We start from the raw sequence: 60,948 nt of genomic DNA on the forward strand, positions 1-60,948 counted from the left end.
GAATGGAGATGTTCATTATTTACACTGGTATAAGTGAAAGGAGAATCAAGCCGGGCCATCTGTAGGTGTGCTGGAGCAAAGAACACCATAGGGTTCGCAAAATGGAGATGCAGAAAATTGCTGCAAAGTAATGTCTGGTGTTTGTTTATTTATATATATATATACACACACACACACACCACAAAAATGATTGGGGACACAGCCTCCTATAGGACATTTCTTTCACCAAATTTAAAAATGGTGTAAAGTGCATTAACCATTTCATTGATGATTAACATACCAGGTACACAGTAGCAAAAGCACCAGCACTGATGCCCCATATTCCTGCTGTTTCCCCTTTGAAACACCGAGAGAAATGTTGGAACGTCAAAGAATACTGCTGCTTTCTGCCAGAGCACTGCCAGCAATTAAAGGGTTAATGCATCAGGCTCAGTACAGCTTGTCTTCAGGTAAAAAAATAACCACCAGTTGAAGCCCACAGATTCTGTATTTCCTAATCACTTTGGCTAAGCTCCCCTGAGCTCTATTACAATTCTGCTGACTCTTTATATCACATTCCAGTTTACCTATACACATGCAAAGGGGACCCATGTGTCCCGCAAACATGGGATATTTGCAGTTCTATAAGCATATTAGAGATGGCTGGGCTTTCCATGCTAGGCTTGTTCAAATACATTGTCCATTTTGTAATTGACTGTCAGCTTGATTTACAATGGCAGCTGTGATGGGTTTGGCGATTTCAATCCAAAACACTCTTTGAAACAAGCAAGGTAAAGTCAATCCAGTGAGGCAACTCAGTTTGTTAATATTATCAAAGAACAGGGAAGGGCTTAAGAGGGACATAAAATGGGCTCAGAACAGAAGCAGCCCAGAAGGAGATAGTTTATAAAACAAACCACGATAGCAGTAGGAATTATGGAAGAGGAAGGAGGCAAAAAAAAAAAAAATAGACAGGAGTCTGTTCAGTAAGTGGATGGCGCAGTTTAAGAAACAAACTAATATACCTAAAGTAATACGGGCCTGATCCAAAATCACTGGGAGTCTTTCATTTTGCAATGAATGGATCTGGATCAGGCCCTAAACGCAGTGGTCTATATTTTATTTTAAAACACCCAAAATCATGGATGAACAGTTAAAATTCATGAGGAAGAGAGAGAGGAAGGAAAGAAGATGCCGAGGGAAGATCTGCTCCGTGTTCCTTATTAGGGCTCTGGAATAGTTAGCTCCTTGTCCTTATTTTCAAGCCTCTGCCTAAATCACCTTCTGTCCTCATCTCCCCCTTCTTGAGATGAATGGAGAAAAGTCCAGCTAAAGTTATACTAAGCAAGGGAAAGAGCTTGTTAGATCATATTAAAGAAGTTCTGTATTAAAATCACAAATGGGTTTGATTCCCCATAGTTTAAATTCCAGGGTATTACTAATTAAGAGGTCTCTTGGTTTTTGGTCTCTTGTTTTTACTGTTTCTCTCCCTCTCTGTGTGAAACTTGCAAGCTGCTAATTGTGTTAGTACATCCTAAGACAGAGTCTGTTCTCAAAGCAATACTTTGTAACAACAACTACTCACAGAGAGAGAGAGAGACTCAAAGTGATGCTTCGTAACAACAGAAACAGCACACAGAGACTCCCCGCCCTTTTGTTGTATTTATCTCGCTTTGTTAACAATTGTGATTAAAATAGAGATAGAGGATGTGTGTGGATTGATGCTTGGTGTGGATAATAAATGAATGCTCAGGGAGGTGCCAGCCTAAGAATCCAGTGTTGATCGGCCGAAGAAGGCGTCAAGTGGAAACAAGCAGAGGACCCCCGGAGGGCAGACTGGAATCCACCCAACAGCCTCAAGGATGGGAGAACCGAAGAACAAGATAACAACTGGCAGCACGGAGCCGTCAGGAATGTGCCATCTGCTGATTGATTCAGAAACAGCATGATGAAGCAATTCCCATAGACTCACATAGGAATAAATTCCTATAAAAATGCACTCTAGAAACTGAGAACTTTGGGGTCTGATTCTGCAAACCAACTTCCAGGAGCATCAGATGAGCATCTGACAAGGCTCTGCTCCCTCCTCGTGTCCAGGACACCTGGCCAGTGGCTTGGCACGAGCAACTCTAAGGCTGGTAACTATGATAACAACCTTGCAGAACCTGTGTGTGTGTGTGTGTGTGTGTGTACGTGTGTATTAATGAATGTGTGAACAAATATGAAATTGAATGGAATGTTATAGCTATAACTAACTGCTTACTATGATTCTTTCTGGATTCACAATAAATGTGGCATTTTGCCTTATTCCCTTTAATAAGATCCTGCTGGTTTTTATTGTAGTGGTTTAATAATCTTCCAACTATTATTGCTAGAGCTGATTGACAAATGGAAAATTTCACCACATTCTGTTGGAGCCATGCATTTGAAATAACATAGCCAATTGTCTTTATTGGACTTAAACTAACAGCCTTTGTTCAAGCTAATGCTCCTGGGACTTCCTATGAACTAGAACCATTTCAATTTTTCATACAAGAAAATATTTGTGGAAGCTTTGAGGGTGTTTCTCAGATCTAAAAAATAGCAGTAAAAATGAAGTTATGTCCCAACAACTGTCCCAATGACTTCAGTAGGACTCCACATGAGCCCAGGGAGCTTTCCACCTGGATCTGATTCCAGGATTGGGGCCTATGTCATTATCATTTAACCATCAGCTTCCTTATCCCCAGGGTGAAAGTAAGTCTAGGGACTTACCGGTATGGGGCTGGGCTGGAGCCGGCTCTGGCCCCTGTAAGGGGTGGGGCCTCGGGCAGAAGGGGTGGGGCTGGGGGGGTCAGAGCCAGCCCCGGCCCACCCTGTACCGGCAAGTGCCTCCTTCCCCCTCCCCAGGGTAACAGCAGCAGCCGGAGACTCTGGCAACAGTGTATATCTCCTGGGGTGGAGATTTAAAGGGCCTTGGGCGGTAGCAGTGTCTGGAGCCCTGGGCCCTTTAAATCGTCCCCGGAGCCTGGCCACCGCTTCCCCAGGGCTCCAGGGACAGGGCTCCGGCCGCCACTACCGCCCTGGGCCCTTTAAATCATCCCCGGAGCCTGCCAGAGCCCTGGGGAAGTGGCGGCGGGGCTCTGGGGATGATTTAAATGGCCCAGGGCTCCAGACACTGCTACCGCCCAGGGCCCTTTAAATCTCCAACCCAGCCCTGCCGCCGCTACCCCAGGGCTCTGGCAGCAGGGCTCTGGCAGCAATTTAAAGGGCTGGGGGCTCCAGCCACTGCTGGGAGCTGCAGGCCCTTTAAATTGCGCCTGGGGAAGCTGATCTATCCCGGTACGGTGCACCAGCTCTTGCCAGTACACCGTACTGGGGCGTACCGGCTTACTTTCACTTCTGCTTATCCCGCTATATCTAGCCAATTATTGAAAACATCAGCTCTGGCTATTTCTATAGACTGATGCTAGAGATCTGTGCTTTTTGTCTTGGGGTGCAAGGTGGGGCAGAACTTAGATTTTCATATTTTATACTGTATGCCATTTCTCCTTGTGGTGTAGAGACTGGATCCTTTGGCTGATGCAGCAGAATGGCAGCATCTGTTGTGTATACAGAGGGCTCATGGTATTTTTAAGGCAATCTACTAATAAGACACTTGAAATGAAGTAACTCCAGAAACAGAGTTGGGTTAACTCCAAGTACTTTGCTACAAAACCTATTAGAACTGGATAGGTTGAACAATCAGTCACAGCAGCAGCAAGCAGCTGGTTGGTGCTAATACTTTATGCTTGCCAGCCTACGAATCTATGATGAGTCCAAGAAAGGCAAGTGATGTGGCTTGTGTTTAAGAACTGAATACAAATCCAGTCTGCAAAGCAAACAATATACAGGCAATCCTGTCCAATGACTCACCATACACAGGTAGAACTTAACTCCCAAACCTCTGTTCGAAAAACACTGGCCTCTCCAATGTGAACTGAAGGGGATTTCTGCTTTCACTAGCACTTGCCGGAGGACTGATGCTATGCTCCAGCCACTAAAGAGCAAGCACTTGAGAATGTCTGATTCCAGCCAGCAAATCCACAAACATGTTATCCAGTCCAAGGTCCTTATTCCAAGCCCCTGAATTCCTTTGGTACTTTATCTGCATATGTTCTCCTTCATTCCCTGGAAAGATTTAATCACTTCTCTGTTTGAATCCCTTCACTCTCCTTCCTTCTGACTAAAGCAGGTTGGAAAGTTACTGTGTCTGTTTTTTAAATGAATTTTGTCATGGAAAAGCTTTTTCAGCCAATATTTCTGAGAAATACTTTTTTCTGTTCTAATTTATGTTGAAAAATATTTTTGACAAAAATACCAGGGAAAATCTTACAACTAACAAACATTTTAACAAAAAAACACTGGTGTTTTTTGACCAACTCTAATCTCCCTGTTTGCATCAGCTTCAATTTGCTCTTCTTTTTTTCAGGGTTCTGCACAGTTGCACCCCACCTAGTTTTCCATTCATTCCTCTCTACTCCCTATCACCCCCTTTGCTCTGAATTCCACTGAATTCTTCCTCATCCCTTTCTCTGACCCTCATCTTCATGCCTTCTTCCTTTTTTCCCCGTACAACCTCGTGTTTTCAAGGCTTCAGCCCAAATTATCCCCAGACATTCTGAATCCATTCCCACTCCACTGTTTTACAAGAGCAGCTCTATTAAGCAACCATTTTCCTGTCATTCCCTTGAGTGGATTCACTTAAATAATTTAATTCTGGCTTTGAATATTATCACATACCCGCCAAAACCTAAGGGAACTTATTAAAATGACTTTCTTCTGCCCTTCTTCCCAAACAAGGAGGTAGGATGACCATATTAATTACAATATAATTAGATTCCCAAAGTCCCAACAATGTTCCCCACAAGGGACTTAGGTATAAAATTCCCTCTACTTACGATCCCCCAGGAGATGGGTTTATTTATTTTGTTCTCTGTGGCATGCTTGGGATTGTTGGCTGAGGACTCTTAAATAGAGGGGGAAACTGTGCTGCACCTGTGTTATGCTGTTGAGGTAAATCTATTAGTTGATTTCCTCCTACTGTCTCATCAGAGCCACTTAATGGGGCAAGGAAAGCTGGAGGGATGTACTGATCAAGATTTGCAAAATAAACACAAGATGATCCTGAAAGTTCTTAAACAGTCAGTCTTGTCAGTTGTACAGTAACGATGATCCTCAAGGCACCTGTATCGAATAGAGTTATCCAATGGCAGACCCAAGAAGCATACTCAGGAGTGATGGGGGAGCACAAAGGTTCGGAGGCTTAAGCTGGATATAAGCACCTGACAATAAGGTGCTGATATAAGCTCCCCCAAATTAACCAATGCTCTTTGCTTCTGAAAAATGGACTGGAAATCTCATGAGAAGAGGATCAAACAAAGGTGCTTGTTTAATTTCCTGCTGGACCAGAAATCTGGAGAGAAGGGCCTCCTTCCTTGGAGAAGCTTGCACTGCAGCCGTCTATGGTATATTGTTGTTTGAAAGAAGACTGCAACTCCAAGGCTGCCAAACCAGCATTCTTTGCCTGGCCACACTAACTGCAATTTTTTAAAAACAAGCTTTATGAAAGCTTCATTGCAATGCTGACGGAAGAGAGAGGGGAGCTCTTTCTACTCAGTCCTTGCTCTCCTTGCAAATTCTGAGACAATAGGCTGAGCAAGTCTCCCAGAAAGAACAGAAAATAGCAGCAAATATTTCAAAGGGAAACCCAGGAAGAAAAGGCAAGAGGGGAGGAGAGCAGATTTCTTTCTCACTGTTCAGGGGAGATGATGACAGTAAAGTCAATAAAAATCAAAAGGCCTCTCTGAATATCGGGAGCCTTTGAAATAAACTTTGAATTAATATTCTATTGTCCCTATTTCACCAAAGGTTGTTACTTTTAAGTTAAAGGAATTTGACTGAAAGATATAAAAACCAGTGGATTTGATCAATGTGTGGCCCTCACAAATAGAACAAGAAGGCTACTGAGGGTCAGATACTGTTATACCAGTGTAAATCCAGAGCTCTACTGGCATCAGAGTGGTTATTCTGGAAGTCTGCTGCCCTGGCTAAGGCTTGTGGCAACCTCATAGGTCATTTCAACATCTGAGCACCGAGTCCTACACACATCTCTCAAGGTAAAGCATCATGAGGGTCCTTCCACAAATGAAAAGAAAAGACTTCTCTTGACAGGCTGCTGATACATCCGTGCCTGCATATTCTCTCCCTCAGCCGCAGTCCAAATGCTTTCTAGCTGAAGGCAGCAGGACACAGGCTTTCTGTTTTATTAATAATGCAGGCCACTAAACTGCTTTCCTGCCTCCTCCACACGCTTCTCTGATTCTCTCCAAGTATCTGCTTAAACTAGAACAGGAAATTAAAAGAGAAAAGATAGTATTAGGAGCTAGCGGGACCAGGTGGGTGAAGTAATATATTTTATTGAACCAACTTCTGTTGGTGAGAGACAAGCTTTCCAGCTGACACAGAGCTCTCCTTCTGTGTCGACACAGCCTTGTCACTAAAAGTCAGCATGTGAACGCTCTCTGTCGGTATTTTGTCAGCACTTTTGCCGACAAAATACTTCCGGCTCTGCGAGACTGCTCCTGCCGACAAAGCCGCGTTCACACTGCCACTTGGGTCAGCAAAACTTTTGTCTTTTGCAGGGTGGGGGGGAGCTTTTTTAAGTACCCGTGAAAGACAAAAGTTGTGTCCGCACCGTCGCCGTGTCGACAAGCCCTCAGAGTGTCACTGCTAAATGCAGGGTGGAACAGATTGTTTAGCATAAGTAGTTAACACATATTTCAAAGGACTATTCAAAATGAAGTGGTACATTCACACCCCTCCAGACATAGGGAGGAGAGGACAGTAAAGGAAAGGGTGCGAGAGGGGAAAACAGCTGGAGGGGGTTGTTAATGGGTCACAGATTATTGTAATAAACCATAAATCCAGTGTGTCTATTCAATCTGTTTCACAGTAGCAGCCATGTTAGTCTGTATCCGCAAAAAGAAAAGGAGGACTTGTGGCACCTTAGAGACTAACAAATTTATTCGAGCATAAGCTTTCGTGAGCTTATGCAAAGTTATGAATTTAAGCTCCCAGGCTTGTCTTTTGAAAGTGTTGTGCAGGTTTCCTTTGAGGAGGAGGACTGATAGGTCAGATATAGAGTGATCACTTTGTGAAAAGAGCTCACCCACAGGTGATGTGGTGTTTTTGTCTTTTACCACTTTCCTGTGAGTTCATTCGACAGGGTAGTGATTGTCTGGTTTTACCCACATAGTTGCTATTGGGGCATTTAGTGCACTGGATGTGCATATTGTGATAGGCATGTGTAGGACCCATGGATCTTGAAAGGTATGTTGCGGGGGGAGGGGGGTGTTGAACATTGTAGCAATGGAGATATGTCTGCAGCTTTTGCATCTGTTGTTCTGGCAGGATCTGGTGCTACGCTGAGTTTGTTTCTCCTGATCGGTGGAGACCTTGCTTCTGACAATGAGCTTGGAGAGGTTGGGGGTGGTTTGAAGGCCAGAAGAGGGGATTCACGAAAGATTTCTTTCAGGATGGGGTCCCATTGAGTATGGGTTGTAGTTTTTTGATGATAGCCAGTGCGGGGTGGTAGGTGACTACTAGGGCTGTGTGGTCCGAGTGGGTTTTATTTCTGTACTGAAGCAGGTTCTCTTTAGGGTAGCTGTGTGGCTACAACAACATTGCATACAATATTAGGAGCTGACATAAGAGCAAAGGAAGCCATCCATCCATTGGCTCCGAAAGCAAGCAAGCTGCTGCTAAATTGGTTAAAAGTGACAGATGACATACAGTTTTCTCCCCTACTCTCCCCTACAAATGATTAATGTGGCCACCTGCGGTTCTGTACTAGATACACCACTCCCATGTGTCACAGGGATAGAGTTAATTTGGTAACATTGGTTGATGGGGAAAGGTGATGGGGTTTTGTCTATTTAGCTTAGAGTTCGAGTTCTGACTAGACCAGAGGAATATTTACTTACTCTAAAATGGGTAGGAGAAGTAATGATCACAGTGGCACTAAGCCTCCCCAGCCATATGGAGAACAGAGTCAGGACTCATCTGTTTGCTTAATTACTGAGACAATCCCTCCTCCATTCCAATATGAAGCAGAGTGGGCCAAACTCAGCATTGGTGCAAATCCAATAATTTCAGTGGTGTTACACCAGGGATGAATTTGCCACAAGGACCCAAAGTGGTCAGACTGTCTCCCACAGGGGAGACATGCAAGAAAGCGTGCAAATGCCTACATTATTCCATGAGGTACAGAATATTCTGCTCAACTCCCATGCAGCTGGCCAGCTCTGCTAGCCAACAGAGTGGGAAGCGAAGCCATATCTCTGCCTACTTTTCACTCATCCATTGCCCTCTTTGGGTCACCATGCATTGGAGTAGTTACGAGCAGTCCCTGCACACTGCTGAGTACCAGGACTGTAATTCTGCCCAGGGCTGTGCACGGGGAAGGAAGGCTCCTTACTCCCTTCCTCTCACTTACTGCACATGTGCCTAAGGGTCAGGCAGAAACTAGCACATAGTCTGCAAACTCTTAGGGCTTGTACGCACTACCACTTATGTCGGTATAATGTATGTCGCTCGGGGGTGTGGGTAAGTTACACTGACCTAAGCACCGGTATGGACAGGGCTACGTTTGTGGGAGAGCTTCTCCCACCAACACAGCTACCGCCACTTGTAGAGGTGGATTTATTATGCTGACGGGAGAGCTCTTTCCCTTTGGCTTTGACTGTCTTCACCAGGCATTCTAGGGCAGTGCAGCTGCATCGGTACAACTGTGCCAATGTAGCGCTTCTAGTGTAGACTAGTCCTTAGTGTCCTTCCTCTGATGAAAGGTGATGTGGAAGTGTAACATGAAACTTACTCGTTTCACATCAGCAATACCCTGGATTCTCTGCCCCCGCCCCACCCCCTCCGCCGCCAGTCAGCATATACGGAAGCCAGTAAATGTGCTCTGTTTGTATATTGTTTGCACAGGGTGAGGGGCAAGTAAGAGCCTTATTTTGGATGTCTAAGACTTAGTTTTTCCGGAAGCTATTTGAAGAATCAGACTCGATTTAGCTCAGGGGGGATCAACAGAGCCTTATTTCAGATAGTTCCAACTTTGGGAGCACCTAAAATTGCTCTTGAGCTGTATGTCAGCAGAATAAATACATGTGAATTTATGTAATTTGCCACCATCTTCTCTTCTGAAAATGCTTTTGCAGATTTCTCAAAATGTCACCCTTTTGTGGTGTGTTCTTGAACCCTTAAACCTCCCTCTCTTTGCAGACTGCACATAGAAATCTACAGAGTGCAGGAAGCCTCAGAGCTGTAGTGCTAAACAAACACAAACCCAGGATTTGCTTAGGATCCTGATAAAAGCCTCACTGTCTCAAGGCACAGGTTATAGTCTCCTTTATAAGGCTCCCAATCAAGACAATAGAATCTCTTATCAAACCCTCTGTGGTCTTCCACAACAGCAGCCTATAAGTCTGCACTGCTTTGGATAATTACAGTAGGGTTAATAGGGTGACCAAATGTCCCGATTTTATAGGGACGGTCCCAATATTTGGGGGGTTGTCTTATATAGGCATCTATTACCCCTCCCTCCCACCTCCTGTCCCAATTTTTCACACTTGCTATCTGGTCACCCTAGTAGGGTACTACAGTAATTTTCTAGAAGAAAATAATAAATCCCTCCTCAGTCTGCAGTGTTCCATGCAACTTTCAGAACAAACCTTCCTTCTTCCTCCCTTGTTTGAGAGGGCATGAGCACTTCATTGTGTACAGAGCATTAAAGGGATTATTCAAGGATAGCCTGGCATGCCCGTCTGAGTCTATGAGGCTCAGTCACTTTTTCTCAGCCCCAGACCATGTGAAGGAGGAGGTCATTCTTGAGGAGTCACGCTCCTGGGAATCCATGGGACCTGGCTAAGATCTAGATCAGAATTCATGCTGAAGTTTGCAAATGTTCTAAAAGTAACAGCTGACTTCTGCCAGAGGCCTGTAGAAGTTCTGTTACCTAATGCAAGGCCTAGAAGGTAGATCCATTGCTAAAATCAGAATGCAAGTTTATGGCCAAAGAGCATTCACTCACTGCATCCTGAAGAGCTTGTAAACTCCCTCAGGCAGGCTCTAGATGGATAACAGATGGAGACAGACAGAGCTACTGATGGCAGGAGGCATGTGTGGTATTCTCTTTCCTTTCTCTGTTGCCTAATCACACCCTGCAAAATTCCGCCATCTCTGCAAGTTTATGGCAGCTACAAGATGTAACGTTCATAGTTCGGTGGTTTGCAATGTAGCTCAAGGCTTGCCTGGTATTTTTCTTGTGGAATGAGGCGAGAAAATATAATTGGAAGCCTTGATGGCTGCATGAGCTCTATTTCTCATTTCTCTGACTGTACTTGAGATTCAAGTGTGCTATTTTGCATTATGATTCTGGACCTGTGCTGCAATAAGAGCCCAACAAACTTAAATCTGGAGCTTTTCAGACAATAGAAGATACTAAACCATCACATATATCTCAAGCCAGGTTCCTCACTGTGGAATTCCAGTCAGGATCACTTGCTCCTTCTCGCTTTTCCAGAAGTTCCATTTTTGGACACTGATTGAGCTGCTGTCTGTCTTTGGCCCTTTACCTATCTCTTCTACCTCCTCATTGACAAAAGCAGAATATTTTCTGTAGATGACTAGGTTGAATAGTTCCATGTGTGTTTCCCATCTGCTTTTCCTAGTCATCAGATTCTTCCAACTTCTTCCTCCACATCTATCCGTCCATAATGTCTGACCATGTGATCTTTTGCATTTCATCTGATTTGACTTGAACAAGTCCGACATATTCATCAGTAGAGGGCAATGGTGCCTATTCACATTATACAGCATTGCTGTTAAAACAGCTGCATCACACCCCATGGTGGCTGCAGTTCTGTGATCTCTATTTGCATAGCACTTTGGAATCCTTCAGGATATTATACAAATATATAATAAATGTTATTGCTGTGTCCATAGTGGGGTTCAGTTTTCCATGCTTCAGTAGTCATCCTGCTCCTGAGGAAAGCTTATATGTTCTTTATCCACCTGGAAGCTCAAACTGTGCCATTGTTTATGGCTTTTTGCTTAGCTCAGTAATGTTCCGATGTTATTGTCCAGCAGGGAGCCCCAGGTGGGATCCAGGACTGAGACAACAGCTTCTTAAACAAGTGGAACAGCCGACATTAATCTTTGCTTGTGGTGCTCATAACAGGAAAATGGAGCAAACAGGGAATCAGCTCTCAATAAAAGAAATGCCCTTCAGCCTTGCACAGTTTCATGTCCAGCCACTAATCAATATATATCATTCCCATAGATCACTGCAGCAGCAGGTGAGAAATTGCCTGGACAAGAGGCCTGGGTAGAGTAGACATGTGAGTATTTCCCATGCACAGAATGGTTAAATAAATCTCGCAGAACAGGACTCTCAGAAAGCTCAAGGAAAGGCATGAGATGATAACAAGGATACTCAGGGGGACAGACCTTTGAAGGTAATGCACAAGGCAATAGAAAAGGCTGGTTCTTGTCACAAGAAGTTGCTGGCACTGGAAAAAACAATAAATATAGTTTAAAAAAAATCTCTTTGCAAAACTAATGGTAACTGAGAACTAGTTGAAAAATGTCATGTGACTGCACAGCTAAAGTTCTCATCCAGGTCCTCATCATCTCCCATCTGGATTACTAGAACCTCCGTTTGACCGGCTTCCCCGACACTGACATCAGTACCCTGCATTCCATACAAAACACAGAAGCAATTATCATCTTTTTGCCGATTGTTCTGACCACATTACTCACACTCATTTCTCATCTTTCCACTGAGTCTCCCTTTCTACCAGAAAGCTGCACTATTGGGGCAAATTGTGTTTCCTCTGGCATAGAGGAATCCCTGGCTACTGTAAAGCTGATATAGCCAGCTTGCTGCACTCTGGCAATCTTGAACCAACAGAGCATCTTCCATGGAGCCGTTAGTACTGGTGCAACTTAGAGCAGCCCTGACACTGCTCTAAGTTATGCTGAGGACCAAACTGGCCTTCACCTGGTCCCAGGATCAAAGGAGCATAAATGTAGCCATGAACCATCTTTAGGTCCTGCACCAAGTGCAGCTCAGTTGGATCCAACCGTCTAGCCTTCAAGCTCTCAGATTGCTGGTGTCTGAATATGCAAGGCTAGGTTCACTCAAGCTGTGCCACCACTCTTGGATTTGGAAGTAGGCCAAGGATTTCCTTTGTGAAGATCCAGCTTCTTTGTGAGTAGGAAAGACTGCAGGAAACAATGCTCCAGAGCGTCCAAAAGATGCAGAAAGCTCAGGATTGCACTCTCTACCAGAGGTCTTTACAACAAATAAATCAAACTGGATTTAGAAAAAAAAACACAAATCTCAGCAACAGTTCATAGGATATGATGATCTCTCCCCACCTCCACCCCCATGAGGAGGACCTCCCTGCAGGAGATTGTTCTCCTTCAATTGCCCTGCTTGGTGCACAACTGTTAGGAACTTTACAACATCTCTCAGACAGAGGGGTTAGTGGGCAGCTGGGCCTGATGGTGGCCTCCTCTACCGAGTAATGGTGGGGGAAGGCACGTTGAAACTGGGCATGATGGAAGAAAGGATTGGTATTAATGACTTAGGATTGCCTGATAGGTAGCACAGCCTCTGCTTCAGCTCAGAAGAGGTTAGAGCAACAGGCACCTGAATTCCCAGAAGGAAGAAAGCAATTCTGGTTACATTACCAAGACAAATAATGCAGTGAAATCAGTTCTGAGACACAAAAATTGGTCCCTAAAGGTTGGCTAAGTAAATTTTCAATACAATTCAATTCATATGTTCCCTTGATGCTTTCTGATTCTCCCCACTCCCCACCCCCAGGAAGCAGGTGTTAGGCAGCATACAGTGTGGCAGGCTCTCTTTTTTTCTGACTGATAGTTTATCCTCTCCAATTAAGAGTGTGTTTGCGGATTGACTCCTTTGAGTGCATTAAAACCTCCATTTATTGTTTTAACTCCATGATTGTCTGAACCTAGGAGCAAAACCACCCTAGCATATTGTCACTAACTGCAACAGTGAGGTACACAGCCCCTCCCAGCTCCCTGCCCAAGCCATGCCAGCTGAGACACTGGGAAATCCAGCATTCTCTCTATGGTTCCATTGTCATGGCCCAATTCTAAACTACTGAAATCAATAGAAGTTTTACCAATGACTGCAAAGGAGCAGGAGTTTAGCAAGGTACTGTTGTTCCCATTTGTCACCATATTGCCCTCTGTCTTGGAATGGAGGGAGCAGTCAGGGGCTCACAAACACCCCTTCCACATAATCTGAAGGCTTCTGCCCTCCGGGCTCTGCAGCATCTATATCTTCTTTATTGTCCTTAATAATAAAAACCCAGGCAGTTACTAAAACAAAGATCTGACCATTCTGACAAGCTGGTGGGTTGTTAATGAAATTTATTCTGGTGGCATCCGAAACCCTTTGCTTCCCTATTGTTGGTGCTAACTGAGAAGATGGTAAAATCTGTGAGTTCTCTCCATTGCTTCAGTTCTTTTAGCTCTCTAGACAATACCATGGCCCAGTGGATAAGGCATTGGAGTGATATTCAGAAAATTGCAGTTCTGTTTCTGGCTTGACCATCAGCTCGTTGGGTGACCTTGGGGAAGTTACTTCACCTCAGCTTCTCCATTTGTAAAATGGGGATAATGATACTTCCTTTGTAACATGCCTTTGAGACCTATGGATGCAAAGTGCCAGATAATATTACTGTATGCAGTGTTGTTGTGGCTGTGTTTGAGAGGGAGGTGAAAGGTTTGAGAGGGCCTGATGATCTCTGCCCACTGCTTTGGGGGGGAAAGTCCTGCCAGACCTCACATCGGGCAATTGCATTAACTCTATTCAAGCAAACAAAAGTCACCATAGTTAAGTGTCTGATTACTCATTTCCCTGCTGAGCTGGCTTCCACCTTGACAGGCAGAGAATTCAAAACGTTGTTTAACCACGGGGAATATGCTCCAGTCAATAGGCCCTTGTACTCTATGAGCAAATTTATACGTGACAGGTTTCAGAGTAACAGCCGTGTTAGTCTGTATTCTCAAAAAGAAAAGGAGTACTTGTGGCACCTTAGAGACTAACCAATTTATTTGAGCCTAAGCATCCGATGAAGTGAGCTGTAGCTCACGAAAGCTTATGCTCAAATAAATTGGTTAGTCTCTAAGGTGCCACAAGTACTCCTTTTCTTTATACGTGACAAGTATGGTGCCCCAAACTTCTTTTTTAGTGTCTGGTCCTCAGTCTACAGTGAGACATGGCACCAGAGAGGTAAAATAATTGCAACCTCATGTCACTAAAGGTCTGCCTAAAAAGAGGGCTCTTTCCAGAATTGTTAATCAACAGTTCTTTTTTTTCACCCTCTCTTACAACTACACCCCCTGGAATAACCCCTGGAAACATATATCATTCATTTTTCTTCCATTCTAGGTTCACTAGCCATCTGGTTTGTTACTGTAGGGTTGCTCCTAAAGTACCAGAACTGTGTACACTCGACTGTTCTGGCAGAGTTCATTCTGACTGCTCGGGATGTAGTCACACACTGGTTTATTATTGTGGGATAACTTCTGAGCACTGGGGCTGCATGTACACATTGCTTTGATATTATGGAGTTTCTAATAAGCACTAGGACTACACACACAGGTTTGTTAGTGTAGGATTGCTAAATGCAGTATAGTTGTAGCCATGTCGGTCCCAGGGTATTAAAGAGACAAGATGGGTGAGGTAATATCTTTAGACAGCCTCACAACTGACATTGTTTTTATTTGGAATAAGACCATTCAGGTATTTTTACTAAATGAAAAATGCTAATAGAGAAGACATGGACTGAATATTCAAACAGCCTGTAATTGTTACGATAACTAGATGTGCTTGTCCCATAAAGAGTAGCCTCTAACATGCCCTCAGCACGTGACTTTCATGAAATTCATTTCCACTGCTCTCTGATAGTCCTTCTGCAGCTGTAAGTAATGGAATGTTTGATGGATTTGTTTTGTAAATGGCCTTTTATTTTTGTGTGGAAACCAGCACTGAAACTGATGACAGCAGGATTTTTGTTGTTGTTTGTTTGTTTTTTTTTGTTTCGGGCAATTTATGTTGCCTGCTATCTATTAGGAAAATCAAAGACCTGCATAGCCTTGTCACCATTAACAATGTTCTGAGCTGGGAATTGGCTGTCAGTTATTGGCATGATACTGAAACACTACTGTGAGCAGGTGAAGTTCCCACCCTGCTCTGAGCAGTGTGTACACACACTGCACATCATCCACTCTCACCCCCTTCCTGGGGCTTACCTTAAACAACAACAAACTTCAGCCTATGTTTTCTACCCAAATGTATCTGTCCCTAGGGATTTTCCTACAGGACCTCCTCTATCCCAATCCTTACTCTTGTTATGTATTATTTGTATTATTGTAGTGCCCAGGAGCCCCAGTCAGGGACCAGACCCCACTGCACTAGGAGCTGAAGAAATGCAGGAAAAAAAGACAGTCCCTGTCCCAAAGTGCTTACAGTCTAGGTATAAGACAAGAGACAACAGATGGATACAAATAGATAGACGGGGAGTACAAGGAAAATGTGAGACAAAACTGGTCAGCAGGATAGCCAGTGGTCTCGGCAAACCAGCAGTCCAGCCTTACTTCACTGTGCCTCAGAGGGACCCTCCTTATTCTCCTATATTCTGGTTGGAATTAACAAGATTCACCAGTCTGCATGACTCATTGGAAATGACTCTATCTTTATGCAGGATTCCAGCGCCTGAGTTTAGAGCATCTCAATAAAAGAGCCCTTCATGGCATATCAGGTTCCTTGAACCTTCTATCCTGTAACAGCTATCTTATTATTACTATTCATTTATATTTCAGTGGTGCCTAGAGGCCTCAACTAAGATCAGGGCTTCATTGTGCTACTACTTTACAGAAGTGTAGTAAGAGAGACAGCCCCTGCCACAAAGAGCTTACAATGTAAATACAATGGGTTACAAATGTCACTTAAGGGTGAGCTCCAAACAATTTTTAAAACCTGTTTGTGCTCCCATATCAGTAATAAAATGCTTGTGTAGACTCAAAAGTTACAAACATATTGTTAAACTATGAAAAGCCAGATTCAGACCAGATTTCCTCTACTGACTTCAGTACAATTGCACTCCACTTACACCAAATCTAAATTTGGCCCTCCGTGTTTGTGACTAAACAGCTAAGGACATCACAACCCTCCCCGACTGCCTTGGATAGGTCTCCAGATGTTGCAAGATAAACAGAATTTCCTCATCCAAATTCAGGTCTTAGCAGGTAGCACAACAGCTGCAGTTAGGGCTCAATGCTGGAAAATACTGAGCCTCTTTGCTCAAAATGTTTAGCACCCACAACTTCCATTAAATTCCAAGGAAGTTAACAGTGCATCTTCCAGCATCAGGGCCAGAAAGATTGTGTCATAAGTTGGTAAGGTTCCAGGTGCAAGGCATGCACGTTCTGCCTGGGCACTGTAAGAAATCTTGCCCTCCAGGAAGTTAAAAATTACAAGCTGCGAAATATGTGGCATATGCTGGGCTAAACCCACAAACCAGAAGACTGAAAAAGGTACCAGTGGCAAAGTCATCTGCAAAGAAATTGAGCTGATTCAGGCTAGGCCAGAAATGACTTCAATCTCCCCACAGTATCTTCAATGTGTCATTAGAAAGCAAGTCCACTAAGCAGGAGCAACTTTCTTCAATACCTTCCTGATATTTGGAGCAGAGAAGTGTTTTTTACTGACAGAGGTTATCATGGAACATATGCCACATCATTGTATTTCTCTTCAGCAAGTCACAGCCCTTCCAAGTGATGGATGGCTTCTCAAAATGGTTTTTCGTGGTCATGGGATGTGTTATGGACTGATAAGCCTGGCCTTTTCCTCTTTGCTATCTGCAGTTACTTAGGTCTATAATGTACATGCACAAGCCTAACTTTGGTTTCCCGCTACAGTAGCAAAGATAAAACTCTAGACATGCAGCAAGGATGCAGCACTAAATTATTTGGACAGAGCTGAGATTGTTTGCCCAGAGGATCAGTCTTGAGCGAACAAGGCGGCAGCATGAGAAGCGCATTGATAAGGCGGCCAAGGTTGGATTCCACAGCAGTGTCTTTGAGGCTGAAAAGTAGCAGCCCAAGCAGAAGGCTGCTTTCAGGAGAGGAAGGCCCAGGAGAGGAAGTGTACTACTCTGTGGGATCAACCCTACAAGACGCTGAGGGTCCTCAACTCCTTTAAATACCTAGATATATAGGCGTGGAGGGCACTCAGTACCTCAGCAATGGTACGCAACATCTGTTTGTCTTTGTATCTCGCTATCTTTCTTATACGTTTACACAGTGCCCATTACCAGGTCATCTAGGCAATAACAATAACACTGTTTCGCACTTCCTCTCATCGGAGTTCAATGTTTTGAGTATTATTCATTGATTTTAATTATTTAATTATTTAAATAATTGAGTATTATTCATGTATTAAGCCACGCAAGAAACCCATGAGATAGGTATTATTATTATTCCTGTGTTATGAATGAGGAACGTTTTGGGTGGGTGCAATTTTTTGCCTGTGGCTCAGATCACATAGATGTCTGAATCCCTTATTACTCCTGCAAAACAGGAGTTTACCCCTAAGTGACTTAGACCACAGTCTTAAACAAGGCCCTGCAAAGATGGAGACCAGTGTCGGAAAACCTGGCCCTCAATTAGTTGTCAAAGGTCACCCAGGGACTGGAAATAGGATCCATGGAGTCCTAACTCCCTGTCCCATGCCTTGGCCACAAAACCACCCTTTCCCATTGGAATGGTTTCAGCATAGACCTAGAGAAGGTATCTTATTTCATTTAACCAGAGACAAATCTTAAAAGAAGCCTCAAAAGTAACAGGTGAAACAATTCCTTCCTCATCCTCCTCACTCCATCTAGTTTAATATCCACCTGCATAACCTCAATGTTTCTTTTCCAGCAGATGGGAAGTGGCTTAGGTATTTGGATGTTTAAAGGAGCAGCCTCACTAATAGAGGAAGTGATATGAGACCCTCTGAACCATAGCACTGGTCAGTACCGTGAAAGCATTACCTGCTCACAGCACTCTCATAGCAAATCCAACCAGGGTATCTCAGCCAGCTTTGGCTTCTGACTGTCCACTTGCAAACCTGTGACATTCCCTCAGTACCTCGGTGATTGGTTGTTCTTTTGCCACTCTCTGGATGGATGAGGATGTGGGACTGAGGGTTGTACATGTATTTTTCACCTGTTCATTCTGTTACTACAATAATTATGTATTATTTAGCCATTAATTCTGTTTCTTTTTAATTCAGTGCTCCCAGAGCCAAGGGAATAGGAAAGTTGGGAACCACTTCTCCTCAAATGTCAGTGAAATAATAAAACACCAGGAACTGAATCAGCAACACAGGCTTAAGGACCAAAGTGCTTCTGAAAATTGTATTTATGTATCAAAACTAATTATTGCAGAATTCTACCTCAGTAGCTCTTGATTATTTCATTACTGAATCTAGCTGGACTTCCATGAACTGTAAAAATTTTGTATCTTTTAACTGGTCATAGAAATGTAAATGAACAGAATGAGGAGTAGTAATAAAGGCTCCAAATGACGGATTCCATTTGAGAATTCACTCCTAATCTTCTAGATCACCACTTCTCTTCAGATATCTCATTTGCCTAAAGACTTTAGTCACGGTCAGCTGGTGACAGCATGAACCTCCAGAACAAACTGTTGTAGACAAGACAACTTATTTCCGCAGAGGACCTTTCAGTAGTATCACTGCAATGCAATCAGTGGCTAAGTAGCTATATGAGGAAGGTCTCTTTCCTGACTAAAGTGTGAACCTGAAGCCCTTCCTCACATTGGTCTCCTACTGAAGTCAACAGAACTGCTCATCTGAGTCAGGACTGCATGGGCCCATTGAACCTTCACTCAACCTGGTGGCATAAAAACTTTCAAGTGAATCTGCCCTAAATGTGTCTATAACATAACATAGTTACTTCAGAGGCCCACAGAAATTAGAAACAGGAAAGGCCTAAAAGATCAACTAGTTTATACACACGCAGTCCCACCTAGTGCAAAATTGCTCTTTATAGTTTATTCACATCATCATCCTCTGCTGCAGCAATGTCTGAACTGTGAAACAGAGGTTCCTGTGCTGAAAGCAGACAGTTCCCAGATTACTAGCCCAAAGAATGCTTAGGGACTTTGGAGCACCCAGGTACACCCTATGGGCCTCATCTTCCAATGCTTGTGTCATAATTTACACGTGGGCAAAGTGAGCATGGAACTTTACCACTCTGAACTGCTGTGTTTTACAGCTTCTTTGCATTGGTGTAAATAACAACACAAGCAGCAAGCCACTGGAGAATCAAACACTCTCTGTATGTGCAGACTTCAGAGGATTAAAACAATAATAACCTACATTAGTATTGTGTTTTTCATGTAATGATTCCAATACAATTTGCAGACTATATACAGAAATCTTTTTACCTGCCAGTGAAATGCAGCAAACTCTGGGGGAGAACACTTCAGCTGCTTAATAATGTACAGAAAAACACACAACCTGTTTAAAATACAATATGGAGGGAGGAGAGAGAGAGAAGGGAGTGGCGGAGATGGGCATGACTGGGTTTCAAATCTGAATCCAAACTTTCCCAAGGTACAGGATGGAAGAAGTGTCAGATCTGAGATTCTGGTTCAGACTCCTCTCTAGTATTTAGTAAGGTAGAATATAATTGTGTGACCTGGGATTTGATCTGAACAGTTGGACCCTCAGAAAATGCCACAGGATCTTGAATCACGGTGAAGCATTTTGAAATCTCCATTTTATACATTATCAGGAATACATTAACCCAGCATTGATCTATATTGCCTCTTGGTTCCAGGAAAAGCTAATCAACAGAAAGAAGGGGGAACAAAACAGTTCAGTTACTGTTTATATCTGGAACCAGATGCATTCATCTATGATGTGTAGTTTTCTGAGAAACACACAGGTCTTTACAAGAAATCTGGGCACTTCTGCTCTGTTCAGTGCTCAAGCCTTTAATTTTGTCTTACTCCTTTTCAAGTTGCATAGAACTAATTCATTTCCACAGGAAATGGCTGCTCAGAGGGCTAAACTCAATGGCAGGGGAAGGGGATTAGCTGGAGTAGCTCACTGGGGTTGATAAGACTAATGAGAAAACAGTTTGCATTGTGCATTTCTATAGTGAGTGCATCTCAAGTAGTTTAACCTTTGGCTGTTTCATTGCCAGAAGCTAGTGTTCGTGTTTACATCCTCATAAAAGAAGTACAAGTCTCTTATCCAGGACTCCACATGCTACAGTGTGAATGTTTTATTAGGTGAACTCTAAGCAATAAATAATCAAGACATTTCAACCCAGGCCTGAAGCAGCTGTTGAGAGCTGATTGTTCCCAGAGCTGAAGCTAGGGATACATGTATTGCAGGGATCACTGGGTGCAATGGGGACTGCAACTAGACACACACAGAGGGAGACATATAACAACCCACTTTCAGATTATGAAAGGTTTCCAAACCAGAGATCTTTATGTACCTTATTTAAAAAAAAAAAAAAAAAAAGTTTAAACTGTCAAATGTTTGTCATACATTTGAAAGATTTAAACTTTTTTTTAAAATAATTCTTGTTAAAATGAATGTAGTGCCAGTGCCAACCTACTTAAAATCCCGGAAGAGTTGGAGGGGCCCACCAAAACAAGATGTCTACTCCCTCAAGTGTTGCAGAAGCCACAGAGGGACCAGGAATCAATTAAACATAGGGGAAAGAAAATGATAAAACAGGATGGGGACTGGGAGAGGTAAAAGGTGTAAAACAAAGGAACCAGATGAAGACTGAGGAGAGAACCACAGGCAACACCCTTGGAGTAGTCCAAGAAGTCAGTGGACACCACCCAGAGGAACTCTGCTCAAAGATGTGAAATGACCAAGGAACAGAAAAAGGCATCATAGCTGCAGAGAACGTCCCATTGTGTTTCCTCCTCTGGGACTGCTAGATGGCCATTTTGGCCAGTCCCAGGAAGAGGTTGACAAGGCAGTCTCACAGCTTCATGAGACCACAAACAGGGTGTGCATAGAACCTAGGTGGAGGGGGTAAAGGTGAAGGGGGTAAAGGTGAGCTGGAGAGATGAATGAAAAAGAACCTTAAAGGGAGCAGGGGAAAGCAGACAAACATAGTGGGGGCAAAAAAGGGTGTGGTGGGCAGACGGGGAGGGAGAAGGAGGCCCACCAGCCCACCACAGACTAGGGGGAGAGGGGAATAAAGGAGATAAGTTGGGGGGAAGGGAGAAAATGTTCACTCACATGTGCTCGCAAAACCAGGGCAGATGGTCAAAGCTGCCATAGTTCAGGAAGGAAGGGAGGGAATAGAAGGAACAGTAGATAAGGTGAAGGGAAAACTCTATGCTTTCCTACCACCAGTAGCAACAACCACATCCTCCTCCTCCAGCAGCAGTGGCAGCAATGGTGACCAATCCCACCCCAGAAGTGAAAAGTGCTAGAATGACAGCCCTGCAGACTAGCATCTTCTATCCATAAAACAGGTACAGTCCCATGGATGCTCGGGCCTGCCCTGGAGGGATCTCCTCTAGGGATGAGAGAGAATTTTGATCTCTGTGGTCCATTCAGTCACTTGTATCTCTGCTGAGGGTTCTCTCAAAGGTGCGAGCTAATGCCAAGAGGGATGGTGGTTTTTGTGCTTGTTAGAGAGATGTTAGAGAGCTTATTCCTTCACTCTGCCACTTCCCTGGTCCTTCTCGCATGAACAGAGAGCAACAATACCCGAAGTCCGAAGGTGCAAACAATTCGATGTTTATTGGGGGAACTTCCAGCAAGCTTAAATACAAGTTCCTTTTTCCTTATTTTCGAATCCCAACTTACTTCCTGTTTGCCCCTAATTTATATAGTAATATTCTTAGCTATACCTTAACCAATCATTCTACTGAAATTTAACTAACCAATCCTAACATATTGTAACATGATTAGCTAACCAATTATATCCCACCACCTTAATTAGATTACACCCAGCAAAATTAATTATACAGCAGACAGAAGCAATCACGGAACCAGACAGAGATTATACAGACAAACAATAGCAAAGTGGGAACTATAATGACAAAACAATACAGAAGTGAGGATTTCACATCCCAGCTATTGATAAGTGAGTTCTTGCCAGACAGGATGCTATCAAACTAAGTTTCCTTTTACATTTTCTAGGCACTTCCCTTTCTCTGGAGGCGATAGGCACTATCAGGACAGGATTGTACTCCTAACAGCCCAATAGCACCTTCTTTCAATGTGACTAGTTTGGAATGTGAGGATGTGACTGTTCGCTTCCTGGCTTTTGGCTGCCTCTGCTGCTTAGCCAAAGGCCTTAGCCTAAGAACAGGGCCTCAAACAGTCACAGTAAGAGAGGGCCCTTACACCAGCAGACAGTGATTTTGATTCTTTCTTTTATACCTCTAGAACTAGCCAAGTGATAAGAATACCCCTAAATTCTTAAAGTACAGGCTTTTGCAGACAGGCCTGAATATCTATATCCTAACAGTGCTGTGCACACCTCTTGACTGGGAACTGGACTGAGACCCTCACCACATTTAATGCAGGGGTCACTGACCAGCCATTAGATCATAACAGCTTTCAGTCACTGCCCATCTGGGTTGGATTTGAACCACTGACACAGAAGTAGTGTGATGGGTTGGATCACAGAAAACCCCTTGGGAACTGCCAATTGATATGCTGGGACTACCTCTAAGCCATTTCCCTTCTGCCAGCTTGGGACTCCAGAACCCCGCCTGGTTTGAGCCAGACACGCTTGCCTGCTAAAAATCCAGACCCAGGTCTGAACCACATCCCTCAACAGCTGCAGGCTTAACTGAAAGCAGCTTACAGAAGTGTTCCTGTCTCTCACACTCAGATGCCCAGCTCCTAATGGGGTCCAAACCCCAAATAAATCTGTTTTACCCTGTATACAGCTTATGCAGGGTAAACTCATAAATTGTTCGCCCTCTATAACACTGATAGAGAGATCTGCACAGCTGTTTGCCCTCCAGTATTAATACATACTCTGGGTTAATTAATAAGTAAAAAGTGATTTTTTTAAATACAAAAAGTAGGATTACAGAGTAATTACAAGTAATAACAGACAAAACAAAGTAAATTACCAAACAAAATAAAATAAAACATGCCAAGTCTATGCCTAATACAGTAAGAAAGCTGAATACAGAGAAAAGCTCACCCTCAGATATGTTTCAATAAGTTTCTATCACAGACTGGACACCTTCCTAGTCTGGGCACAATCCTTTCCCCTGGTACAGCCCTTGTTCCAGCTCAGGTGGTAGCTAGGGGATTTCTCATGACTGCAGCCCCCTTTGTTCTGTTCCACCCCCTTATATAGCTTTGGCACAAGGCAGGAATCCTTTGTCCCTCTCTGGGTTCCCACCCCTCCTTCTAAATGGAAAAGCATTAGGTTTAAGATGGATTCCAGTTCAGGTGACATGGTCACATGTCCTGTGAGACCCCAAGCCTTCATTCTTCCCAGCCTGACTCACAGGAAGGCCTGCCTGCAAACAGAGCCATCCACAGTCAATTGTCCTGGTTGATGGGAGCCATCAAGATTCCAAACCACCATTAGTGGCCCGCACTTTGCATAACTACAATAGGCCCTCGGAGTTCTATTTCATATTTCTAGTTTCAGATACAAGAGTGATACATTTATACAAATAGGATGACCACACTCAGTAGATTATAAGCTTTGTAATGATACCTTACAAGAGACCTTTTGAATGAAGCATATTCCAGTTACATTATATTCACACTCATTAGCATATTTTCATAAAATCATATAGCGTGCAACATCACAAGTGGTTCACATTCTCCTTAGTACCATTGTCTGGAAACAACAGTACCACAAAGAAATGGGAATAAATCCATTGTGACCCCATTGTTGTCACTACTGTGGGATTTGCTGGTTACTCCAGCAAATGGCAGAACAATGGGAATGGAATGGGGTTTTTAAAGCATATTGTTAACCTTAAAAGCAAGAATCTCAGCTAGTGTAAATAGGCATAATCCAAGTGATGTCCATGGAGCTATGCTGATTTACTCTAGCTGAGGAACTGGTCCCATTTCTCTACCATCAGCCATAAGTAAGGCACAGAGAATCCCTTTTGACCTGTATAGCATCAGTTATGACATCAAAAGACATTCAGACCGCTGAGTCATTGCCCTCCCCCACAGACCTCCAAATCAAAGGTCTAAAATTAGCCAGGTTTGCCCAACATGTAAGAGAAGGCTAAATTATTTGTTACCAATAAATTACCTGACAAATACAGTCCTTTTCTGTATTTGCAAATTGTTCATGAACCAATCCTGTTTCCTGCAAATTGCCTTCCTATAAGCATTCATAAAGTCATAGTATCCAAGGCTAGAAGGGAACACTAGATCATCTAGTCTGGTCTCCTATATACACAGGCTACCAACATCACTCAGCACCTGCACACTGTCACTGAACAGTTTGGAGAATCTAGTTGCTCATGAACTGTGCATTATTCACTCTACACTATGTGTGGCATGTGACTGGCCAGTTAAGTCACATGATTTTGTTGTTGCTTCCCAGCTAGATGAATGACGTATTTTGTACAGAAGACTGAGGAATGGTGACTAGCAAATAACAATTTGTCAATACTCTCGTTCACCTGTATGAATATTTGTAAAATGAAGGGCCCCAATCATTCCCCAAATATTTGTGTGAATAAAACTTGCTTGTGTGAATGTTCATGAATGCCAAATAAAAAAGGAACACACCATGGTTGAACTGATCAGCTATTGGCATTTGAATGAGTGGTCAAGGACCCCATTTTCTCAGTATTCAGCCAGCTCTAGCTACATGGTTATTTATTAATAATAATCAATTATTACTGCAGAACCATTTAAATGGTCCAAGTTATTTCTCATTGCAAATTAGGTTTAAAAGTTGCTTCACGGAGTCAACAAAAGCTGCAGGAACCACAGAATACAGATGGAATAGTTAGTGTTCCTTGCATGTATTACTGCGTCATATGCGGGGCATCGATCAGCGTTCCCGTCGCACTCCCCATCAGTACCCGGCCCAGGCAAGCTAATGATCCAACCAGAGGACCAAATTTGGTGATGAATCCTGGTCACATGCCACCTGAGGCATATTGCGCATATGCTAAGAAGAAGAAGACAGCATCATCTGGCACATGAATACATATTCTCACACACCCATGTGACACACATAAAGGAATCCCACAGGTCATTAGCTCAAGTCTATCTCCTATTGTGTAGAGATCCTATTTAGTGGTAATATGAAAGCAGAGCACATAACAGTGATGAGAGCATTGCCAAATTACTGCAAGGTGAGTGCTTACAAGAGGGAAAAATAAAAAAGCACAGTAGCCAGCAAGTATCTACAAAGCATATTAACAAACCCAGCTTCTCTCATATGCCAGTTTTCCCCCTTCTCATTCCTGTTTCAACTGAACAGACGCTAATTGAAAATTATGTTTTCAATTTGATGTTTTTTTCTAATTTGTTCTTGTTTGGAAGCATTTAGGGAACCCATGGTTTGCTGAATTTCCAATGTGCTTTGCATGAACTCCCTAGGGGAGCCAACAAAAGGCAGTGTCAACACTCTCCTGGCAGACAACAAGAATCTCTACTCTAGGTAGAATATTCATACACTCCATGGAACACAGAATCAGAAAGATGTAAGCTCTACATAAACAGTGGAGAGAGATGAAGAGTTACAGTGTGAAAGGGGATGGGGAGATGCTGTGATGTCTGTTCCACCTTGTGGTTTTATGAGCTCCCTCAGGAGGGGAACCCACTCACCCTGATATCTGCCTAAAAAGTCACCCAGTCTGTAATGGGGAAGATAGTTCTCCGAGACACAGTACACAGGCTGGTTCATTTAGTATTGTTAGTCATGCACAGATAGTTCTCTGTCTAGGTAACACATCATAAATGTCTATTTATCACACTGTATACTAAGATGTACACACACCTGTGCATCATGTAATACATGAGCTCACGCACACACTAAAAAGTATGAACACATTACACATCATAAACTTATAAACCTATACATTTTTGCAATCGCACACATACACATGGCACATGAACACATTCTCCTACACATATACCTATACATCACACTTGTACACACAAATGCATCATACTGCACACACAACTACATAGTGTACACTTGTATCCCTCACACACACACATGTGCATTGCATCATACATGAACACCCACACATTGTACACATGCATCACATTTACTGTGTCCATACACACATCTCTAAACCTCTCAGTGCACACAATGCAAATCATACTGCTTGCACAGTCATATATAGCTGTATGCATCATATTCCACACCTATGCACATACTTGCATGTCATATCTCACAAACACTCATGTGTATGTGTCAAATTGCACAAACACATAGTCACCCACAAACAAACCTGTCTCATACCATGCATGCATCTATGCACAGGGTAACACATGCAAACACCCCATTTTTCTTAATGTAATATAGTAATTAGGAGGAACGCATTGATAACAGCATAATGTTCAGTGAGGTCCCAGGAGGGTGGCCAGTTCAAGAGAAGGCCCAGCACTTGGGTACTTGAACATTCAGATCAGTCTGAGGTCGGATCTACCCTTGCCAACTTTTCATTGAAAAAAAATCACACCCCTAACTGACATATCAATACTGGCAAAGGGCCTTGTGTAGACACAGCTGTACTGCCAAAAATGTCTTTTTGTTAGTTTTGCTTATTTAATTCAGGGAACTGTTATAAGCTATACAGGAAAAAAGTAATAAGCTGCATCTCTGCTAGGAGGGTTTTCTGGTATAGGGCAAACCCTTTCTAGTGTAAACAAAGCCTGACTCTACTCTGGCTTCTTCTGGAAATACCTAATTCACATTGGGCCTGCTACCCCCTTGAAATCTAGTCAACACAAAAACATTGTGTTTAAAGTAGTTTCAGGTCCTACATCCACCCCTAAATTGCCTTGCCAATGTCTGTGGTTTTGTAGTTCACCTTTTCCTACTTTTTGAAAGATTTTCTCTCTCCAATTGCTGGGTGAAGTCCCACACAAATGAGCAGCTAATTGACTATGGCGAAGGGTGGGACTTTTGCTCTTTACATAACAAACATAAAAGGAAGGACCCACCTGCATCTGGGGAGGTCCAAACAAGAGTATTTACTAACTACCTGCAACATGGAAGGCCTAGATAGGGTTGCCAACCCTCCAGGATTGTCCTGGAGTCTCCTGGAATTAAAGATTAATTAAAGAATATGTCATGTGATGAAACCTCCAGGAATACATCCAACCAAAACTGGTAACCCTACCTAGCTACTACTCTGGCAGGGTTCTGGTAGTTTCTGAAACCACTAGACACTCATAAACTATTTAAGGAGAAGCACCCTAATTCCTATACACTACACCTGGTTAAACAATTAAACTGATTCTATTAAAATGCACAAAGGTAGCAAACTGAAAAAACAGAAGAAAATATCTTCTCTCTCTAAACTCTCTCAGTTATAGAAACATGAGGTGTCATTTGCAACACCAGTAGGTGTAGCATTTTTCAGAGCTAAGTGTGACTTGATTCTCAACACTGCAGAGAAATGGTTCAATAAAGACTTAATATTGTAATTGTTTTTTTTTAATGATTATTTCATTAAACTATTTCTGTTCAGGCCAGGTGTTTGTAAAATCTTTTCTCACAAAACTTGAAATTGGGGCTTTGTTGTTAATTTTGTCCTTGCTTAATGAAAGGAACGGTCAGGTTGGGTATGGAAATTATGGTTACAGAGTGCCACCTATTGGATTTAGAAACAATTGTTGATCACATCTGTAGAGACACAAATGACTACCCTCTGTGGATTTAAATCTACTTACATACACTTAGAATAGATTCTGAACAAGTAACTGTCATCTCTCAAGAAAAAGATCTGGGCAGTCTCCTCAGTGAGGATGTTTGCTCAACATGCAAAAATGATCTAAAAACAATACAATATCAGGCTGTATTAAAAAGGAGCTGGGGGAAATATATAAAATATTTTAATATCATTACATGGCTACATGGTACATCCTCACCTTGGAATAGTTCATGTAATCTTGGTCCAGTCATATTGAAAAAGACAGAATATAAATAACAAAGGGCCAGAGAAGAGCAATGACAGTGATTAGTGATGCCCGTGGAAAAGTAATAAATGTTTATTTACACACTTTATGACTGAGGCAGGCAGGACATCTCTAACGCGCATACCAGTAAAAACCTTTATATCTCTCCACACCATCATGTATTCACTGTATGTCTCTGATTTTATGGAGGCACTATTTTAGAAAGGTTTTAGGGCTTAAAAAAATTACTGGGGCTATTTTTCATATCCCTTTGCTTGTAAAGTCAGGTTCTTTTAGTGCCAAGAGCCCAGCTGTGCAGAGAGAGAAGGGAAAATTAAAAGAATACAGGGTCAGATCCTCAGCTGGTGTAAATGAGCATAGCTCCAATCAAATCAGTGCAGCTATTCTGAATTACACAAGCTGAGGATCTGGCTCGCAGTTTAGCAAACTATAAAAATGATCTAAAATAGCTTTTCTGCCCCTGATAATGTTGCGATTTTCAGATCTGATCTCAAAGGCTCTACCTGAGCCAGCAGCAGCTCCTGTCCAGGGCCACTCAGAGGGGAGGCCAGGAGGGACATTTGGCCTGGGCCTCAAGCTCAAAGGGGGCCTCAAATTTAGACACTTGTTAATTTTTTGGCATTTGATAAGTTTCACAACTTGTTTTTATGCACATACCATTTGCACAGAAAAAGGCTAGAAAAGCATTTGTTGAATAAAAAAATATTCAAATTATGACTCACTCTTCCTTCGTATCGGGGGTAGCAGTGTTAGTCTATATCCACAAAAACAACAAGGAGTCTGGTGACACCTTAAAGACTAACAGATTTATTTGGGCATAAGCTTTCATGGGTAAAAAACCCACTTCTTCAGATGCATGTAGTGAAAATTACAGATGCAGGCATTATTATACTGACACAGGAAGAGAAGGGAGAACCAGTGTTGACAGGGCCAATTCAATCAGGGTGGATGTAGTCCACTCCCAATAATTGATGACGAGGTGTCAATTCCAGGAGAGGGAAAGTTGCTTTGGTAGTGAGCCAGCCACTCCCAGTCCCTATTCAAGCCCAAATTAATGGTGTTAAATTTGCAAATGAATTTTAGTTCTGCAGTTTCTCTTTGAAGTCTGTTTCTGAAGTTTTTTTGTTCAAGTAAGGCTACTTTTAAATCTGTTATTGAATGTCCAGGAAGATTGAAGTGTTCTCCTACTGGCTTTGGATGTTACCACTCCTGATGTCCGATTTGTGTCCATTAATTCTTTTACGTAGAGGCTGTCCGGTTTGGCCAATGTACATGGCAGGGGGCATTGCTGGCACATGATGGCATATATCACATTAGTAGATGTGCAGGTGAATGAGTCCCTGATGGTGTGGCTGATGCGGTTGGGTCCTCTGACGGTGTCGCTAGTGTAGATATGGTGACAGAATAGGCAACGAGGTTTGCTACAGGAATTGGTTCCTGGGTTAGTGTTTCTGTGGTGTGGTGTGTAGTTGCTGGTGAGTATTTGCTTCAGGTTGGGGGGCTGTCTGTAAGTGAGGACTGGCCTGCTTCCCAAGGTCTGTGAGAGTGAGGGATCATTTTCCAGGATAGGTTGTAGATCCTTGATGATGTGCTGGAGAGGTTTTAGCTGGGGGCTGTACATGATGGCCAGTGGTGTTCTGTTGTTTTCCTTGTTGGGCCTGTCCTGTAGTAGGTGACTTCTGGGTACCCGTCTCACTCTGTCAATCTGTTTCCTCACTTCCCCAGGTAGGTACCGTAGTTTTAAGAATACTTGATAAATATCTTGTAGATAAAGATGCTTGATAAACTCTTTTTTTGGTGCCTTATTTTGTTTTCATGTGTCATCATTTTTTATTTTTAGTATGGCTAGGGGCCTCAAAAGCTGGAAGTGGCCCAGGCCTCTCTGGACCTCTGACAGGGTCTGCTCTTGTCCTCCTGTGAAACTGAGATTCCTTCATTTTTAGGTATATTAATCTTCTTTTTCTAGACCTATTTGATCACAAGATATCAAACCTTAAGTCTATTGCTGGCACAGGCCTGTATATAACTTATCCTCTTCCCGTGACCACAGTGATTCTTCCATTGAAAGGAAAGCAGAACACACTGCTTTTGCTGGTTGTTATTTATGTATTTATTTATTTTTAAAGGCATCCGTTTGAAGCTGCTCACAGGTTAGAGAAAATCCCAGCAGGGACAGATTAGCAGGCAGAGCACAAGTGTGAAGGTCAAAGGTGTATGAATAATATTAATTATCAAATGTGTCTGCAATTTATCAAATGGGCATCACCACCAAATATGTGTGTGTGGTGGGGGGAGGTATATTAGGAGTGTCAACAACTTGGCCAACGGCCCAGATTCAGCTTGTGTGATGTATCTGTGTGGCTCACATGACATATTCAGATTCTAAGCAATCTAAGCTCTCACATACAAAATAAGTTTCTAGTTTTGTGGTTATGAAGATACCCTTCCAAACAGGGACCAATTATAACTGATTCAATGATGTCTTCCTGAGTTTGCAGACAGCCTGAAACAATGTCTCAGAGAGGTATGAATTCTTCCACCCCTCATCAATATCATTGCCATGTTAGTTCTAAAGCCTAACAATGATCACTTGAATGACAGCATTAGCTATTTCATTGCTGATGGTTGTTATGGAAGGGGTTGGGAGAGGAGCCCCTGGGGCTGGGAACTGGGAGCTACTGCAGGGAAGGAGACACAGAAACAGGGAGAGAAATGAGATGTAAAGGGACAGAGAAGAAGAGAAAGGAGGACGAGGAGGGAAGAAGAACAAAGGACAGAAATAGTGTGGATCCTGAAAGAGTGCATATTTTCCCTTAAAGTGACAATGAAGGGAAGCTCCTTCATCCCCCAATCACACTTTTTGCCAGTCTCTGAAACACATTCACATACACCCCGCCACCACCAGTTCTGTTGTATCCTCTTAGAGACACCTGAGCAGAGCTGAGCACAAAGGAAGGGAACACCACTGAGGTACATAGTGGCATAGTATTTTCAGTATTGTTCTCCACCCCATTTCTTAGATACAGTTCAATCTTCTGTGAATCCACTCAAAACTTTGTGGCTAACCTTATCTTCCACTCCCATCAGTCCCTCCTTCTAGAAATATTTCAAGGGGTTATTCTGCTTTTCCACAGCAACTCACCCTACCCTATAAGCCCAAGCACAGCTCCAACCCTGCCTCCATTTCTGCTTCTTTCTACCTACTTGCTCTCTCACTCTCTCTGTTTTCCAAGTCTCGCTCCCAACCGGTTTATTTGGATCCTTCCCTCATTATTCACTTGGGACCTGCTCTCTCACTGCTCCCTCTGCTCCAGACAACTTCCTTCTCCTTCTAAAGTTAGAGGTGGGCCTCAATCCTGATGTTTCAATCCAGACCTAAGCATTCCTATAAATTAGGGTGTTCATACCCAGGGTTTTGGTCCAGCTCATTCTCAGAGTCAGGAGACAAGTGTGAAGCTCAGGCTCTGATTGAGGGGTTTGGGATTCAGTGTACTGGTTAGAACCCAGCTATGCCTGGAACCAGTCCCTTTGCTGAGCTTTGCAGCACCAAGGCTGTCGACTCCAAGCTCTGTGCCTCCTCATGTAAGCATCAGAACTAGAAGGCCTAGAGGGAACAGAGCTCTCTGCTCCAATTATAGGCAAAAGGGACAGATCTAGTTGCTATCAAGTAGAATTTATGTAAATTAAGCTTTGTCTTCCTTGTAGTTCTGTATAATGTTTTATGTTGCATGATATGTAGTTTTTACTTTCTGATCTTGGAAACAGTATAATACTTGTCATGTAATTGTATATCTGAAAAGACACATAAAGAACAGGCCATAGCTAAAATTTAAGTCTGTGGATATGGGTTGCATTTTGTAATAATTTATTAATACTGTATGTTGACCTGGTTATTAGGTTGTTTATTGTATCAATATGTTGGCTTAGCTTTATAGCAGGCTGTTGTGGAAATTAGCCTGAAGGCAAGAAAATAGCTCCAGATAAGACACCTCTGGGAAACACTTTGGGGAGGTTTCAGAGTAGCAGCTGTGTTAGTCTGTATCCGCAAAAAGAAAAGGAGTACTTGTGGCACCTTAAAAACAATAAATTTGTTAGTCTCTAAGGTGCCACAAGTACTCCTTCACTTTGGGGAGGATGTCATGTTGAGATAATGCCTGAGCTAACTGTGAGGATGCTACTTCCTTGGTTTGCCAGTGCTGATCAAGAGGACTATAAATAGTTAAAAAGACGCACTCTGTCCAGCAGAAGTTGTTGCTTGGGAGAAACAGACTGACACCCACACACACCCTAGCTCTTCCTAGGCTCCCCTCACAGGGTGGAAGGGCTTAGGTAAGATAGATATGCGTGAAGACCTTTTGTTGTTTTCAAAATCCTTTTTCTCTTATGTTAGGCTTTGTTCCTGTGTTAAGATTTGAACAATATTATGGTTTGAGAAGACTGTTTTGGGTCACTATATTTACCACTGGTCACATAATCCCAAAGGGAAGAACTGTAGGTACCATGCCCAAATGGACAAGCACAGTTGTGTAGCCTGAGACCTGTTTCTAACCCTGTGGCCTGAAATCTGGTCTAACAGGGGGAGAATCACAAAATTACACCCCAGGAAAGGTAGACACACAACGCTTGGACCACAGGGGTGCACTCAGAGACCAGAGAGGGGTCAGAGATTCACCCAGTCTTGTAACCATGACACGTCTTATAATCATATATAGGAAAACATATATAAATAGCAGTCCATAACTAAACATTTAAGTCCATAGATATGTTTGTTCCAGCCTTACTGTATGGCACTCTATAAACAATGCATCATCATGTCTGGAAGCAGAGACCAGTGCTTCAGAATGCCAAAGAATGCAGGTTTCACCCTATTGGAAAGAAAGAGGTGAAGAAAATATCCTCCATTTTGCTTAGTCTGGCCTTAGGCTGTGTTTGTGAGGGTGTATCCTCTTTCATTTCAAAGTTCCTCTGAAATCAGCAGGATGCCAAGCCTCATGGGGTATGAGGAAGTTGCTGCTCTGCTGTCACCTTTACCTTTTGTTACATTTTACAGGCTATTTGAGCCTAATGGGTACCTGCATTCCCTCATTGCCTGCAAAGGCACTGGCTGTAGCTACTCAATTTTGATTATCACTACAAAAGGTGTGTTCCCTCCTCCCCCCCCCCCGTCTTTCCTGCTGGTAATAGCGCACCTTACCTGATCATTCTCCTTACAGTGTGTACGGTAACACCCATTGTTTCATGTTCTCTGTGTACATAAATCTCCCCACTGTATCTTACACTGAATGCATCCGATGAAGTGAGCTGTAGCTCACAAAAGCTTATGCTCAAATAAATTTGTTAGTCCCACAAGTCCTCCTTTTCAACTTTCTGTATTCTGCATAGTCTGGGGACAAGGAGAGAAGCCACCATGAACGCTTAGTGCCGCCTAGTGGAGATGAAAAAAGAAAAGGAGTACTTGTGGCACCTTAGAGACTAACCAGTTTATTTGAGCATGAGCTTTCGTGAGCTACAGCTCACTTCATCGGATGCATAGCATATCGTGGAAACTGCAGAAGACATTATATACACACAGAGACCATGAAACAAAACTTCCTCCCACCCCACTGTCCTGCTGCTAACAGCTTATCTAAAGTGATCATCAAGTGATCATCAAGGAAGGACATTTCCAGCACAAATCGAGGTTTTCTCACTCTTCCCCCCCCCCCCCCACACACACACACAGACACACATACAAACTCACTCTCCTGCTGGTAATAGCCCATCCCTCTTTGAAACCTCTCTTTATAATGCGCATGATAATCAAGGTGGGTCATTTCCAGCACTAATCCAGGTTTTCTCACCCCCCCCACACCCCCCCCTCCAAAAACCACACACACAAACTCACTCTCCTGCTGGCAATAGCTCATCTATTGCCAGCAGGAGAGTGAGTTTGTGTGTGTGGTTTTTGGAGGGGGGGTGTGTGGGGGGGGGGTGAGAAAACCTGGATTAGTGCTGGAAATGACCCACCTTGATTATCATGCGCATTATAAAGAGAGGTTTCAAAGAGGGATGGGCTATTACCAGCAGGAGAGTGAGTTTGTATGTGTGTCTGTGTGTGTGTGTGGGGGGGGGGGGGAAGAGTGAGAAAACCTCGATTTGTGCTGGAAATGTCCTTCCTTGATGATCACTTGATGATCACTTTAGATAAGCTGTTAGCAGCAGGACAGTGGGGTGGGAGGAAGTTTTGTTTCATGGTCTCTGTGTGTATATAATGTCTTCTGCAGTTTCCACGATATGCTATGCATCCGATGAAGTGAGCTGTAGCTCACGAAAGCTCATGCTCAAATAAACTGGTTAGTCTCTAAGGTGCCACAAGTACTCCTTTTCTTTTTTCTTTTTACGAATACAGACTAACACGGCTGTTACTCTGAAACTAGTGGAGATGAGAATCATTTGGCCAATTTTTTTTCCTGTTAAAATAGTCAAGGTGCTGTCAGGTACTTTAGGATTGAAATTTAGTTTATAAAAAAGAAAGAAAAGAGAGTTACAAAATGTTTCCATGAAACGTTTTAAAAGTCAATGAACAATTATTTAAACATTCTCTACACTGTTGAGAACTCAGGCACTTTTATTTGTGCTAGTGAACCTGTTTGCCTGTCTAACCTTTCAACTACAATGTCTGTCTGTCTAATAATCTGCCTGTCTCTTTAGGCATTATCTTCCTCATGTGGACATCTGATTTGCTGAAGAACTAGATAGCAAAAATGACTAGAAACAGAAAATGAAACTGGCTAAACTGAGACAAGTGCAGAAAGGAAATGAACAGCATCAATGGTGAGAAGTAAATTAGGTTTGAATGTATTTGTAGCAGTATCTTTTAAAATACAGTTTTTCTAATTTACACTGTTACTAATAACACAGGTGAGGATATTTACATGCAGATTGTACATGTATGTGCATGTATTTATACCCTCTCAAATGAACTCACACAGAAAAATGATAAAAGACAAAAACACCTATTCAATCATGGGTGAACTTTTCAAAAAGCAATCACTCCATACCTGACCTCTCAATCTTTGTGCTCAAAGGAAACCTGCATAAAACCTTCAAAAGATGAGCCTGGTAACTTAAATTCATAACTCTATTTGACACTAAAAAACATGGGCTTAACAGAGACTCTGGTTTTATGGCTCATTACAACAATTTGTAACACATCTTATTGCCTGTTAACCCTTAATTGCCCACTTCATTTTAGTGGTCTCCTACAGCATGTGTGTGTGTGTGACAGGATCCCTGGGGTGCAATGTGGAACTGGGGTACCACTGTGCCCCCTTAACTCTCCAGTCTGGGCTGTCTCTAACAGTGTTTTGCTAGTGACAAACATCAAACCCCTCCAGGTGCTATTATCACTCTGCACAACAACACGTGGAGCCCCACACCCAGTTAGATTGCATGAATGCTCCCTGAATCACTCACAAATCACACGAGAAAGGCACCAGCTAATCTCCCCAGCCTTGGACCCCAGAACTATACCATCTTGCCCAGGTCAGAAGCCTGACCAGTATAAGTTCATTACCAGTCTTCCCCCCCACCCCACCCTTGATGTAGAGAGGACACACACAAGCCTTTTAAACTGAGCTGAGATTTCCGAAGCACTTCAAGCAAAACACACTGTTTTAGGTAAAATATAAAACAGATTTATTAACTACAGAAGGAGATTTTAAGTAATTATAAGTGGTAAACATAAAAGGTCAGAGATAGTTACCAAAGAAAATAAAAGGTAAGTGCACAATCTAAATCTTAAACCCTATTACCTGGGCGCACTAACTCACTATCCGTCCACACTGGCAAGGGACATAGAGTGCTCTGACTCCACAGCTGCAGCACTGCTGGTACTCCACCTCGGTGAGTGGAATAACGTTTGCTGCGCCCCCCACTGGAGCACTGCGGCACCAGTGTGGATGAGGTGTTGCATTACTGCGCTCTGATCAGCCTCTGGAAACGTCCCACAATCCCCTCAAGTCAAGTGGCCACTCTTGTCATTGTTTTGAACTCACTGTAGGAATGCGGATATGCCCTTTGAAAGCTCCGTTTCTGACAGCTGGCAGGCTTATCTTCTTCGAGACAAAGCAACCATTACTGTGGAATGCTGTGTGTGAGAGAGAGAGGCGGGGGGAAGGAGAGGTCTGCTGCTGTTTGAACTTACAAGACAGAATGCTAACATGCTCTCAGCCCCCCAAAAACCCACTCTCTCTCCCCCCAACATACACACAACACACTCCCTGTCACTCCACCCCCTCCCCATTTCAAAAGCATGTTGCAGCCACTTGCATGCTGGGATAGCTACCACAATGCACTGCTCTCTGTGGCTGTTGCAAGAGCTGCTAATATGGCCACGCCAGTGCCAGAGGGACATGTCACCACTTCCCAGTAGCCACTTGAGATAGGCACTGCCCGGAGCCTGCATACCTCCCACACCCCAACCTCTGCCCCAGCCCTGAGCCCCCTCCTGCACCCAAACTCCTTCCCAGAGCCCAAATCCTTCATGCCCTCCCACACCCCAACCCCTTGCCTCAGCCTGGAGCCCCCTCCCACACTCTGAACCCCTCAGCCCCACCCTCCAGGCCAGAGCCCCCTCCTGCACCCCAAACCTCTCATCCCCGGCCCCAACCCAGAACCCACACCCCCAGCTGGGGCCCTCACCCCCTCCCGCACCCCAACTGCCTGCCCCAGCCCAGTGAAAATGAGCGAGTGAGTAAAGGTAGGGGAGAGCGAGCGAAGGAGTGAGGGGAAATGGAGTGAGTGGGGCAGGGCCTTGGGGCGGAGCAGGGGCAGGGCAAGGTTGTTCGGTTTTCTGCGATTAGAAAATTGGCAATCCTATTTTCCCAGTATTCTTGTTGCTTCCAGTGTAGGTGAGGGAGGAGAAAGGCCAAACCATGATGCTACTGTCCCCTACTTTGTATCCTCAGTCCATGTTCCTGGAAGACATTAGCCCAAGCATGCCTCATGGGCCTTGCTGAATCACAGGGTTGAGCAATCTCCCTGGTGTGGTCTTGTACAACTGAGTCATAGAGTTGAGCAGTCCCCATTATGTGGTGTTTGCAGAACTGTCATTGAATTGTAAATCCCTTGTTTACTATTCATTCCCCTCTGGTCAATGGCTGGTGATGATTGTTCAACGCCTGCCCAGGTGTTGGTCACCTCCTTTGTCTTGGTCACTTGCTAGCACTGGGTGACTTCCAGACTCACAGCATATTTCACTAACAGCCACACAGCAAAATCTAGTAACTTCTTACGCAGTAATGATATACATTTTTGACAGAACAAAGGATTTCAGCAGATCATGACCTTTCATATGATATCCTACATGCCATGCTTTGTATGAAATATATCATAATTCTTTTCCGGGGATGAATATGAGTGTTCCAGGGTGCTGTTTTGTGGTACAGAATGCCACAGTGTGAACCCCTTATGTTTAACAATTGGTCCCACCTTGTATTTAGCTTAGACACTCTTGTTACCATCTCCAGATCTGAGGAAGAGCTCTGTGAGACATAAAAACTTGTACCTACCACCACCAGTAGTTGGTCTAATGAAAGATATCACTTCACCTACTTGTCTCTCTCATGAATTTATGTGGGCATTAAGAGCCAGATAGTGAATCCATCCAGACAAGAGACTCAATTACTTGATAGATCAAATACACTAGCACTGATGTGGACTTTGAGCTCCAAAACCACAGCCTTCTACTAGGACCAATTAGGTCAGTCAATATCTCTTGAGAGTGTCATATGACTGTTCCAGAGTTTCCCTCTATTTATCAGATGCAGTTATGCCTCACATGTATAGATTTTCTCTGTGGAAGAAGCTGTTAGAATTGTATAAGCACTTAAAATGTTGCTTGATTTTATGTAATCATAAAACATTTCAGTGTCTTTTTAATTGGTCAATTTTCTACTAAATAATTTAAAAATGAACATGTTATGTCCCCTTTGATTTTTTTCCTCTATTTCTTTTCCCACTTCTTTGACTTTATTTCCACGTTCCTTTTAATGAATATCTTGGTGAATTTTTCTGCTAACTTTTTACGTGTCTGTTTTCCCTCATGGTTGTTTTTTCTTTAATGTTTATTTTTATTCTCTCTCCCCCTCCTACCTTTCTTTTCTTGTATTCAGAAATCCCTCAAGATCACAGTACCTTAGCCATATATCAGCTTCTTAGTCCAGTGTCATCTCTGACAACTAGATGCCAGTGCTCCCCACAACAATCATGCTGCCTAGAGCCCAGTGAGGGTTCATTGAACTGTATGAGTAGGGGTGCGGAACTGGTGCTCTGGTGAGCATAGAAAAAGTAACTGGTGTGGTGTGGCTTAGGTGGGTATCAGAGTAACAGCCGTGTTAGTCTGTATCCGCAAAAAGAAAAGGAGGACTTGTGGCACCTTAGAGACTAACCAATTTATTTGAGCATAAGCTTTCGTGAGCTACAGCTCACTTCATCGGATGCATTCAGTGGAAAATACAGTGGGGAGATTTATATACGCAGAGAACATGAAACAATGGGTGTTATCATACACACTGTAAGGAGAGTGATCACTTAAGATGAGCTAATACCAGCAGCAGAGTGGGGGAGGGGGGAGGGGAAGAAAACCTTTTGTAGTGATAATCAAGGTGGGCCATTTCCAGCAGTTGACAAGAACGTCTGAGGAACAGTGGGGGGCGGGGGGGAATAAACAGGGGGAAACAGTTTTACTTTGTGTAATGACCCATCCACTCCCAGTCTCTATTCAAGGCTAAGTTAATTGTATCCAGTTTGCAAATTAATTCCAATTCAGCAGTCTCTCGTTGGAGTCTGTTTTTGAAGTCTTTTTGTTGTAATATTGCAACTTTTAGGTCTTAATCGAGTGACCAGAGAGATTGAAGTGTTCTCCGACTGGTTTATGAATGTTATAATTCTTGACATCTGATTTGTGTCCATTTATTCTTTTACGTAGAGACTGTCCTGTTTGGCCAATGTACATGGCAGGGGGGCATTGCTGGCACATGATGGCATATATCACATTGGTAGATGTGCAGGTGAACGAGCCTCTGATAGTGTGGCTGATGTGATTAGGCCCTATGATGGTGTCCCCTGAATAGATATGTGGGCACAGTTGGCAACAGGCTTTGTTGCAAGGATAGGTTCCTGGGTTAGTGGTTCTGTTGTGTGGTATGTGGTTGCTGGTGAGTATTTGCTTCAGGTTGGGGGGCTGTCTGTAAGCAAGGACTGGCCTGTCTCCCAAGATCTGTGAGAGTGATGGGTCGTCCTTCAGGATAGGTTGTAGATCCTTGATGATGCGTTGGAGAGGTTTTAGTTGGGGGCTGAAGGTGATGGCTAGTGGCGTTCTGTTATTTTCTTTGTTGGGCATGTCCTGTAGTAGGTGACTTCTGGGTACTCTTCTGGCTCTGTCAATCTGTTTCTTCACTTCAGCAGGTGGGTATTGTAGTTGTAAGAATGCTTGATAGAGATCTTGTAGGTGTTTGTCCCTGTCTGAGGGGTTGGAGCAAATGCAGTTGTATCGCAGAGCTTGGCTGTAGACAATGGATCGTGTGGTGTGATCTGGGTGAAAGTTGGAGGCATGTAGGTAGGAATAGCGGTCAGTAGGTTTCCGGTATAGGGTGGTATTTATGTGACTATCGCTTATTAGCACCGTAGTGTCCAGGAAGTGGATCTCTTGTGTGGACTGGTCCAGGCTGAGGTTGATGCTGGGATGGAAATTGTTGAAATCATGGTGGAATTCCTCAAGGGCTTCTTTTCCATGGGTCCAGATGATGGAGATGTCATCAATATAGCGCAAGTAAAGTAGGGGCATTAGGGGACGAGAGCTGAGGAAGCGTTGTTCTAAGTCAGCCATAAAAATGTTGGCATACTGTGGGGCCATGCAGGTACCCATAGCAGTGCCGCTGGTTTGAAGGTATACATTGTCCCCAAATATGAAACACTTATGGGTGAGGACAAAGTCACAAAGTTCAGCCACCAGGCTTGCAGTGACATTATCGGGGATACTGTTCCTGACGGCTTGTAGTCCATCTTTGTGTGGAATGTTGGTGTAGAGGGCTTCTACATCCATAGTGGCCAGGATGGTGTTTTCAGGAAGATCACCAATGGATTGTACTTTCCTCAGGAAGTCAGTGGTGTCTCGAAGATAGCTGGGAGTGCTGGTAGCGTAGGGCCTGAGGAGGGAGTATACATAGCCAGACAATCCTGCTGTCAGGGTGCCAATGCCTGAGAAGACGGGGCGTCCAGGATTTCCAGGTTTATGGATCTTGGGTAGCAGATAGAATACCCCAGGTTGGGGTTCCAGGGGTGTGTCTGTGCAGATTTGTTCTTGTGCTTTTTCAGGGAGTTTCTTGAGCAAATGGTGTAGTTTCTTTTGGTAACCCTCAGTGGGATCAGAGGGTAATGGCTTGTAGAAAGTGGTGTTGGAGAGCTGCCGAGCAGCCTCTTGTTCATATTCCAACCTATTCATGATGACGACAGCACCTCCTTTGTCAGACTTTTTAATTATGATGTCAGAGTTGTTCCTGAGGCTGTGGATGGCATTGTGTTCTGCACGGCTGAGGTTATGGGGCAAGTGATGCTGCTTTTCCACAATTTCAGCCCGTGCACGTCGGCGGAAGCATTCTATGTAGAAGTCCAGTCTGTTGTTTCGACCTTCAGGAGGAGTCCACCCAGAATCCTTCTTTTTGTAGTGTTGGTAGGAAGGTCTCTGTGGGTTAGTACGTTGTTCAGAGGTGTGTTGAAAATATTCCTTGAGTCGGAGATGTCGAAAATAGGATTCTAGGTCACCACAGAACTGTATCATGTTCGTGGGGGTGGAGGGGCAGAAGGAGAGGCCCCGAGATTGAACAGATTCTTCTGCTGGGCTAAGAGTATAGTTGGATAGATTAACAATATTGCTGGTTGGGTTAAGGGAACCATTGCTCTGGCCCCTTGTGGCATGTAGTAGTTTAGATAGTTTAGTGTCTTTTTTCTTTTGTAGAGAAGCAAAGTGTGTGTTGTAAATGGCTTGTCTAGTTTTTGTAAAGTCCAGCCACGAGGAAGTTTGTGTGGAAGGTTGGTTTTTTATGAGAGTATCCAGTTTTGAGAGCTCATTCTTAATCTTTCCCTGTTTGCTGTAGAGGATGTTGATCAGGTGGTTCCGCAGTTTCTTTTAGAGCGTGTGACACAAGCTGTCAGCATAGTCTGTGTGGTATGTAGATTGTAATGGATTTTTTACCTGCAGTCCTTTTGGTATGATGTCCATCTGTTTGCATTTGGAAAGAAAGATGATGTCTGTCTGTATCTGTACGAGTTTTTTCATGAAGTTGATAAGAGTTCCACTCCATACGGCTAAATGCAGTGCCTTGCATAATGACAGGTTTCAGAGTAGCAGCCGTGTTAGTCTGTATTCGCAAAAAGAAAAGGAGTACTTGTGGCACCTTAGAGATTAACCAATTTATTTGAGCATAAGCTTTCGTGAGCTACAGCTCACTTCATCGGATGCATTCAATGGGTATGTGAATCTGGGGAAACAAGTTCATGTTCTGGAAGGGGATAAGAAGTATAGGGCATTGCTGAACAGCTGCACTTGTGATCACATGCAACCCTGACCCCATTTAAAAATGTGTGTGTGTGGGGGGGGGGTTCCTGGTTTTTAAGTAGAAGGTATTGAGGGTGCATGTTCAGGACTCAGATTGACAGTGTGGAGGAAGTATTGGTATTCTCATTGGCCTGATATGTTCTCATTAACCCATTACTCAGCAGACAGACAGGCTATTGCATGCTGGACCATCTAGAATTTCTCCACAGAGTTCTCCATCTCCCAGGTCCTAGCAGCTGCAGGAATGGAGCCATGTGCCATCTAGATAGTCCGCAATCGACAGGTGGATCGGAGTGAAGCAGCTTCTTTTGGTTTAGCTACAGTGCCTAATTTGTGCCAGGGTTGAGCCCCAGCACCATGGGTGGTGGGTATCACAGGCTGGGGGAGGCGAAGCCTCCTCAAACAGCCCTGCGTGGCCCTGCCCATGCTCCACCCCCAGGCCCTCTCCTGCTTCCTGCTGGCGCTCTGCTGCTCCTCCCCTGTAGCTGGGGCTAGTGAGGGCCGACGTGTTGACAGGGACTCTGGGTGGCTGGAGCCAGTGCTCACATCGCCCGCCTGCCAGTCGCTGGCGGCTGCACTGCCCACCCAGTGCTCCAGGTCTTGGGCAGACTGGGTGGGGTGGGCTGGGCTGGGCCACAGGATACCCTCCCCAAGTTGGTGGTTCACCCACAGCCCATGTCCAACACCTCTAGGCTTGGCAGTTTGTAACCCCGCTTGCCGTGTCAGTTATGAAAGTAAAAAAATTTGCTTGAGCCTCAGCAGCTCTTTCATGACAAATTAAGCACTGTTTAGCTGCACCCTGTGGAACACACCCAGCTTACGCTACAGCAGGATCACGCCACTCATGAGCCCCTCCGAGCAGCCACACACCAAACCCGCAACTCCCGCTCTGCACCTTCCACCTGTGTCTGTGCGTGGATAAGGCCTTGCTGGCTAATGACACCCCTGGGTAGCAGCTGGGGCTAAGCCCAGGGCTGCAGTGCCCCGAGGCGATCAGAGGACAGGCTCCCGGCAGGGCAGGGGATGGGCATGGGCTCTGCCAGGGGTCCCTGCAGCTGTTCCTGTGGCGGAGGCGCGGCTGGGGGCAGCTGGGGAGGGCAAGGGTCTGCTCCTGGGGGACCAGCAGGACAGCATCAGCTGTTGCCCCGGCCTGCAGCACTGCGCAGTGGGCGGCCCGCCGGGCCAGTCCGCAGGCCGCGCTCTTGCCCAGGGGCGCGCTCCCCCGGCGGCTCTGGGCGCCCCCGCCCTGCCGCAGTGAGTCCGCCGCGCCTGCAGGGGTCGCTGCCGCAGGAGGCGCGGGGCTGAGTGCGTTCGCTCGGGGGCAGCAGCAGCAGTCGCAGCGGCAGAGGCGGTAGACGCCTGAGCAGCAGCCGCCGGAGAAGCAGCCCTGAGCCGCGGCGGCCGCCTCGGTTCCAGCTCCGGCCCGCGCCGCACGATGCCGACTGTGGAGGAGCTTTACCGCAACTATGGGATCCTGGCCGATGCCACCGAGACCGCGGGGCAGGTGGGTCCCGGCCGCGGCCTGCACGGCTCCGGAAAGCCCCGGGCTCGAGTGCGGCGGCTCCCGGCCGGGGGGAAGTTGCGGGGCGCAGGCCTGGCCCGGGCTGGAAGGAGCGGGATGAGGGTGGAGGGGCGGCTTGCTGGGGCGGGGGGGCCCAGGAGTGGGGGATCGGCCAGGGGCTGAGCAGGTTGGCGGGCAGCGGGTTAAGCAAAAAAAGTAACTGATGAAAATATTGCTCACGCCGCCCAGCGCGCCCGCCTGGGCCAGTGGCGTTAGCCTGGCCCTCGTCTCTTCCTCGGCCGTTTGCTGTGGCTGCAGACCGGCCTCCTTCTGTTGGAGGGAGACTCGACCTTGCATTCGTGACACGCCGCTTTGATCTCAGGCGTGAAAGGGTTTTGTAGCCAACGTTTCCCCGGGACGTTGAAGGCCTGATTTCTAGAAGTGCGTAGCCCCCACTGCTCCTGTTCCGTTTTATTGGGTGTTGTGGGTAGCCATCGCCTCTGAAAAATCAGTTCCTTGAAGCTCTCTCCTGCTTGTCAGGCCTGAGGCTCTCTTTTAAATGTGGTGTTATGTGGTTGGAGTTATTAACTCAGTCTCAGAAAACAGACCTGCTTTGATCAGTGTTTGACCCAGAAAAACTTGTGGCAGTCATAAAAAGAAAAAAAGACATGTCTTACAGCTTTTAAATTTATTATCGCCACCCAGAACAGGCTGTGCTAAGTAAAGCATCCTTTCTGCAACACTGAGGAGAGTAGGGTGTTAAAAATAGAACTCAGTTCATTTTCTTTAGAATAAAGTATTCGGATTTTTTGCTCCAGTTATAGTATGCTGTTTGGGAAACTTCCGCTAGAATTTTAAGGTTTCCATCCTGCGTAACTTTACATAAACAAGTAGAGTTAAGGATGTGCAGAAGAGCTTGCAGGATCTGGGCCTGTGTGTATTGAACAGCTAAGCAGATGTAGGAGTGAAAATGAAAATAGTCAAAGTAAATGACAACTGAGGGGTTACTGGTCAGAGAGAAAACATAATTCCAAGTATAGAAATTATGTTCAATAGTTTATTTAAAATACAGGTGGTAAGAACAATATTTGATTAAGAGCAATATGATTATTCATATGTGAATTACTGTCATGTACTAATGTACAATTTGGGGACAGAAAGATTGCTTGTCCAGTTCTGGCCAGCAGTCATCTTTGGAGCATGAAAAGAAAAGCTTCTCAGTAGAATTTCCTGGCTTGCTAGATTAATTAAAAAAAAAAAAAATGCCTTGGCAAGGCCCGGTGAAAGATCAAATCTCAAACTTGATCTGAGAGAGAAACTAATTATTGTAGTTCTTGTAGCTTTTACAAATAATAATTCCTTCCCCTGTCTAGATAGTAGATTTCCAGATTCCGATCCTGCCATGGAACCCTGGTAATCATCAAGTTCATTGTGACCCTGCTTGTGTTTAAGGGTCTGCTCATGTGGATCTGATTGCAGCATTTGGCTCTTAGATGGTATAAATAAAAATTTAACGTTACTCAGCTGAACAGAAGGTGATTTACTCATCCAATTGTCTATTAAGTACCTGATCTACTCTTACTGAAGTCAGTGGAAATTTTGCCACTCATAAGAAGTAGAATACCATAAGGCCATTTCCTACCTTATTGGTACTTTGGACGGTAATTTTTTTTCTTTAAATGCAGCCTTTATTTTTTGGTCAATAATTTTGTTGGTTTGATTAGTAGTCAGTACAGTTATGCCAAAGCAAATTATGGTCCAGTTAATTTATCATTAATATACGTGAACTTTTTGTAAATAGGTTGCTGTATTAATGATGAAACTGAAGGCAACTGAGAGTAAAAAGTCCTTTCTAGGTCCTCGGGAAATCCAAAGTATGCTCTGCTTTATATAGTCTGTTTTCTCTTCTAGCATAAAGATGCTTATCAGGTGATATTGGATGGCGTAAAGGGAAGTGCCAAGGAGAAGAGGCTAGCAGCACAGTTTATTCCAAAGTTCTTCAAACATTTCCCTGAGTTGGCTGATTCAGCTATCAATGCCCAACTGGACCTCTGTGAGGATGAAGATGTTTCTGTAAGGATACATGCTGGACATTTTGTAGCATGCTGCTATATTGAGTTTTATTTTGTGCTCCCCTTTATTCCTCTCCCATTTTATATAAGTATTTTCCTCCAAAAAATTGGACTTCAGTGTCCATATGTTTCCAAACATATTATGTCTGTGTGTCATAAAATTATAATTAAATTAACACTACATTAGTGCCTTCCTCTTATTTCAGTCAAAGCAATTCTGATCACTTTGGGTGAAGTAAGTTGATTCCTACAGATGCCTGTCACTTAGCTCATGATAATGCTTATAATGCAAATAATGTCTGAAGAACACATTGTAATTGTACTCATCTTCTATCACCAGCTAAATCTTTATTGGGTTTTTTTCTTCACCATCCCTTGTGACTCGACCCTTTCTAGTTACAGGAAAAAATTCTCTAGCCAGAGACTGAACTAAAAATACTTCTCATGTTCCTAACACTTTTTTTATATCAAAGTACTTTACATGTATTAAGCCTTACATCTTCTCTTGAAAGTAAGGAAATATTTCTACCATTTTACACATTGGAAACATGAGGCACAAAATAAAAAAAACCACCTGATTTTCCAGGCATCCTAAGCACTCACAACTCCGGTTTGCTTTGAGTGGGGTTCTATAGGCTAAGCACCTTTGGAAATGAGACTTAGGTGATTTGCACAGGGTCAGACAGGAAGTCTCAGTTGTGCTGGGAAGAAACCCCAGTATTTCTGGCTCTGTCTTGTACATTAACAACAAACCTATCCTTTCTGTTTTAGCCCATAATAACTATCTAGAAGTGGTAGAAAATGATCAGATAAAGGATGGAAGTTGTATTATTTTTTAATCCAAATTTGGTTCATGAGGTTTTGATCCGTTCGTGATTTTTTTTATGTAAGTGTTTAAAGAATCTGTTAAAATGGCATTTTCCCAACAATATTAGGCTCAAGATGAAATCATAGTTATTTTATAATCCGCAAATATCTGTTCATAAGACTTCTCCAAACCAACCATAAATGTTGAAGTTTGAGCTGTCACTAGTGTCTGATTAATAGCTGGGGCAGAGACTTTTCGGTATGGAACTAATGGCACAGCACAGTTAGGTAAATCGGAAACCTCACATGGGTTCTGCAGTTCACATCAGCATCTGCAATTCAGAATATTTGAGTTCAGCATTTAATTCAGGGATGCTACTGGACGTAAAAGATAGCAGAAGTCACACACTAAGGGCTCATCTTCACTGGCAATTTACAGCGCTGCAACTGTCTCGCTCAGCGGTGAGAAAAAACACCCCCTTGAGCGCAGCAAGTTTCAGCGCTGTAAATGGCCAGTGTAGACAGTGCACCAGCGCTGGAAGCCACGCCCCTTGTGGAGGTGGGTTTTTTAGAGCACTGGGAGAGCTGTCTCCCCCCATGCTGTGCCACGACCATGCAAGGCACGTTAAAGCACTGCCGCGGCAGCACTTTAGCATTGCCAGTGTAGACTAGCCCTAAATCATCTTACTCTTTGTTGGTTTAGATACCAAACGCGTGATTGTTTTTCTCATTCAGCTGTTTTTCTTCTGAACCTTGTTTGAGACTGCACTGATTCTAATCTGCCTGTAATTATGTGCTAAGATTTTGACTCTTCTGTTCAGATGATGACAGTGTTTCATTTTGACAGATCCGACGCCAGGCAATCAAGGAGCTGCCTCAGTTTGCCACAGGAGATAATCTTCCCCGGGTGGCAGACATACTGACCCAGCTTCTGCAGTCAGGTAACATGTACTGATGATTTCCTTGCCTATTTCCTGCTGCCATGTGCTTCTGTTACATGTATGTTTGTGGCTGGTTTGGTTGAAGAGAGTTATAGTTGTGGAAACTGAATTCCTCTGTTGATTCATTAGCTTGTTATGTAGCAATCTGCCACAGTTGTCTTCATATCCTGTTTTTGCTCCATTTCTTTTCCCCTGTCGTTGACATCTTATATCTGCAGTGCAAATATGCCAGGATGACAGGAAATATTTGTTAAACATTTAAACTCTGCAGTGACTTGCTCTTTGTAACCAGATGTCAGGAATTAGAAACCTTTTTGTATTATGCTGAAGTATTCTTTTGCCCTCTTATTCTTGCCCTTACTTCAGCATATCAGAAAGATGCATGACTTTGAATTTTCTCTTCCCCAGATGATTCCGCAGAATTCAACTTGGTGAACAATGCTCTGTTAAGTATATTTAAGATGGATGCTAAAGGTAAATAGCAGACTCTTTTTATATATAATGTTTTTATTGTTTAAAGTGCTCACCAGTCGTTGATAAGTCTCAAGGAGTGAGATCAGGAATGGTTCTTGTATCTGCTGCAGGGCAGTGTAGAATTTTAAGCAAATGTTATTACTTGCTGTTCTGTGTCACAGATCTTGAGCTGTTTGGCTTATGTAAATACAGAGCCATTACAACTTTGTAATATAGTGGTACCCAAAATGTGGTGTTTGATATGCAAACATACAGGAAGGCATGATCTCTGCCCTTAAGAGCTATGTGTTCTGCTGTGGTGTATGTTTACCTTGTTTCTAAAACTAGCAATTTTAAAATAAGTTCTGGAGCTTTTCCAATTTGGAAAGTAGTTTTTCTTTTTACTGTATATCATAATTATAAAATTGTTGAACGGTTTGCATTAATTTAATTGTTTGCATTTCAGGGACACTGGGAGGCTTGTTCAGTCAGATTCTTCAGGGAGAGGATATTGTGAGAGAACGAGCTATCAAGTTCCTCTCTACCAAACTCAAGACCCTTCCTGAGGAAGTGTTAACAAAGGAAGTAGAGGAGCTCATATTAACTGAATCAAAGAAGGTAAGTGTTGTATTTCACTCCAAATTTAGGTTCTGTTAAATCAGCTTTTTTTGTAATAGAAAGGTTTCCAGTATTTAATTGTTTAAAACGCCATGCACAGTTATGGCACTGTATACATGATTCTGTGATTGGGGGAGGGATAGCTATGTTTGCGGGAGGGATAGCTCAGTTGTTTTGAGCATTGGCTTGCTAAAACCAGGGTTGTGAGTTCAGTTCTTGAGGGGAGGCCATTTAGGGATCTGGGGCAAAAATTGGGGATTGGTCCTGCTTTGAGCAGGGGGTTGGACTAGATGACCTCTTGAGGTCCCTTCCAACCCTGATATTCTATGCTTCTGTGTTTGCAACCCAGATGTTACAGCATTATGTGACTGTGTCAATGCAGACGCAACTGTTTTGTCCACTTTTTTATTTATAATCTGTTTTCATTGTCCAGACTGAGAGAGATGCAAAAATCAAGAAAACTGACCAAACAATAAGAAGTAAATTACATGGTTAAAGTTCTTTCAGTTTTAGGCATTCAAGTTTTTGTTAGTAATCTAAAGAGACTCGATATTTAAAAATAATTGGCTGAGCAAAGTGAGGTCCTATGCTCAATTTGATGGCATTTCTGTCTGTGGCACCCTCTCGTTACTTTAACCCAGAGGCATATACAGAGACACTGTATGTTTTCCCATTTTTAAAAAATGTAGGGAGCTAAAACTGAACTATTGGTTAACAGTGCTATTTACCAACTTAAGTGTAATAGGAGACGGGTATTACAAATTGCCTCAGTGGGATTCTGTTTTCTGCTGTTATTTTAAGGTCCTTGAAGATGTGACGGGTGAGGAATTTGTCCTTTTCATGAAGATATTATCTGGCTTAAAAAGCTTACAGACAGTGAGCGGGAGGCAGCAACTGGTGGAACTGGTGGCTGAACAAGCTGACCTGGAGCAAACTTTTAATCCATCCGATCCAGATTGTGTGGACAGACTCTTGCAGTGCACTCGACAGGCAGTGCCACTCTTCTCAGTATGTATTTCTTTCCTTTGTATAGTTAGTATGATATTAAAGTTGCGGACTGTAATGTCTTGAATGTCATGACTAGCTGTGTCAGAGTGATTGCACAGCTGTGACTTATAGTCAGCAGTTTCTCTGACCTAAGTCTTACTTGTATTTTGGACTGATCTGTTCTGGAGAATTTCCATTCAGATTTGTAAATCATAAGAACTTTTGTGTCTTCCTTAAGTTCCTGCTTTCTCACAAATTGAAGAATTTGATGTGACTGATGTCTCAGTCTCCCACCTCTATTCGTCAGCAGATGTGGTATTTGTCTTAGTGTGTTAGCTGAGAGAATTGAAATTTTCTTTATTGGTTATGGAAGAGAATCTTGCCAACATGATTCTAGGCCCTTTCTCTCTAATAAACTCTGTGCAATTTCTAGGCTTAATTTAGTAAAGATAACTTTCTTCCATGGTTACAGAAGGCTTTTAATACCATTCTTTCTGCTCGTTGTTAGCATCCCTGGCAGATGGGCAATTCTGTTGCCTTGGCTCTACGTGCCCAATGTAATTTTTAGGAACTGCTCTTTCAGAAAACATCACAACTCAACATGATAAGAGGGGTATGGGAAAGGAAGTATGTCCTTGTGATTAAAGCACCGGCTTGTATTTGTGGCTGTGTCACAGAGTTCCTTTGTGATCTTTGGTAGGTTATTTAATCTCTGAACACTAGCTCCCCATCTTGTGAAATGGAGAATCCGCTGAAATTCTAACACTTGCACTGATTTAACTGTTTTTGATGCACTCCTCCACTCCAGGAGACTTTGACAGTCTCTCTTAAAGGAAAATGTGGTGGTTTCTTTTGGTACCTATAGCACAGAAGGAACTGTGCAACTTCTGAGACATCCTGTGCTCAAAAGAGTTTTGTCAGCTTTTGCTCCAGTCTTGCAAGGGAAAGTCATCATAAGATAAAGGCAGGATTTTAAGGTCATGGGCAAGGACTTCTGGCCAAGTGAAAGCGCCATCTCTCAACTATATCAGACACAGATTACCACTTGTACTGAAAGAGAGTCATTGAAAAAAGGCTTCAGCCTAACTTCAGAAATAGGTTAATAACTTCTTTTTAAAACACTGGCACTCACACAACCAGAGAGGGATGAGCCCTTGCAAAAGTTCCTGGGTTGTATTTTTTTTTTTTTTTTTGGCTCAGACTTTAGAATCTTGTAACAATCCCCTCTTTAGACGTAAAAAGTGAATATTTGCCAGGTATGCTATTAATTATACATGGTGTCTTACCTCATATCCGCTGGGCTGACCTAGCACTATCTGCTGTCAAGAGAGAGAGCTGGATTTGAATCCTAAGTTCACCCTCTTGCTCCATTCTCAGTGAGGGTTAGGAATATTGCAGAGATGAGAGCAGAGTCCAATAGACAAATGTTCTGCTGATGGATTTAAATTTAAACATTGATTAACTCAGTCCATTGCCAGGCATATTCCAGTAGTTTAAAACCTGTTTTCCGGGAAATGGAACTGTTATAGATAGGAAAAAATAAGCATTTGCAATTTTATCAAAATCACCTGTAGCCTAGGCACCACTCTTAGCTGGAAGGGCCTGTGTGTTTTGAAGGGAGAAATTAGCTAAGGGGTAGCAAAATGATGGGTGTCCATTGGGCAGGGAAGGTGGGAAAAAATTAAATCAAACTCCTGCAGTAACCTTAGTGTCTTTCTGAACTTTTACAGAAAAATGTTCATTCTACAAGGTTTGTGACTTACTTCTGCGAGCATGTGTTACCAAACCTCAGTTCCCTGACTACTCCAGTGGAGGGCCTTGATATCCAGTTAGAGGTAAGCTAAGCCTGTAAGAGCTAGTAAACCTCAAATATACACATCATAGTGCTTATTGCAGAAGTGTTTCGCTGCATAACACTCTTGAGATTGTAAAAACTTCAGTGTGTTTTCCAGCAATTTGCTGATCTACTGTTCTATGGCTCTTCTAGTTAATAACATGAGGAAAGATCACAGAACTCTGCCAGCTGGTGGAGCTGGGTTGAGCAGAACCTTCTAATGCCTAAGAGTAAATACAGAAAGCAAAAGCCTTGCCCTAATTAAGAGGAATAATGACTATAGTTATTAGTCATGTGGTGACCTCACTGAACTTTCCAAGCTGTTGCTATTCCTTCACATTGTCTTCCAAATAGTCCCCTTAGAGTTACCTCTTTGTCAGCAATGTGCTTGTGCTGTGCAAAACAAACAAAAGAAAAATTCCTGCCTGAAAGAGCTTACAAGCTGAAAGAGCCAGATAGACAAGAGGCACTGAGAAGCCATGAGGGAATAACTTGAATACCTTTTTATATTCATTATTTTTATTGTCACTTCTTGTGGGCATCATGGAGGGAGTGTGGCTTTAGGAGGAACTTAAATGCATTGAGGAAGGAGGCTTGAATGAATATCTGGTAGACTGCAGACAGGAGGTTCAGACAAGCTTAGTCTGGCATTCACTGCTTAACAATTGTTAAAATACATGTATAAATATTACTGTCACATGTTAATTTTAGTTCTCTACAAATCTCTGGTACTTAAAGCCTGCATTAAAGGTAAGATGTCCCTCACCTGGCATGAGTTGTATTTTATAGACTTTACAAAATCATGATTGATGTTTGTGGCAATTGAATGTTGTGATATGCTGAAGAAGCCATGTTAATGTTGCAATCCACTTTTATTTAAAATTATGCAACTATGTGATTATAACTCTTAGCTTTACCAAGAGCTGTTCTTGTTTGTAGGTATTGAAACTACTTGCTGAAATGAGTTCGTTTTGTGGTGACATGGAAAAGTTAGAATCAAACTTGAAGAAGCTTTTTGATAAATTACTGGTAAGGCAGACTTTTGCTGTGATACAATAATAAAAAATGCACTCCTAAAAGTGAGTGACCTTTAGTTGCTTATTACCCATTTATCTTTGGTACCTTCCTGTAAAGGTAGTTACCCCTGGTTATTCTTCTGTTCAAGACAAATAAGTGCAAAGATCTCTTTGCCCACTTTGAATCTCTCCATAGCATTGCAGAACTGGATGATTTCTCTACACACCATTTTTGATCCAAGTTGAAGAAAGTAGTATGGTTTGTGTTTTGTATGATGATCTTAAAATCCGTCCGTGCTAGCAGTAGTGGCAGGGCTACCACAGACACTTACTGGCTCAGAGCAGGTTGAGATGCTGATAAAAGCGTTGGTAGCTGATCTGCACTAGCCTGGAAACAAATGATAGTAACATGGAGCTAGTGCAATGAAGGGAGACTCTGTTAGAATTGTCAGAATAGATAAGGCCCTATGTAATGTAGCTTAAACTAGTTGGAGTCTGTACAAGACTGCAGCAGAGCCTATAGAAAAAATGTTAGTTGGTCCTCCCTACAATCCAACAATGCACAGAGTGGTATTGATAAGTTAGGTGTTTGCTGGACTGGCTGTTTCCAAACGCTGAAGTTAAAGAGAAGTTTTGTATGACCATACATTCAAGAGAAACTGGTAAATAGATTAGACTGCTAACCTGCTTACATATTTGGCTAACTGATTTGGTAATGCTGTTTATTTCCTATATTGAGGTTTTATTTTTCGTAGCTTTGCCCTCCTGTGAAAGTGGGTGGGATGCAAAAAGTGGAGAAAAGGGAACAGGTGAGTGAAAGTGTCTCATGTATCTGTTCTGCTTGGTGTTCATCAGGAGTACATGCCACTTCCTCCAGAGGAAGCAGAGAATGGGGAAAATGCTGGTAATGAAGAGCCCAAGTTGCAGTTCAGCTATGTGGAGTGTTTGTTGTATAGCTTTCATCAGCTGGGGCGAAAGCTTCCAGACTTCCTCACGTCCAAGCTCAATGCAGAGAAATTGAAAGACTTCAAAATCAGGTAATGTATGAGAGACTGGAATGATCACTTTAGCTGCAAACCCAGCTGCAGTGGACATACTGGAAGTGTCAGTGTAGAATATTATTGATCCTTCCTCTGCTGAACTGTTTGGGTGCGGGAGAAGCATAAATCAGATTAGAAAGCAAAATAATGAACTGATTGAAAAATGTTTTCAGCATTTATTTAAAAATAAAAAAACTCTTGTCATATCACGGTTTTCCTTTTGCTTGTGCTATTCTTTTACAGGAATGTGTGAAGTTTTGTGCTTGGCTTGATTGGGGTTCATTAAATACTTTAAACTCATTTTTCTGTTAGGCTACAGTATTTTGCCCGAGGGTTGCAGGTTTATATACGACAGCTTCGTCTGGCACTTCAAGGAAAAACAGGTGAAGCCTTAAAAACAGAAGAGGTATGTATTCCCTGGAAGCAGTTCTCTTATCAATTCTACTGAATAGCTATTGCAAACCACTATAAAAGCCAGCCTTTTTTGCTGAGATGACTAAAATTGAATGATACTGGGAAATGACTGTCACTATGCTGCTTAAGCCTACTAAATGAATGTAGATTGACGCTGCATTTCAGGCAAATACTATCAATACAGCTGATAGCAAATATTTTAGACGCGAGAAAGCTCTTGTAGTTTGAATAAACTTTGTTTCGTGGTCTGGAAAGTGGCAAATGTTTTCTAGATTTATTAAGTGCTAGATGACAGCATGCATGAATGCACCATTCTCTTACCTCTACAGACCCAGGTTCAATTCTCCTCATGTGCAAATGAATTTGAACTCAAATTTGTTGATGATATTTCTCAGTACTACAGAAGTACTAAATTAGGTGCCTTTGGCCATGTCCAAGTTTGGAGTACCAACTGTGCTGCAGGTCAGCAGTCAAGGAAGCTGAAAGAGCTGTGTGAGAGCACAGGACTGCAGTGCCAGAGGGTGCTGGAAAGCAGGACGTGGGTGCACTGATTAGCAGGGAGTGCAGCAGATTGGGACTGAGGCGCATTACCAGAGCTGTACAGTGGCCAAGCACTAGAACAGTGAGGGCAACAGAGAAGATTGAACTGGCTTAGCAGAGCTGCAGAGAGAAGCTGGCATAGTACCTCACTGTACTGTTGCTTGTCTCTAACCAGTGCTCTGTCACTTTCAGGAGCATTATCCTTAAATTTATTTATTTATTTATTTACTTATTTATTTAAATAAAGGCAGTTTACCAACACTTTATACCAGAAAGCAGTGTTCACTGTCCTGGGCTTGTTAATGTGACAGTCCTGCAATTCTCTAAGCAGTTAAGTTTCCCATCTGTTGCAGCACCAATCATGGATTTCAAAAGCAATGTTACTCCACATACAAAAAACCAGTGATGCTAGCTTCCGAAGTCAGTATCTGATTATTCAGTAGTTATGCCTGATCATGGCCAATCTTCCTTGCATATTGAAACAAGACAGTGACAGAGAGTTCTCTGCAAAAGGTTTTTGCTGGGCTGCTACTGTTGAACATCCCTTAGTTCCTGCATTTGTTTCAGTTACACTCTCTTGACTGGGTTTGTATTGCAAACCTGAATTGGGGCAGATAGATACAAGTGGATGCATGACAGGCAATGTCATCTATCCAGGTGCCACTTCTGGAGATGGGGGGACACTTCTAAGCCTTAACCACATGCAGCTAGATCAACAGGTCACAGTTGAACTTTGGCTTTCAGATTATAGTAGTGTTTTGTTCACCCACAGATTGTGTCTGTTTGGCCTAGTTACACACCATACATTTTGTTTTGAATGAGACACCTAAATGTATTGAACAAAGAATGGTAGAAAATTGGAATCCTGGAATTCTATAGCCAACTGATTTTCATTAAATGCAAAATTACTGAGAACTAAAAATTATAACAGCTAAGTCATTTACAGAAATTTGCTATAGATCTCTCATCAAGGTCATAGAAATTTACTTGGAGGTGTGCAGTAAAATTCCAATACATCTGTCTTCACTAAATGCATCTGATGTAATCTCAAATCACTAAAATTGCTGTATTTTTCCCTTTTTGCAGAACAAAATTAAAGTGGTTGCCTTGAAAATAACTAATAACATCAATGTTTTAATCAAGGTAAGCCTTAAATCTTCTGTTATGTCTAAATATGGAACAGGTCTGTAACAGAAGGATCTCTGAAAAGGAAGGCTCGGGAACAGAGAGCTATTGAGAAATTTCCCAGATGGGGATCAAATGTTGTTGTCAAGACGCTCCACTGTCATCTCTACCGTGGAGTAAATCAAATTCAGCATTGGCACTACGTTAAAGTTCTTCCCTTAAGTTTTTGTTAATTTCCTGGTCTAAGGAGATCAGTGCTCCCCTGCTGTCATTCGAGTACATTTCCTTTGTGAACTCTCTGGAGCTACATATTAGCAACTAACAATGGAAATTAATAAATAAACGGCTTATTGAATTGAAAGTAACAGTGACTGGCTGACTGAAATCCATTTCAGTACTCTACCTGCTCACTGTATAAAGTTTGTGGCATCATTATCAAGACATCCAGCCACCTTGAATTGGGTGGATTACCCTGCTGAGGAGTTGGAATTTTAAGTGTTGCAGCCTTTTGTTTGTAGGCCAATAAATTGATGATTCAGTATCATGAGGGGAAGATTTACTTTAAAAAAAAAAACACTATAATGGGTCAGTTGTCCTTTGCAGTGTCATTTTGATCAGAAATTTGGGCCAATTGTTCTATAACAATGATTTTCAGTTTAGGATTTACTTGCTGTGTCTGATTTCAGCAGGTTTGATGGAGTTTACAGGATGTTTAAGCATAAAAGCAAGTTAAGGATTGAGCAAGTCTTGCCTCGTAACATTCAATGTTTCGGTATCTATAGTTAGAAATATATCCCTGAAATGCTGACTTAAGGTTTAATGTAATGTTTTTAAAGAAAACTGTTTTGATTATACTTTCCCTTCAAAGTTCATACCATGGCACTCTAGTGTGAGCCAATTCTTTGCTCAATCCCATGCTGCTTCTTAGCACCGTGGTGGGAATAGCAGAGATCCACACAGGAGCCATTGTAATTCATTGTAGTAATGTACAGTACACATATTAATATACTGTGCAGAATCATAGCATGAGACACTTCTGTTAATATGAAATTAGAATTTCATATTAGAGTGCATGGAATAAAGTAGCTGAATTTTTTAAGTGGTTCATCCAGGTAATTCTTGTTTCTGGATCCTAGGACTTAAGTCATCTTTGGTTTTAAAGAGCTTGTTTGAAGGAGGTTGGGGGAATAGGGAAGTATGATTAATGCAGACTCATAATATAGGTAAGATTATGGAGTGTTATTGGCGTGGACTTCATTTTGTGGTAAAATGTCCACAATTTTGTTTGTTTAGGACCTTTTCCACATTCCCCCTTCTTACAAGAGCACAGTTACGCTGTCTTGGAAACCTGTACAGAAGGCTGATGCAGGGTAAGAGTTACCAGGAAAACTTGCTTAAAGTGATATTATTGCATACACACATTGTGGAATTTTTATTTTATGATGTACAACAACTTGCCAGTATATGTTGTTCAGCACATGAGCTAAAAACCAAAGATTCGCATGCAAAAATCTTAGATAGAATTAAGGTTACAATTGTATAATAGTACATTGTAGGCATTGTGCATAAGTTGTAGTCTCAGGATCCAGTTTGCCACACTGTGAGCCACATAACAGCTCTAGTTGTTGGCGAGTGGTATAAGGTGTCAAGACTTGCTGGGACGATACAGTAGATAATTTAATCAAAATGGGGATCAGTCTTTTAAGAAGGTTCTACAATACCGTCTTCCAGAGTGTCTTCATTAACAGCTCTACTGGCTCATAAATACTAATCTATGGGGCTGAGCATACTGTGTCTGTACTTACTACCTCGGGGATAGTGCAGCATCTTTCAAAGACCTCTCTTTATATTTTCTTGCCTTTGCAGTCAAAAAAGAACTAGTGAAGATACAACTTCAAGTTCACCACCGAAGAAGGCTCCAGCAGGACCAAAAAGGGATGCCAGGCAAATATACAACCCACCCAGTGGGAAATACAGTAGCAACCTGGGCAGCTTTTCTTATGGTAAGTTGGAGAGTTTTTGGAAGAACCTTGCAGGGTGAATTTACCCCTCTGGGAAGGATGTCAGTTAAGCAAGTTCCTTTCCAGATCCTCAGACGATCCAGAATTTGCTGTCATGATTTTTCCATGTAATTGTATCTATATTTTTTTTAAATCACTGGTCTAGTAATAGGATAAGTTTACCAGCCTAATAACTAAGCAACTTTGCAACATCATTTTAGCAGCCACCGGTCTCTTGCAGATCTGGGGATTAAATTGTCTGAAAGCTGAGATTCCACATTATATTATGATATAAAGTAATGTTCTGTTCTTAACAAAGAAAATTCTGTTGTCTCCAATATTGTAATTTTTGTCAACACCAGTTTTAGACATGGTAGGCAGACCCTTAAGGGCTACAGGCTGTCTTAACTTTTAATATCATTTTAGAAATTATAGCTGGAAATGATTCTATTCATCTAATTTGTCCCCGTTAGTGCAGGATCCTCTGAGGATGGTCAACTTTGAGTTCTTCATTCAAATATGTCTAATTTTAAATATCCAAAGTTCTGTCCTTCCCGTTGTAGAGTTAAACTTAATGTAATTTTAAAGGCTTAATAACTATTACAAGGGGAGGAAAAAATAGTAGGGGTCTAAAACGTTTTGATGTATTTAGGCTTCCACTGGGATCAGACTGTAGATAGGCTACTAACAGAAGCCTGAGAAACCTTGAGACACTTTGGTTCTTCCAGTGAGATCAAACTCATTCTTAATGGAGCTAAATGAAAAACTGACTCCAATATACAAACAGTTCATTTATGTCCTCTGGTTCTTCCAGTGGTTTTGGAGCCTTAAACTGAAAACATTAAGATACCAATACAGCAAAACACTTAAGTATATGCTTAATTTTAAGGAGGTGATTAGCCACATTTGAAGTCAGTGTTTGAGACATATTGTGATGGATAGGCAATAAAAACTCTTAATAAAACTGATGCAGAGAACCTTTTAAACCAATATAATACAATCTTGTTAGAAGGTTTTAAGTACTGTTGCGTAGATGGGGTTAGCCCAGGTAATTGTACCTAAAACAGAACAGCTGTAATATATTGCAATTTCATTTTTAATCCGCTATTCAAACACCAGAGACCTATATAAGATAAACGTTTGCATTTATTTTCAGAGCAGAGAGGTGGTTTCCGGGGTGGCCGAGGGAGAGGCTGGGGAGGACGAGGTAATCGCAGTCGAGGAAGAATCTACTGAACAGACCATTGCATTCTCCAGAGCCATTATGGGGTAAAACACCAGTAAAAGTGAAAGTACTGCTCATCAAAGGATTGCCTGGAGTACTGTATCCCTTCAAGGACTGCCTTCTGCTAAAGACTGACTTAAATGTTCTTTATACCTTTGTATGTATGATCTACTTTTCTAACGGACTACAAAACTTGTCCATAGTGAAACTACAACTGTATTTTTGGATGATTAGTCAGCAATTTTGAGTTATTTTAGAAGTGTCTTCAGGGTTTATTCAGAATTGGAAAACAGCATAGATGTTTTATCTGAAACTACATCTTGACAGTTTGTATATTAACCTAAAAATCAGCTATTACTCAACTAAAACTATATTGTAATTGAGTTTATATATTAAATAATGGACAGGAAAGGGATGACTACAAAGGTACACGTCCGTTAAGATTGACAGCTGCAGTAATCCTTTCCTCATCTGTAACAATATCTTGCAATATGTGGAGAAGAGTACCATTATTAAATTAGCATTTATTTACTCTTTATAACAGAATCGTTGACTATTCAGACAAATGCTGGATTTTTAAAGTCTGTAACATGGACATACAAACTTTTGCTTGTAGCATGAAGCAATCATTTAACTTAAAGTTGTGGAGAATGCGATGTTTTTGTTTTTGTACATCTTACTCTTCTCCCTACATTGTAATACAAAAGTGGTGTTTTGCAAATGGGTTTTTAATGTTCAGTATGAATATGTATGCATATGCCATGAAATTTCAGTAAAACAGGTTAAAAAAAAAAAAGACTAGAAGTACTTCAGGAGTGGGAAAAGTCAGATGCAATAATTAAGCTTCATAAATTGCAGTTGGACAGCAGCAGTGGCCTGGCTCTTTCCTGTGCGTTTGAAGATTTCTGGATTGGTTGGCACTTGAAATTTTTTTTTTTTTAAACAATACCAACTGCATTTTAAAAACATATAAATAAAATTTTATTTTGGGTACCACTGTAAAAATCCAGCTATGTTATTTGATTCAGGTGGAGAATTAAAGACTCTGTACTAGTTTGTCCTTCATGGTAACCTAAGATTTTGATTTAACAGTGGACACCCAGTAAATACAACTTTATTGAAGAGCAGATCTGGCACAGAGGTTTGGTTTTGTCGTTCTCTTCTTCCCCCTTCTTCGCCCCCCGCGCCCCCCACACACACACTTTCACCACTTTAAACTTTTTTACTTTCTCCTCAGGTCATTCGTAAAGATTGAACATTGTAAAAGGTGTGATAGTAAAAAGGAGAAAAGTTGGGGGGAAGGAAGAAATATTAACAAATTCTGTTGACATAAAATACCGTAGGTTTTAGAGGACTGAAGGTTTCCCTAACTTTTATTTTCAACATTTTGATGACCATACCCCAAACCAAATGCCTAAAAGTAATGTTTTCCTACTAGTTTCATGTGTATTTGTGAGGAATAGCTTGTGAATCTGACACAGGTGTCTTCATTAACATTCTCTGATATTTATCACTGCAATCTGAGGAATGCATCATTTGTATTTCTGGCACTAGTGCAAGATCTTCTAGAAAACTGGCCCTTTAATAATAACAAAAAAAAAAAAGCCAGAACAGCAAAACTATCAAACTACAGAAGCTGTTTCCAAACTTGATTTCTGTGCAGCTTTGGAACAGTGGTGGTAAACTTTGGACATTCCATAAGCACTTGAGTTGAACTTACATTACTGATTACAAGACACTTGCTAAATTCAGATGGTCAGTAAGAAGCTGAGCAATTAAACTTCGGCTTTCAAATACAAATTGACATGATCAAAATGTCATTTTGAAAATAGGCACAGGATCGATGTGTTGTTTCCATGTGAAAATTCAGCCTGTTTCACAAAGGGCAATAATTTGTATAATTTGAAGATTTCTAAATGAATGTCAAAGCCTATTTGTAAGCACATTTATATTCTAATCACTGGCTGCAAGCAGCTTCTTTGCTCACTGAAGTTTCAATGAGCACTTCTGAGACATCTTTTTCAGAGATGGGTGCAGCTTCAGCAAAGTTCTTGCTGCCTCAGAAATAGCTAGTTCCCCCCCTTCCTTTCATTCTTAATTTCTGATACAGTGAATTCTTTTGGAGACACCTGTGCACCACCTTGTTCAACTGTAAACTTTCCCTTATGCTTTTGGAATAAATTCACTTTGTAATTTTGTTTGAGTGGCTTACTGTTTCATTACTGTAGTTTTAAACAGTTTCATACTTTAAGACCATTTTGTAATGGCTCACTAATGGGACATTACAGTATCTTATTTTCTAATGGCTTTCATTCCAATAGGAGCTCCCTGATTATTTCACTGATATATAGAATTAATAGTTTAATCTCCAAATTAGAAGCAGCCACCATTAAGACAATGTTGTAGCTATTTAACTATCTAAAGCAACACTTCAAGCAAAGTTTCAGATAGGAAATGAAAGATACACCTCTAATAGAAATGGCATGAGTTTAGGTCAGCTGATTGCAATGATCC

At 42.6% G+C, this 60,948-nt stretch overlaps 1 protein-coding gene across 1 annotated transcript; it reads left to right on the forward strand.

Moving 5' to 3' along the window:
• Positions 1–43,162: 43,162 nt before the first annotated feature.
• On the forward strand, positions 43,163–60,053 carry API5 (apoptosis inhibitor 5). Its single transcript, XM_074955304.1, has 14 exons — positions 43,163–43,365; positions 45,274–45,435; positions 47,089–47,182; positions 47,591–47,656; positions 48,102–48,253; positions 49,055–49,261; positions 50,971–51,075; positions 52,014–52,103; positions 52,946–53,127; positions 53,443–53,536; positions 55,171–55,227; positions 56,503–56,579; positions 57,076–57,212; positions 58,366–60,053. Exons 1-14 carry the CDS (start codon positions 43,297–43,299, stop codon positions 58,443–58,445), a joined length of 1,572 nt encoding a protein of 523 aa, XP_074811405.1. The 5' UTR covers positions 43,163–43,296; the 3' UTR covers positions 58,446–60,053.
• Positions 60,054–60,948: the final 895 nt, after the last annotated feature.

Source organism: Natator depressus, chromosome 6 (genome assembly GCF_965152275.1).
Source record: "Natator depressus isolate rNatDep1 chromosome 6, rNatDep2.hap1, whole genome shotgun sequence".
Taxonomy (NCBI): domain Eukaryota; kingdom Metazoa; phylum Chordata; order Testudines; family Cheloniidae; genus Natator; species Natator depressus.

What these genes read in the sequence shown, in the direction of transcription:
- API5 (XM_074955304.1), top strand. Translation starts at nt 43,297, where the DNA reads ATGCCGACTGTGGAGGAGCTTTACCGCAACTATGGGATCCTGGCCGAT. An exon ending in TATTAACTGAATCAAAGAAG is followed by an intron (nt 48,254 to 49,054) that starts GTAAGTGTTGTA and finishes TGTTATTTTAAG; the next exon opens with GTCCTTGAAGATGTGACGGG. An exon ending in TTGAAAGACTTCAAAATCAG is followed by an intron (nt 53,128 to 53,442) that starts GTAATGTATGAG and finishes TTTTTCTGTTAG; the next exon opens with GCTACAGTATTTTGCCCGAG.